Here is a 72,089-nt window from a genome sequence, read left to right on the forward strand (position 1 = left end):
TTATTGAGACATAAATTGTGCTTTCCCAAAGGATAATTATCCAACCTCGTTCATCGACCAGATTGTTGATGTCTGTGCTAGTTGTGAAATCTATTCATTCATTAATGGATTTTCTGGCTACAATCAGATCAACATTCTCTGAGCAGATCAACCTAAAACTGAGTTTATCTGTTCTTGGGGCATGTTTGCATATCGAAAACTCCCTTTCAAGTTGAAGAATGTTGGGGTTACATTTCAAATGGAAATGAACTATGCCTTTCATGATATCAAACACATCGTGTAACTTTATCTGGATGATCGCCTTGCTCACTCGAAACATCGGGTTAATCACCCGATGCATCTGAGATTCTTTTTCTTACGACATAGGTATTATAATATTCGAGTAAATCCTCACAAATGTTTGTTTTGCGTTAGATCTAGATGAGTTCTTAGTTTTGTGGTTTCAAAACACGAAAATTGTATTGATCCTTTGAAAATTTAGGCGATCATAGATCTTCCTGCAGCTTCTTCCCTCCTTCAACTTCAATGACTCCAAGGGAAGGATAACTTTCTAAGGAGTTTTGTCCCTAACTATTATTATTTGACCAAAGGATTCACTTTCTTGTTAAATAAATGGGTTACCTAACATTGGGATGACACTTCTCAAACAATGTTTGATGCCTTGAAAGATGTATTGATTCGGGAACCTTTGTTATAACCCCTAGATTACCAACGCAATTATTTCTTGTATCTCACCATTGTTGTTACTACCATCGCAATAGTATTGGTCCAAGAGGACAATATGGGGATTGGGAATCCAATTCACTACTTGATTCAGAATCTCAATGACACTAAAGTCAATTACACTCACATTGAGAAGTTAGCTTTGGCAGTTGTTCAAGTCGTCCAAAGATTCCATTGTTACATATTGCTTCGAAAAATTATGTTCCTTTCAGATTGCAACCCTATGACATACATTTTCTCACGTCAATTTCTAGGGGGAAAGTACTTAAAATGGATCATCATCCTACAGGAGTTTGACCCAAAATTCATCAAATCCAAGTCAAGGTAATCCTTAGTTTTCGTTGAGCTCATTTGCGACCTTCCCACTAGTGGTTCTGAATCTACGTTTGAAAATTCAATCCCAGATGAGTCGTTATTTCTGATTTCTTCATCTGACCATTAGTATGGAAACATCCTTGTATATCTCTACACCTAGACTTTCTGGTCTAGTACCTCTCACTCCAAGTAGCGATGTGTTCATTATCAAGCCAAAGATTATATAATCATTGACAAAAGCCTCTATCATCATGGTATCTATATAGTTTTCTGAAGGTGCCTCACCCATTAGGAGGCCGAGAAATTCCTTAATGAATTTCACTTGGGAGCATGTGGCAGAATTTATCTAGTTATGCTACTGCACAAAAGATCCTACATGTTGGTTATTTTTGGCCCAACATTTTTCGCAATTATATTCTCATTGTCCAAAAGTGTCATTCATGCCATATTTTTTAATGTAATATTTGTGCTCCACTCACACCTATGCATCATGTTATTGTTGTAGGTCCTTTTACGAAATGGGGTATCAATTTCATGACATGTAACCCTCACTCAGCTGGGGGGCATGGATATATCATTGTAGCAATTGATTAATTTACCAAATAGGTCGAGGAGATGCCTGTCAGGCGGAAAGAGTCGATTGTGCGGACACAACCAACCTCCCTAGGAGCCTAAGACTCTCTAGTGACAAACAAAACAAACAAGATCTATCCTTCTCTAAACATGCATTATGATATGAGATATCAAGTGTTTTGTTCTTACCTTTGTCCAAACGCCGTTGTAGAAGTCCAAGCTTTGTTGATCTGGATGAGCTCCTCCTTTTCTCCAAAACCTGTAATCACCAATAGTCAAACAATTAAATAGCACCTGATTATAACATAAAACAAAGCATATTCATCATGTAGACCAAGGAGCACATGAAATAACTCATAAACAACAAGTTATTGAGAAGAATGGACTCATTTGCATTAATAGGTAACAAAAAGAACAAATACAACCTGAGCCTTGGTGTTGTGCAAGTCCTTCCCAGGGTCCATCAAGAGTTCTCCTTTACTTTGACAAAGCACACCCACTTCCAAATAGAACAAGCAAAGATGGCAATCTCTCCTCACAAGCTTCTAAATGGGAGTCCTAATTCCTGCAGCATTTACCCTTAGAAAATGTATAGCTTCAACCTCTCCTCCTTCTGGCCCAATGCCTATATTTATAGTGCTCAAGAGGAGGTTAATCAGGTCCACCATCAATGGGATAATCCCCTCTTTGGGTGGGATAGCTCCCTTATTGATGGGATAAGTTCCTCTTTGATAGGAGTGCATGAACCATCTGGAGGCGCCCAATACACGTCGAACAACCTTCTAGAATGCTCTAGAAATGACCACAAGTAACTTTTTAAAGATGAAACTTGCGCATTCTAACCTTTCCAGGGGGACGCACCTGTCCCTTTACATACAGAGCGTCTTTGGACACAGCTTTTGTGAACATTGGGAGCGTCCCCGCAGGTAAGGTTGAGAGAACCTGCGTCCCCAGAGATAAATACATTTATACAAGACTTTCTCTCTTTTTTGGAGTTTGACATGGAGAGCAGAGGCATAAGACTTGCCTAAGAGGGTAGCATGACTGTTGATTGAGCCATACTAACTGTAAATAGTCATGGTGACATTTTTTAGTGTAACAGATTGCCCCCTAAAGTGCGAAGCCTGGAATAGATTAGGGTTTGTAATATCTAGGAAGGGTGAAGTGCTTTATCATTTCAAGGATTATCCCGTGGAGAGCCTGGTCAGAACCTGCAATTTTCAACACAAAATACATGTATAAGATTATATCATCACTGAGGTAGGCATTCCCATACTCAAATCAAAACTTTAACTAACAGACTAACTACTCTGATACAGGAATGATCTTGCAGTACATCACAATCATAGACTTTTGTAGACACAGTATGGACGCAGCCATCTGTTTATGATTAGTCTACTTAGATAATGAATACAAAACTCCTCGCAGCCTGGATGGTGGAAACTAGATCCAGGGTCTTCATTTCTACTTCCCGAATTGGTACGATTCTAGCCATGCGAATAAATGAGTTGATGTCGAACATGGTAGAAACCACTTGATTACCAGTCGATGATGTAAACTGTTAACAAGCGTGAGAGAGACCACCAGTAATGTCAATGGTTCTCAAAGTACCCAGTACAATCCATGAGATGTGAATGAATGAGTTGATGTCGAACATTTCACGGAATCCTTCGATCGAAAGTCAATGATGTAAACTGACGTCAAAGGCAAGAAACCTGCCATTGATGCATGCAGACTTCAAGGTACTGACGATTTCTAAGTCATCTCTCTAGATAATGTGCTGATGTCAATAGAAAGCGACCCGTTGCAGGCAAGCCCGCAACACGAAATCATTGTTCAAGTTGAAGAAATGTTGTTGTAAGGACTGACTCAGGGATGGTCAAATGGATGACAAGTATTTTGCAGATGAAAGTTTTGCTTGCAGACCTCTTGAGCACATAACGACACGACAGATGGCTTGGTAACGAATAACTCAAAGTTAATCCCCGGAACCCGGTTAAAGACTTTCAAAGTGGTTTGATCAACTGTGAGGTAAAAGATTTCCCAACCCAGGTGAATGAAAAGTGTCATGTTCAAGAGTGGTAATAAAGTTTCTTTTGAGACAAAAGGTAACAAACAGGTTCATTCTTCTCTCTTTTCCCCCACCATTTCTGGCAAGTACCTCTTTATCTTTAACAAGCTTGAGGAGGATAACATATGCTTGATTATAAGCTCATCCTTCGGATGAGTCCAACCTAGTTTTGATTCGAACCCTAGGAAGGAGTGGTTCGTTCCTGTTTGTAATTGAACAGGTCCTTTACTGTGAAATGTTTAGCGAGCCCAGTATAGGAGAAACTCGGTGTTTTTCAATTTTAGAGAGTCTGAAAAACTTAAGAAGACTCCAAGTTGAACTTTTTCGTAGATTTGTGTCCCTCAAGCCCGAAAAAGTATAAAATAATACCTGGGGGAACCGCTTGATCTTGCGACCAAGGAGTACTTTCATAATTAGTGCCACTGACCGGAAAAGTAAAAAGCGATCAAGGACACGTCGTTTTATTTCCGTATCGAGTTTGAAACGACAAAAACTCGGCAATCTTTTCCTGATTTTACGGTCAGAAAAGAGCTATAAGGGGACCGTCTTTTAATTCCGTTTTAACGAGTGTAAAAGAAACGCTCGGCAATCTTTTCATTTTTTAGGAGTCAGAAAAGGGCTTAAAAGATGACTCTGATATTTTGGTTCGTGAAAAATGACAATTTTCCCTCTAAATCCCTTTGTCCTGCACAAAAAGCAACACATTACTCATACCTGTTTAAGATAGGCAAAAATACATCGAAAAACATCTTTTCATGGTGAAAAATGAACAAATTCATCCAAAAAACCTATAAAAAGACTTTTTACCATGTCATTTTTACCGTTTTACTGTTGAGGTTGAACAAAGGGCTTTTGGGCAAGAAACTTCCTATGGTCGCTGCGGAAAATCCGACTGTCAGAATCGAACGCCGTCTCTTCCAGGTATTTTACAACATCCTACTCTTCATTTCTATCCGATTAAAATTGTTTTTTTAGGTTTTAGTTTTGTTTTTTGGGAGGGTTTAGGTTTCAAAATGCGCTCCTCGGTGGACGCAGGTTCCCTTCGGGTGACCTGCGTCCCCCGACTTTTTCCTATACAGGAAAATGGTCGGGGGACGCAGCCCACCTTCAGGCCAACTGCGTCCCGACGCCCTGTGTTCCAAACGCGGGGTGCGTCCTCCGTGGAACGCGGAATTTGAAACCCCAATCCTCACAAATAACCAATCAAATTTCCCCAAATTAATTCTAATCATTATTTCTTGGTGTGTAGGGCACTCACCATGTTGGATTGGAGAGAAAGAGAGCACGAAGAGGTTGATGAAGCTGCAATAGAACACCAACCTTCCCTGGATGCCCTAAAAGCATGCGGGTTATACAAATACTGGGCCATACCGGGCATGAGGGCTCAGGTAAGATTCTTAGAATGGCTGGTTGAGAGATGGAACGTTCAAGAGCAATGCTTTTACATAGGAGGGCACCAGCTCGAGATAGAGCCCTCGGATGTATACTTTCTCACTGGCTTGCCAAACAGAGGCGAGCAACTCAATCTAGCCGGGACTAGGCCGGGTGGCCAATCCCTTGTTAGTCTCCGGGAAGATTGGTGCACACCTGGTGCACACCATTCGAAAGGCGTGGAGATCAAACACATCTCTCTGCGTGAGCTCAAAGTTATAGCGTTCACGGTTACCAGAATTTGCGGTGCAGCCGCTTTACACATTGCTTCTCGGTCCCAAATGCGGATGGCAATTGACTGTTACCAAGGCACCATTTTCAACTGGTGTGATGCTGTGTCGGCTAATGTGAAGAGCCAACTGACTAAGGCAAAGAACAGACGACTGAAAACTTTTGGATATGGGCCTTTAGTCGTGAGCTTTGCCTTAGAGAGAGTTCCGATGCTGATCCCTCAGCAACTCACTGTTGATATCTTGGGTCCTCGGGAGCCAAAGCTGGTACGATGGGTTGCGGTGATGGCCCGGCATCCTGACGAGGGCGCGGCAGTTGTTCGATTTTCTGATAGTTACTTTTACTGGTTGGAGGACCAGGTTTTCTCGATCCAGGACTTTCCGTACGCCGGAGTAGATTTTCGACATGATCCGGACATGGTTCTTCCACAAGGAGAACAATGGGATGACAGAGGTACTTTATTTTTCACAAGTTTTCAAATTATGTATTTTTTTTGTTTTTATATATATCGTCTCAAAACTGACAGTAAAAATTTTCAAAATGCAGATGTTGGTCCACAGCGTCCAGCCAACCTCCAGCCTTTTGAGAGGAGACACCTAGTTGCACCGGTACCGGCCCCACAGGACGCAGCTACAAAAGTACTAGCTGAGTTGGAGCATGATCTAGAGCGTCTGACGGCAGATATGCCTGAGACTACTATGGATGACATTCCTATCAGGCTTCAGCGCTTTGTAGTCGCAGTCCCTGGACCGTTTAGGAGATTTTTGCGTAAGGTAGCCCGTGCAGTGGTGTCATTGACTAGTCACTTTTGTAGACACATGTGACATTTTTGGCTTTTTGTACTTATCATTTTTGCCGATCATAAGGTGTTTTCCAACCTATGATCGAAGACGATGTATATTTTTTGACACACTCCTATCTATATATATATCACTATTACCGGCTTATCTTGTTTAACATATGTGATGAAATGTTTTTAAATTTACTTGCATGATTATCGTAAATGTCTGTCCAACATTCGAGAAGCAATTGCATCTGCTAATGTATTTAAAGACCTTGGAATATGCTGATATTCAATGTAATCAAATTCACGTTCCAAGAGACGCACTCTCAAAAACAACCTTAATAACACAGGATTTCTAATGGCATAGACTCTATTAAGCTGTAATACAACAAGTTCAGAATCTAACCTCACTATCAAACGTCGAATTCCAAATGAAATAGATTCGGATAATAATTCAACCACTGCACTGTATTCTGCAATGTTGTTCGTTGTTTGACCGAGGCTTACCCCATGCATAGAAACTAACTCGTCAGAGGGCGGATAGATAACCCAAGCTGCGGAAGAGATATTCCGTGTACTACGACAAGCACCATCAGCAAATCCAATGTATGTTTGGAGAGGCGTCGACATCTGCAATATCAAGAGTAAAACCAAGATAAGCCAGAATAACGACGAAAAACACACTCTCTAAGCTAAGCACACTGACTAAACTAACAAACACGCCAGCTAGAAAGAAAATCTATCCTATCTAAAAATTTCTCCATACCCACCATTTAAGCATAATACCTCTTTAGGTAAAGTCCATTTCTGGGTTTACCCAAAGAGTCCCCATCAAAATCAACCAGCTCATAAGCCCCTTTTGCTAGCTTTCGCTTTACAATGTAGGGTCCATGCCACATAGGAACGAATTTTCCAGCACCTAGCTTATCGTTAGCTTGATCATATAATAGCACTAGGTCTCCCTCCGAAAAACTTCGAGGGGTTACATTTCTATCATACTGAGCTTTCATTCGTTTCGCATGAGTCTCGATTGCCAATGTAGCGTCACGTCGAGTCTCATCTAATTTAGCTAAGTACAATAAACGTTTCTCCTCTTCGGAAGTAGCTGGAAGTAATTCGACAGCCATTTGAAGTGATGGGATTTCGCATTCAATGGGTAACACAGCTTCCAAGCCATAAACTAGCTGGAAAGGAGTGAACCCTGTTGAATTTTTCACTGAGGTTCGGTATGCCCATAGCGCTGAAAATAACATGTTGTGCCAATTCGACCGATGAACACCAATGGTTCGTCGGATCATGATAACCAGAACTTTGTTGATAGACTCAACCAAACCGTTGGCTTGCGGATAATAAGGAGTAGAGCTATCGTGGCGCAAACCAAGCTGGCTTGTAAGCTCAGTCATCATGATGTTTCGAAAATGGCTCCCATGGTCAGTAATGATTGCTTGTGGGACACCAAACCTAGTTATGATATGATTGAATACGAAAGCTGCAGCTGTTTTGCCGCTTGCGTCGAATGTAGGCATCGCCTCGGCCCATTTAGTAAAATAATCAACGGCGAGGATGATATACGCATGCCCCCCGGCCGAGTGAGGGTTACAAGTAATAAAGTCGATACCCCATTTGGCGAATGGACCAACGACAATTATAGGGTGGAGAGGAGCAGGTGGAGCGCGCATCTTGCGATCAAACACTTGACAGTTGTGGCACTTCCTGACTGCAATGATACAATCTTTAAACATAGACGGCCAGAAATAGCCAGCGCGCAACACCTTCTGAGCTGTGGCATACCCAGACATATGACCGCCACATGCTCCAGAGTGACAATCATTCAAAACCTTCTCAGCCTCTTCGTGAGTTAAACAACGTCGAAAAACTAAGTCTGCCCCCCGGCGATAAAGTGTATCTCCAATAATTTTGTATTGCTGGGATTGAAACCGAATTTTTCAACGTTCTGCCTTAGAAGCTTCAGGCCGAAAGGTTTGGGTTTGGAGATAGATGATTATATCCCCGTACCACGGATCTAAAGTACTGATAAGAAACAAAGATTCGTCCGCAATGGACTCCTCTGCCACAGTCTCTGTGTCAGCACTCGGGAAATCACACATCAATTCCGCAAAAACTAAGGATTTCTTAGACTTGGACTTCTCGAACTCCAAGTCGAACTCTTGCAGGATAACAATCCATTTAGAGTACTTGCCCCCTAGCAGTTGTTTTGTCAAAATATAAATCATAGGGTTGCAATCCGAAATAACTGTAGTTTTACGGAGAAGAATGTAGTGACGGAAACGCTGGACAGCTTGAACGGCTGCCAGGGCCAATTTCTCCACATGCGAATATTTTAACTCAGTGGGATTTAAGGTCCGACTAAGATAATATATCACATGTTCCGCTCCGAATTCATCTTCTTGAACTAACACCATTCCAATGGTGGAATGCGAAGCTGCGAGGTATAAGAAGTAGTCCTGGTTGTAGTTGGGAGGATGCAACAACGGTGCATGGGTCAACGCGTGTTTAAGTGCATCAAAAGATTGTTGAGCAATCTCATCCCAAAAGAATTGTGCGTTCTGTTTCAACAACCGTGTAAAACCTTTAGTGACCTCGGCGTAGTTTGGGATGAATCAGCGTAAAAAGTTCGCTTTCCCTTGCAAACTTTGGAGTTGGCGCAAACTCGAAGGAGGAGGCAATTTGATGATAGCCTCGACTTTCGAGGGATCGACGCGAATGCCGGCTTTTGAAACAACAAAGCCCAGTAATCGACCTGTTTCTATACAGAAAACACATTTGTGGGGATTCAACCGAATTCGATAATGCCTACACCTCATAAAGATTGCTCATAGGTGGACAAGGTGATCAGCTCGATGTAAAGAATGAGCAGGCAAATCATCGAGATACGGTTGCACAATGTGCTTGATGTCATGAAATGCATAAGACATCGCCCGTTGAAAAGTGGCCCCGGCATTCTTAAGCCCAAAAGGTAATTTGCAATAAGCAAATGTTCCCCATGGACAAATGAATGTCGTTTTTGGTTGGTCGGCAGGTAGAATATTGATTTGATTGTAGCCCGAAAAACCATCCATAAAGGAAAACATTTCACTTCCGGCACAATCATCAATAATTTGATCGATATAAGGCGTAGGATAGTTGTCTTTTGGACAAGCTCGATTTATATCCCTATAGTCGATACAGATTCTTATTGTTCCTTGTTTCTTGTTGACCGGAACAATATTCGATACCCAATCCGTTAACGGGATCGGATATATGAAACCTGCTTTCAACAACTTTTCGACTTCTACTTTAATCGCAGCCGCTTTTCGAGGGTGAATCTGACGCAACCGTTGCCGGACGGGTTTAGCATCCGGGTAGGTCTTTATTTCATGAACAACAATGGCAGGATCGATTCCCGGCATTTCCTCGTAAGACCAGGCAAACACATCGCGGAATTCTTGGAATAGGGCCTTGTAAGTTTGGATTTCTTCTTCTGTACAAGCGGCACCTATATGAATGTTTTCCTCAATTCCGGGCTTTACTGAAATATCAATGGGAATAGTACGAGAAATATTCCCTAAATTCAACTCTGAATCAGAATGTTTCGTTGGATCCTGAGCGTCTTTGACATATTCAGCGGTAAAGATAGATGAAAAATCATTTTCAAATGCATCATCCTTAGGTAAAAACGAAGATCTGTGATGGAGATCCTCCCATGGTAGATCGTCTACACTTAGGATTTCGCGAAGTTGTTTGTCAGATGACACGACTTCGGGAAACGCTATCCGTTCTAAGGGTGAGGTGAAAAGTGACTCTTCACTGACCACATTCATTTGGTCGAGCTCGGTCGAATGAAAGTCGGTAAAAGACATGAGAGCTTCATAAGCAATTTCATATGGACTCAAGGGCATAGCATTACCGAATGAGTCTATCTCAGAGTCAGATGGGACGAACCAAGGATCATCATAAATAATGTTTTCTGATGTAATCATATGAATTGTTGCAAACGAAGGATCTACGCTGAGTGGAGGGAGAGGAAAAGTTCCCAGTAAACCGGAATCTTTAACTAAACCTGCACCAACGTCCCTATAAGGGATTGTCATCTTACCGACATGTTGGATACTCTCTGAAGAGGCTGGGTCGGATGAAAAGTATGTCAGCTGATCAATAGTCACGATCTTACCGTTATGTGGAAACTTGATTATTCTGAAGACCGATGAAACGACCACTGTCATAGCATATGACCAACTTCGACCCAAAAGAAGGTTGTAGTCTAGAGGGGCATCAACCACTTCCACATCCAGACTAACGGTTTTACCTTCTACCCCTATAGGCAATTCTTGTAGAATACCAAATGGATGGAACCCACGGCCATCAAAGGCCTTAAGGATGGTGGGGGATTGGTTCAACGAAGGAGAACCAAGGGATCTCCAACATTGAATCGACATAATACACGTAGAAGCTCCCTCATCAATCACAGTCCGATGAATAGGCCTGTTTTTGACTATCACTGGAATTTGGAAAGCCATTTGATGGGGGAGACGTGGTGTACTATTTTCTAGATCGAAGATCATTAGATTCGGATCCTAAACATCAACAGCTCCGATAGCCGACAAAAGTAATTTTCGTTGTGCTGGGCATGATTGCAGCACTTCTAACGCCGACATTGCTGAGGGTGAAACAGCTAAGTCCTCAACAATGTTGTAATTCTGGGCTGCTCTAGCATGTGGATTGAAAGCAGACCTCCGAAGTACACCCTTGGCGGGCGGTTTAATTACTAAGTCTGGGTTAGGTTTTTTGATCTGTAGTGGATCGGAACCAGGAGCTGAGGTTGATGGATTAGAATGAGAAGATTCTGCTTCCTTACCATCAACAGGATTCTTACTACCATAATCTTGCGATCGAGTCGCAATCCTCACATGAGACATCATCAAAATGGGTTCTTCACTGGCATTCGAAGAAGAACCTATCATCTTATTCTCCTGCTCCGGAAATGGATTTTTTAACACAGCAGGAGTGGGAGAACCTTTGACTATTTTCACAACCTCGGCCCGATGAGGGCAATCTCTCGTAAAATGATCCTCTTCACAAATAAGACAAGGATATCGAGGTTTGCGCTTTTCGTCAGTGGTTTCCGACTTTTCAGTTTTCTCCTTTGGAGCCTTGTCTGCTTTAGCCTTCTTCTTTCCTTTCTTCTTTCCACCGTTTTTTGATTTGGCTGTAGATGACTCTACAGCGTGAATATCGGCGGTAAGTTCAGGAGAGGACTCTCCTGTCGGAGAATCAGGCAAAGTGATAATTGGAGTAGTTGAAGCCTTGGAAGACTTCTTCTTGCTCTTTGTATTCATGATACCAATCATACCATCAGCGGCATGAGATCCCGAAGGAGCAGCAGCGATTTGATTCGACTTTGGAAGATCCAGAATCTTCTCGTGTAACGTACCCGACTGAGTGTAAACTAAGTCAAGGTATTGTGCCTGAGCAATGACTTGCTCCTCAGTAACTACTCCGGCCTTAGCTACATCTTCAGTAATCTTCGGTAATAATGATTTGACAAACCATTCAGCTAAGATTTGGTCCGGGATAAAAACTTTCACTAGCCTTCTTCGACGTCTCCACTCATGAATGTGATCAAAAATATACGTGGACGTCGATTGTTTTAGTGAAGTTAATAACTCCGTGTTGTTATCGTATCTGACCGGCAACTGAAAGTGAGTTAAGAACGAGGTAGCTAACTGGCTAAAATTGTAAAAAGAGGCCCGTGGTAACTCAATGTACCACTTGGCCGCGAGACCAATGAGTGTACGCTGGAAAAGACGTAAGCGGATTGAATCATCCGAGATAGAATTTGAAGCACACCAGAGGTGGTAAGTCATCACGTGATTGGACGGATCCTCTCCAGACTTACCTTCAAACTTGGGTATATCACTGGGCAACTTATTTGGCATTGGCGGCCAGAACTGAAGATATTGAATTGGATCGTTCGTTAGGCGCGTCAAATCTGGTAAATCCAAAGTTGCGATAAATGGTAACTGCCGGTTAGGATCTCTAAAACTCTGGGTCACAATACCAGCCCCAGGAGGAGGATATCCAGGATAACTAGGAACAGGAGTCGCATTTGGGATATTATATCCTCCTGGAAAACCAGGATTAACCGGACCGTACTGGGGTTGTTGAGGTTGTTGATAAGTGTACCCAGGATACGGTTGATACTGGTAAACCGGTTGTTGGACAGCTTGCCCATGTTGGTACTGTCCCTGGTACGGAGGTTGAACAAATTGAGGTTGAGTAGTGACAACCGTACTTATACCAGGCTGACCTACAGGCATCTGGACCGTGGTTTGAATCGTAGATCCAGACAACGGTAAAGATGTCTGAGGTGTGGTAACAGGGATAGTAGAAACTGGAGCCGTCGATACTCCAGAAGTAAGTATGGTAGATGTAGTGGTAGTTGCATCAGTCGTTTGAGATGGAGTACTAGGTGCAATTGGCGGCTGAGTAACTACCGAAGTTACAGAAGTTTGAACATTTGACTGGATAGGTTGCGGTTGCTGGGTTGGACCAGAAACTACGGGTTGTCCTGCTTGAGGAACCATCTGTATACTTGGCTGCAACACCTGTTGACCCTGTGATGGATCCCACACTATCATTCCAGGGTATTGACCCGTAACAGGTTGAGGATACTGAGATCCATAACCGGATTGAGGGTAGGATTGATAATTGTAAGGTGCAGTTCCCATACTTGGAACATATGACTGACCTTGAGGCGGTTGATAACCTTGACTTGAGTATTGACCTTGAGGTTGATAACCTTGAGGTAAATACTGATACTGGGGTTGACCTTGACCTTGAGGTTGGTACCCTTGAGGTTGATAACCTTGGGGTTGATACCCTTGAGGTTGCCATCCTTGAGGTTGCCATCCTTGAGGTTGATATTGATACTGAGGTTGACCCTGGGGTACATATTGAGGCTGGGGTTGACCTTGAGGCACGTATTGCACCATAGGTACATACTGACTTTGAGGTTGCCCCCCAGACACGATTTGTGTACCTTGAGGTTGCCCCCCAGGCGTTAACTGCGGTTGCCCCCCAGGCGGTAATTGGCCACCTTGAGGTTGAGAAACGGGAACTGAACCTGACATCATGTAAATGTCTCCTACACCCAATGGTACATTACCACTGTTTCCAATTAATAACCCATGATCAACGGGTTGAGGAGATGCTCCTGCAAAGGTACCAGAAAGAGATTGATACCCAGTAGGAACAGAAGGACCGCCATGTAAAAAAGATTCAGGACTTTGTGTAAACACGGACGACTGACCAGACATATTTACAGGAGTATGAATACCTCCAGGTGGAAAAGGAGTACGAGGTGTAGAAAAACCTAGCCCAAAGTTGTCTAAATAATTGGTTAACGAAAGGTACCAAGTAGTACTTCTAGGAGGACTGTAAAAGATAGATTCACGCTCCCTTAGATCAAGGGTAATTTGATCTTCAGGATCAGAGACGCCTATTTCTTCCTCTGGAACAAGTTCTTCAATAGCAATCAAACCAACAGGAAGATTTTTGGTGATAATTCTTTCTATTATCGGTGAATCAGGAACACTAGGAGTCGGAGTAACAGGTTCGGATATTTCTGGTTCTTCGCCTGTATCACTAGCAGACGAAAAACTACCAACAAGCTCAGAAACTGTAACAGCTTCGGGATTATAACCTGTCTCTAAACTTTGGTAATCTGGATGGACCACCAAGGAAGATTCTCCTTCTTCAGGTGAACCTACTCTACTGCCACTAGGAGGAGTTACAAGGACCTTTAAACCTTCTAGATGACTGGACTCGTCTTGAGGAGGTTCACCCCTAAGTCTATGGGATCTTCTCAACAATTCGGCCACAGAAACAACTTCAGGAGACTGGCCCCGAAGTCTACGGGACTGTCTCGGTAATTCCGCCACAGCTAAAAACTTTTAACTACTACACACGAAAACAAAATAAAATTTCAAATCAAACCACCTAAAGTCTCTAAAGAACCAAACAAATTTGAATCACACGCCTAAAGAATCTAGGGCGTCAAACCAAACACAAACAGTAGTCTTCCGGACCAAAAGCGCTAGTTGGTGATGAAGCCCAACCTTGCTGGATTCAGTACAGAAATGGCGGGTGGAACAGTTACCCCGGCAACCTGCTTAATGAATAGACTGGACCAAGTTCCTCCACTTTAACCGTCTCGAGTGAAGTGAACCCCCCAGAAAATCCAAGTGAGTATAACCGACGTCTGCTCCAGGTACAGTGGGACCTTCCCTCCACCGTCACCTCGGTAGAATCCTAAAGATAATGGCCACTAAGGTTACCAACCGAAACAAATGCACCTGGGGGAACAGTCTAAACTCCGACAGCACGCAAGGGCAGAGTAGCAAGCTCAATCCCCTTGCCGGCTCCTTGACAATAATCCAAGGTTTACCGACAAGTGACCCCTGGCTCCTCGACAATGGTTAATCCGAGGTTTACCGTTTGTAATACGTGCGTGTCTGGCGTCGTTCCCAATGAGGGGGGAATGATCCCCTCACTGGTTCGGACACGAGCTCGTGCTTCTCCTTTAAGAGGAGCTTTCCCAGAGTACAAATGAGACAATTGGATTTAATCTATCACAAGATAAGCTACTTGTTTGGTTTTGTTGTCTTGGAGAGTTAATTACTCACCTACTCCAAGACACTAGCCTGATCTAAATTGGTGCTTCAGAGCCCTAGTAAATAAAAATTACTATTTCGATTTTACTTTAAGCGTTACTTTTATGGTTGTTCTTTAAAGTCACAAGGTAGTGGAAGTGAAACCAATGGTTTGTAGACTCGACTCCAACCACTACAAAGATGCACCTAAGATGATTTACTCTACTTTTCCTTTTTCAATGAAATTCTTAACTAAGAGAGTTGAGAGAATGCAAATTTTAGAGAAAACAACTTCCTTAGAAAAGACAATCAAAGAAACAATTCTCTTTTTCTTTTCAAGCACACAAACATGACTACTCTTTACTTGCACGAAAAACTCTTTTTCTTTCAAAACTTTCAAAGCTACTTGAAACAAAACTTTTCAAAGGAGATGTTTTTGTATTTTCTCTTTTTAATAAAGCATATAAAACTATCTTAAGACAAAACAATCTCAAAAGCTACAAAAACTATGAAAACTTGACTCACAAGCAAATCAAAAGAGAAATTACTCTAAACAAACCTAACAAGGCAAAAGCTCACAAAGATGATTCTAGGTTGTTTTACTTGATCAAAATCAAATCAAGGACTAGCTAATGCAGAATCAAAAGACTAGTCAAAACAAAACTCAAATCTTTTTGTTCTTTTTGTAAAATGGAATTCAAGACTTAAACAACAAGCACTTCGAAATTGGCCCAAAAGACAACTCAATGGTAAGTTGCTCTCACAGGTAGACTTTATGACAGGTCTGACTTCTTAGAATGCTGACAAAACCAGAGAGATCTAAGGCTTGACAACTCCTACCGCCAAAGTCACTACAAGACCTACTCAAAATCAAACCCTAGGGCTTATACTTCGATGAAATCCACTAAAACACTCAATGCTATAGAAACAAGTTCAGGTGAAGATCCTTGGCAAGGGACTAATGAATCTGGGCAGTAAAAACTAAGAAAAAACAAAATCTAAGAGTAAAAAAGCAAAAAATGGAGTTTTCTCAACTTTTAGCAGGAGGACGCAGGCGACCCGTTAGAACAGGTGCGGGCCCGCTCTGTGCACACAGAAACAGTGCGTCCAGGGACGCACTGTGCAGCACTCAGAGGGTGCGTCCTACTGAAAAACTCAAGAAAAACTAAAAGGATTCTAACTCTAAGCTAACCCACCCAAAGACAAAGTCACAGAGCCAAAAACCAGAAAAATAAACTAATTTTCTCAGAGCAAAGTTCATACAAAGGAAAAGACTTTTCACATTAATGGATTCCCCAGTGGAGTCGCCAATTTCTCAGGCGGAAAGAGTCAATTGTGCGGACACAACCAACCTCCCTAGGAGCCTAAGACTCTCTAGTGACAAACAAGACAAACAAGATCTATCCTTCTCTAAACATGCATTATGATATGAGATATCAAGTGTTTTGTTCTTACCTTTGTCCAAACGCCGTTGTAGAAGTCCAAGCTTTGTTGATCTGGATGAGCTCCTCCTTTTCTCCAAAACCTGTAATCACCAACAGTCAAACAATTAAATTGCACCTGATTATAACATAAAACAAAGCATATTCATCATGTAGACCAAGGAGCACATGAAATAACTCATAAACAACAAGTTATTGAGAAGAATGGACTCATTTGCATTAATAGGTAACAAAAAGAACAAATACAACCTAAGCCTTGGTGTTGTGCAAGTCCTTCCCAGGGTCCGTCAAGAGTTCTCCTTTACTTTGACAAAGCACACCCACTTCCAAATAGAACAAGCAAAGATGGCAATCTCTCCTCACAAGCTTCTAAATGGGAGTCCTAATTCCTGCAGCATTTACCCTTAGAAAATGTATAGCTTCAACCTCTCCTCCTTCTGGCCCAATGCCTATATTTATAGTGCTCAAGAGGAGGTTAATCAGGTCCACCATCAATGGGATAATCCCCTCTTTGGGTGGGATAGCTCCCTTATTGATGGGATAAGTTCCTCTTTGATAGGAGTGCATGAACCATCTGGAGGCGCCCAATACACGTCGAACAACCTTCTAGAATGCTCTAGAAATGACCACAAGTAACTTTTTAAAGATGAAACTTGCGCATTCTAACCTTTACAGGGGGACGCACCTGTCCCTTTACATACAGAGCGTCTTTGGACGCAGCTTTTGTGAACATTGGGAGCGTCCCCGCAGGTAAGGTTGAGAGAACCTGCGTCCCCAGAGATAAATACATTTATACAAGACTTTCTCTCTTTTTTGGAGTTTGACATGGAGAGCAGAGGCATAAGACTTGCCTAAGAGGGTAGCATGACTGTTGATTGAGCCATACTAACTATAAATAGTCATGGTGACATTTTTTAGTGTAACAATGCCTATATTTAACAATATCGACAAAAAAATACATATTTCTTTTTCAACCATGTCATCGCATGGTTTGGTGTTCCACAAGCCATAGTTATGGATCACAAAAAACATTTCCGGAATCATATGATGACCGAACTAATTGCCAAGCTCAGGATTTCCCATGAAATTTACACTCACTACTATCCACAGGTGAATCAACAATTTGAGGCTATCAATAAGGTTCTTAAAACTATGCTTCACCGTATGATATGGTCCATAAATCGAACTGGAGTTTTCTTCTTTTTTCTGCCTTGTGGGCATACCAAACCTCTGTTATGACTACTGCCAGATTTACACCATTTCAGTTGGATTATGGTCTCGAAGCTATCCTTCCAAAATAATGTGAGATTATTTCATTTAAATTAGCTATAAAACTCATTCCTACCACTTATGTAGAAGAGGAATGCTTTTAAATCTCACACACTTAGGCGAGACACTGTGTGATGTCGTTTTAGCTAATGAAGCTCATAAGAGACGTATCAAGGCGCAATATGAAAAGAGTTTCAAACCTTGCATCTTCTTAGAAGGAGATATTGTTATGATTTATGATCAAGAGTCTGATAAATTAGGTTCAAGAAAGTTGAAGCCAATGTGGTTGGGTCCATATATTTTCAAACATATTCTTACAAAAGGGGCCTATGAGCTAGTAGATTTTAATGGAGTTCCACTTGCGTAGCCTAGAAATTGGTTGTACCTTAGAAAATGCTATGCTTTATTTTATGTATTAAACCATGTACATGTTGTATATAGGTTTGTTGAGTGTGTTTGTAGTGTGTCCCTTCAGAATTTCCTTCAGTTTATATTAATCCCATTTTCATATGTTTTGAATATGTCAGCATCCTTGGAACCATTTGTTGGTTATGCTGATGGTGTTAGTTGTAGTACTCGGAACCTATATTCCGCACCATGGGCCATATTCTACATAGATGGTGAGTTAGTGAGTCTACAAGGTATCTGTCTCAGTCGCTCTACCACTAACATCATTGAGTATAGTGCGTTGATAGAACCACTATCTGATGCTATTTCACATGGTATCCGTCATATAGTCATCAAAATGAATTCACAACTTGTAGTACTATAGTTGACTAATGTTTTTAAGGGTTCACCTTCTAGAAAGACATTTTTATTGCATCCAATATCAACACATTTATAGAAATATAAATACATCGACAAACATGTTGGCAAATCATGTTTTAGATAGACATTTGCAACACATGTGAATAATTTCAATACACATCACATCAGTTGAAAATGATAATAGAAACATAGGAAACACTTAAGATATCTATATATATGCATATATATATATATATGTATATATATATATATGTATATATATATATATGTATATATATGTATATATATATATATGTATATATATATATATGTATATATATATATATGTATATATATATATATATATATATATATATATATATATATATAGATATATATATATAGATATACATATATATATATATATAGATATATATATATATATATATATATAATGTTTGGTTTTATGAAATTTGTACCTGAGACACATATGGACACATGGCCTATCATATCCAAAATATATATGCAAATATGGAAATACACCTCCTAGTAGACTAATCATAGTTCTCACGATAACGTTCCATTGCACAAACTATCTTGCGCAGTAGCTGAATGATATGCCCTGTCACTCCAATATTATGTCGTTTTAATCGGATAGGAAGTTGGTTGACCATGGTCTCAACTATGCCATGTTTCAACCCCTCCATATGACACTCTACCTCTATGACGGTCTTTATTATGTTAAGATCATGTAGTACTTCTTGTGCTACTACAACACCCTATATTAGTGTTGGTCGTATTTGTGGATCTCCTACTTGTTGGAGATATGATACACCCACAGGTGGAACAGGATCTGCATGTGCAAATCGATGGTTTAGTCTTGGAAACATAAAAACAAAAAAAAAACAAAAAAACAAAAATTGTAAAACTCAGAATAAAAAATGTACCCCCTAATCAAGGTGTGTACGAGATGCTCGGCACAACCAAAGAAATTATTGGGGAGCGCCTCGAAAGAGAAATCCACCACCCTCCATATGCGTGGCATGGCTGGTAGGGTCACCTCAGGAAAATGGGAGAGTAATATGTAAGCGAGTGGCGACGGGGGAAATTAGTCTCAGTGTAAGTTATCAAGTGATTGCATGCAGGGGTCAGGAACTCAGACATTGGACCTAGCTCAAAGGAAGGTGGTGGGTGGATATACCAGCTGTGGATAAAGGAAGGAATTGGTGTGCACTCATCTAACCATATCATTGTTTATTTGGTATGTATTTGGTTCCCTTCCCCTTTGCTTCATGACGAGAGTCGGTTGGATGCGATTTTGGGTTGGCTTGGTATGAGACTGTAGGTTTTGAGGGCCCGAGTCCTGCCCTGTTAGTGCTTGTGTTGGGTTGGGGATTAAATTATAGGTACTAGCCTAGAAACATCTATGTTTTAATGTAGTTTGGCATTTGGCTACCCCGATGGGGGATAATCATAGCCCGTCACATTTTCTCTTACAGTAGGAAGAAAGGCAGCGGGATGCAAGAAGTGGGGCAGGGTGGATCTATAGGTTTAGGGATTAGAAGGCATGCGCTCATCTAGATTTTGTATGAATGGATTCATGAATATATATATATCTATATATATATATATATATATGATACTGGGTTTAGGCAAACTTTTGTGTTTATAATGCCTAGCTTGCTCATGAAAACTATGTCGATGGCTCTGCATCTAAGCGGGGCTGACCTGACTCAGAACTGGGCAAGTTTAGCAAAGCTTTGGATTGTTGGTCGCTGGAATCCTAAGTGGAATTGGGAAGAGGGGGTGCAAGGTAATTGGGGGTAGGGGGATTATGCTTTGGTTGTGACTTCTTAACAGTCTTGGGAGGGAAAACCTTTGAGTATCACACATGATAAATGGTATGTGTGGTGTTAGGCCCATAATTCTAAATATTGGTTGGAACCTTTGTTTCTTTTGGAAATCGTGTTAACCTTTTTTATGAAACTCAGTAGGCTAGCGTGAACCATTTTTTGGTTTTATGTGTGTATGTTGGTCTCTGGACAAGTGAAAAGGAAGACATCCAAACTCACCATTTGAGCAACTGAGCGCTTATAACACCCACAAGCACTCAACCTTACATCTCATCAAATAGTGAGACAGTCACCATGCTCCGTGTGGCAGCTTGAACTTGAAGCCCTACCTCGCATGGTCGCGGCCCGAAAAACAACAAGAAGATAGGAAGAAGGGAAATCCAACAACCCTTGGGGCAAGCTGAAGGTATGCAAACTGACTATTAACGTGATCAATGAAGCTGCGAAAGCTTATCGTGAGGGCATAGACGAATAAATTCAGAAGTTGATAGAGGATTGGGAGGTAGATCTGAACTCTCAAGAAGAATCCATGGAGATGGAAGCAGAATACTGGTAGGTCTTGATGCCTGATCTAGAGCATACCCGAGACCCGGTAACCCAATTCAAGCATACGTTGTTCCTCTACTAGTCAATGAAAGGAATTCTGGGGAAGGCCCTGAAACAAATTGATCTGAATATGGCCACCATAATGTAGGCATTCCCAGACTACAAGCAGGACTTCCAGAAGCTCCTGTTTCAATTGCAGAAGTAGGATGGGCACCTCCAGTGCATTGAAAATCACTTGCCTTGCATTCTTTCATTGACTGAACTCCCGGGGTTGAATACAAAAGACCCGATCCAGTGGAATTTGCTTCAGCTGAGGAAGTAGAAGAATGAAAATGATGTCTGTATTCATAGTTTTTGATGCAGATAGATTTTACTTTTACTTGTAATTACATTCATGGAAATAGGAAATTAGATAGTGTGATAAACATAGACATACAATCATATATTTCTTGGTTAGAAAGACTCAAGACTTATCATTTTTGGATGGCATACCATGCCATTAGGTGGCCAATAAACTTGGTTTCCCACAGGGAAAGTTGAGGCCACCTAACTATTTTTAGAACTGGTTGTAACTTCTTGTTAAATCAATAGAAAAAAGAGGTACTACCAAGCTTATCTATATATATATATATATGTATGTATGTATGTATGTATATATATGTATGTATATATATGTATGTATGTATGTATATATACATACATATATATATGTATGTATATATACATACATACATACATATATATACATACATATATATACATACATACATACATACATACATATATATATATATATATATATATTAATATATATATATATATATATATATATATATGTATGTATGTATGTATGTATATATATGTATGTATATATATGTATGTATGTATATATATACATACATATATATACGTACATATATATACATACATACATACATATATATACATACATATATACATACATACATACATACATACATATATATATATATATATATATATATATATATATATATATATATATATATATATATATGTATATATGTATATATACACACACACACACACACACACACACACATATATATATATATATATATATATATTCAAAATATCTTACCTATAGCACCCCATTTCTCTCCCTTAGGAAGCGTGAGCTCTAGATCTCCATGGAAATCAAACCTTGCGTATGGATAATCATCTACCATAATAAACTGCATGTGAAACCATCTGAAGAAAACCGATGTGAACATCATGGATGATGGACCTGCATGGTGGGACATGAAATCTATCCACCTTCTCATCCATGGAACCCTCGCATCAATGGGATCGAGTGAGATAAGTTGAGGCTGTAACACTCGAATCCTCTCTAGATCAAAGGAGACCAAGATTTATCCATACCCAAAGTTCTTTATTCTCCCATATTTTTCTTTATTCAGTTGTTCTTTCATGTTTACGAACACTACCTCGCTCTAGTTGAAGATTGTTGGCTCTATGCATTCTAGATCATACTATATATATGGCCTATTGGACACGTGTAGTGTATATCTACCTGCAAACCTGGTGATAATGAATAAGATCATTTGTAGAGGTTGTCGAACCACGTCTTTTACTTTTATTTTCCCATCCTTGGACGACTGGGCTCAAGGTCTGCAATGAGTGGTGACATAATCCTTGACTATTTATCCTCCCCTTCTCATGCCTGTGAAAGAGATGGGGGCACCTTGTCTATATAGACCTGTCAATAAATATATGTCTTCTACCTTTATCTTGAGAAGATGTTCTCCTAGCCTAAATTTCTACACCTGAACATCCCATGCACGTACAAGATATTCAAGTAATTTCATCTATTGCCTCATTCTAGGAAGGATGAAGAATTTTAGCAATCCACAATTTCTTAGTGCTTGGATGGTAATAGGATCATTTGATGCATTCATATCTTGTTCTTGATGTTCTCTTTCTTTCCATATCTAAGAAATTTTGTAGCAATGAAGTCCTGAAATATCACAAAGAGACTCATTAAGATTGATTTCATGCAAAAAACTTGACAAAATTTTGAGAGAAATTAGATTTGGGTTTTGAGCCCAACGCATCCCCCTAAGGGATGACCTTGGTGCTTGCATACATCAATGGCAAGTTTCCTTGCTCTCGGTGGCAAATTTACATCATTGGCCTTCAACTAAAGATTCTATGTGGTGTTTGACATCAACTCATTCATTCACACCATATGGATTGTACTATAGTACCTTGAGATCCATTAACATCATCAGTGGTTTCTCTCGTGTCTATTAACAACTTACATCATTTCCCAGTAATCAGATGGTGTCTACCATGTTAGACTTCATCTCATTGGTTCACATGGTTAGACTTGTACATTGGTTGGTAATGTGAATGAGATAGAAGACCCTGGATCTAGTTTCATCCATGCGAGCTGCGATTTCAGGATTAATATAAGATCATAATGTATGATGGCTATGATCATATAGATAGAAATCCAATCATTGGTCCACCATCAGTCATCTGTGGACATGTATTTTGGTCATTATACATGTAATATTAGCTTATGTGTCGAGCATGGGTATGCATCCCTCAAAAAATATGCTATGATGTAAATGTATTGTAACATATGATGCTCTCGTTTGTTGTTCTTGATCCTGACTTGTCACAAGGTAAAGCACTTCAGTCATTTATGACTTTGGGCTTTAGGGGGGAATTTGTTATAGGCCATGTTGAAAATACCAACAAGAAATGTTAAAAATAGAATCCAGAATATTCCAATGCTAATTTGTCCTTGAATTAAAATTCGAATTTAGTCTCACCAGCTGCCTGAAAAATAATTAATTAATTCATCTTGAGTTAATTAGTTGGAGAATTCAAGTTAGAAGTCTTTCTGAATTCATGCAACAGTTATCCCTTAAATTAAGGAGATTATCCCTTAATTAAGGAGATAATATTGAGTTGTATTTGAGTTGTAATTATTTAGCTTAGTTTACTGAGTTAAGTCTAGTTAAATTAGTTCCAAACTGTTTGAGGAACTAATTTTGAGTTCAGTCAGTTAATGCATGCATGCATCCAACTAGTGTACTCCAGATAACTAAAGATTCTCTCATCAGTAACTCATGCATGTCTATTCGGAGAAAGACCCAGTTGACATTAAAGACAAGGACAGTGTACTATCAGTTGCATGTTTTCTCCTATAATGGAAACTCATGCATGCAGAAGGAACAAGGTTCCTTGAGGATTGCACAGTTTTGATAGGGTGTAGGATCAGTGTGAGTGATCAATCCTCCACTTGGTAATAAGAGGATCACCCAAGAAAACTGCGCAAGGAAATAGGAGCTTGGAGGGCAAAGGAGAAGGCTTGTGATAAGCTTTGATTGCTTGTGAGAATCCAGGAGGATTGTACTAAGAGCTAGCTAGCTGTGAGACCTAAGGCTTTGTATAATTTTGATGTATTTCCACCTTGTATGATAATACATATAGTGGGGTTTTTAGCTGAGGCTTTCCCCTAAGTATTTTCTGTGTTTCATGTGCATTGATTCTTCTTCTTATGATTATATGTGTTCAACTCTGGTTCAGCTCAATATTTAAGCTTCTGCAAGTTTGATAGTAGAAGTAGACTATAGTATTTTTCTTTGGTATATTGCATTATCGATTTAATCTACAGTCATATTTTCTACATAGATCTGAGAGGTAGATTTGTAGAGAATTTGCAGGAAATTCTACATGGTATCAGATCTAGTTGATCTACAAAAAAATTTCTACAGGCCATTTTTGTCACATCTAGTCAATAGATCTTTAAATGGGACCAATTCACATCCCTTAACATATTTTCATCATCCCTACACAAAGCCCTAGGAATGACTCTCTTAAAACCCTGAATATATACTCTGAACTGCTGAGATTCCAAGCTTTTAAGGTCGATCACACCCTGAACCTTTAGGGACCAGTGTTGACTACTAGGTTGACCCTCTCTGCACCTACGCTGATCACCAGTAGGTTGCTTAGTCTTGAGGGTGCGCCAATTCTAGAAATTCAGGAAAAATAAAAAGAATCTCAAAGCTTCCTCTTCTAGGATCTCCCTGAGCTTGTTTCAACTGTTTACCTTGGATAAAAATTTGAATCCTATTTGACTCCACCTTGGAGAAATCATCATCTTATCCCTTGAGACCATCCTCCCATCACTTTTGGATCTCAAGTCTAGATTGGTAAATGGATAAGAATTCATGAACTAACTCCCTTATCTATATATTTACAGCCATCCATGGGAAAAAGGTTGGCTTTTGGAGATTGATTCTACCCTCATGTTATTGCTTTAAGAATAATTATTCCATGCATTAGGGTGACATAGATGCATACTTTGTGGCAAGGAAAGGACAAATCAACCTGGGGAGCTCTTTTACAAGATCAACTCCTATTTTTAGTTGTAACTCTCTCCATTTCTATTCATACAAAGAGTAGATTGTTTTCCTATATATGATGTTATGATATAATGAATTTCAATACTATCTTTATCTATTGAATGAAGTGATTAGATTATACTACATAGATGTCGTAAATCTTTGGATTGTCTTGTTTGATTGTGCATGTTCTAATTAAAGCGACCAAAGCTAGGATTTGAGCGTACAAGCTGAGTAAGGAGTGAATCTTGTGACATATCTAGGTAGGCCTCATCCTATCATTCAATTACTTTAAGGAAGACATTGTGTCCTTTTCTTTCTGTTGTTCTAGGTTAGTCCACTAGACCTAGGGAAGACATTTTGTCCGCAGTCGTAGATTTTGTATAATAGTAAGCCTAACAAGCATAGTTGAGTCATGTTTGAGTTATGTTGATTAATACAGTCGTAATTAAGGTGAAGTGTTGGAAATTGTAATTATTCCTGTGTCCATGTAATGCATGAAGTGAGCGGTTGAGTTGGGTTGAGTTAACTCAAGTCCAATATTAGATGTTTAAGTTCATTCTATATTTGGAAAAGTTTTTAGTGTGTGTTTGCATGTTGAAGTTAGCATCAGTTGAGACACAAGTAAAAAAGTATAAATACCCCATTTTGGGTTCATTGTAATCAATTAAGTTTTTATTAGGCTAGAAGAGGAAATAGTCGCAACTCGGTGAATGTGTATTGAGAAGTTTTATGTATAGAATTTTATTTTTTGTATTTTATTTGTTTTATTTCTTTGCCTTTCCATCAACATCTTGCAGGGCACTTCATTGTCTTTGGTCGAGTCCAGGGTGAGATAGGTTGTGGGCTTTGGTATTTGCCTCCTCGACTACATTTATACTCATATTAACGATGACCTTCACAATCTCCATGGGCTCTGGCCGTTTAGATAATCCAAGGAAGCTTGAAACACTGTATATGCAGAATTTTGGGTACAGTGTGTGCACCTCCACCATTCCTCTCTTTATAGAATCTATTGGAAAACCCTATTTCTAAATAAATAACAGAAACTACAAGAAATGTATATGTTAGGGAAATGTCAAGGTCTTGCCTAGGTTAATTCCACCTTACAACTCTCATGGTGGATTCCTTTGATCCAACATTGATATTGGAATAAATTATATCAATACTATTCATTTTATAGTGATGCATAACTTTCCTAAGTGCGCTCAACTCAGCACTCGGAAGATCAAAAGTTTTTCATTTGAAACCCAAACTAACAATGCCTTGCGCAAAGGTTTAGGGTTTCCTTGATTGTCAATCACCCTAAATATTATGAGCAACAACACAAAGCACCATGGTCGTGGGGCTATCTATATGAGGTGTGAATTGCAATGGGGATGCTTTCATTCTTTATCTTTTCAGTTGTTTTAAATGAGATGTATTTTTTGCCGTTTGGATGTTTTAAATGATGAGCACTATTCAAGAATTTCTTACAAGAATTTTGAGGGCTAGAGTAGAAAATCCTTACAAGAACTCCTTTTATGGTGGTGAGATTTCATTTATGGTTTTTTTCATGGTTGCTTGAGGCTTCTATTGTTAAATTAGTTATGCATTTGTGATAGTATATTGGTTTGTTAGAATTGAAAGCAATTTAAAGATGTTTTGCTTAACTATTTTAAATTTTAGAGTTTTGTTTATCGAATCCACTTAACAAATTTTGGCCAGATTATGATATTTGTTGTAAAGTTATGTTATGTTATGTGATGTTATGTAAACATTTTGACTCAATCGAATTACATAAGAATAAAAATAATTTTAAAATACAATGAAAAAATAAATAAAATATAAAAATAATATTAATAATTATAATTATTAATTAAAACATTTTAACCATGTCAATTTACATAAAAATAAAATAAAATTAATAATTATAACTATCAATTATTAATAATTAAACCAACCTATATTCATTTTAACTTTGGATCTACCAAGCCCAGAGGGGATCAAATCTCTTTTCACTCTAAAACAGGTCTCCACCTAAAGACATTTGATCTCTCTAACCATTTGGTAGATCTAGACTAGCTTAAAATATGAATGCACAAATACAATAGATTCAACACCCTCCAATATATAAATACATTACAATTCAACACCCTACAAAATTCCTAAAACACCTCCATAACATAAAGCAATAATCATATTTTTTATATCACTAGTTTCCATATTTAATTTTCACATTAAATATTAAATTCATAATAATAAAATTAAATAACAGTGTAAAATTTTCCAACATTTCTTTTATATATATAATAAAATAATAAAAAAAAATTCAATAATTTAAATTCACTTTTTATATTTCAACATTTCTTTTATATATTATAAAATAATACAATTTTTTTTTTCAATAATTGAAATTCAGTTTTTTTAGTACTTCTATTTCTTATAAATATATTATAAAATAATATAACTTTTATTATTTTAAATATTAATTTCATTTTAATAATTTAAATTTAATTTCCTGTACACATTTTTCTTAGTATGAGTTTTTTGGATTTTAAATTATATTTAATTTTAATAAAAATAATCTTTTTATTAATATAATTTATACTTGAAAACGCACTTCTCAATATTTTTTCAAATAATTTTCAAAATATTTATACTTTTATTTAAAAATAATTTTTATATTTAATACAATTTTAAGATTTAATACAACATCCAGTTAATAGAGTAGCTTTTAAAATTCAGAATGTTTTAAAAGCAATGATCTATATGTAATAATAAGACCATTGATGGTAAACCATACACTAAACCTTTATGCATAAAAATAATGAAAAGTTAAGCAACACGCCAAGCACAAAGTATTTCGCGAGTACACTAATGTACTAACATATCTCGGTTGTGGACCCGAGTCGCGTACCGCATGTTTCTCGTTTTCTCCACCTTTTTGGATAAGCGCATTTTCTCTCTACATTTGTTCCATTATTGTATTACAAACTAACTTAAACTAGCATTTGCACCAAATGTTGCAAAGGAAACGCCGTAAGGCATAAATTGAGGAGCAATGGCAACATAGGAATAGGAAAATCTAAATAAGATGCATAAATGTGCATAAATTGAGGAGCAATAGTGACATAGGAATATGCAAATCTAAATAAGATGCAGAAATGTGCATAAATTGAAGAGCAATGACGACATAGGGATAGGCAAATCTAAAAAAGATGCATAAATGTAACAATCAACATCTGGGGACATTTGTCCCCACGTCGCACCTCCTTTAATAAAAGCTCTGTCACGATGGTGCACATGCAAGCCTATACAACTTGTACCAAATTTCAGTTCAGGATTGCAGTGACAACAAAGAGCCACCTAGAAAAATTCTTTGTTTCTGTTTGAGTTAAAACTGTTTTCATGGTGTACACCCAGTTTCGATACCAGCTGTCCAGAAGAGCACGTTTCATTGTATTTTCCTTCATTTCCGGTATAACCAGAATCACCACTGGAATTCACATGGAAAAACAATTCAATCTCTATCAACGCCATTAAATGCAATACACATATTAGATATAGGTGCAGAGTCTCTATCATCTCATGTTGGCAGAAGCAGTAAAAATGATTTCAATTATTGAGAAGTAAATCAGTCATCTAATCCAATCTAGCACAAAATTAACACTCATGGCATCCATCAACATCATGGATTGGTTAAATTTGCAGGTATGGATCCTCCCATATTTTGCTATTTCAGTCATCTAATCCAATCTAGCACAAAATTAGCACTCATGGCATCCATCAACATCATGGATTGGTTAAATTTGCAGGTATGGATCCTCCCATATTTTGCTATTTCTTGGTATTTCATGACCCTTCACAGTTTAAAAAATTGATATTTTATGGACGTTGTAATATTAGCAGCCAATCAAATTTGAAATGAATTAATACAATCAAACAGAATATGTAGCCCACATTTTGTCCAAATACGATTTGCAGGTTCTGGATTCATAAACCAAAGAAATTTGCAGGTCCAAAGGAGGCTCTTTGAAAATGCTTCGATTGACTTTGTAAGAATGTTGATATTCATTTGTTATTGTATTAAAAATGGCTGATTCGAGCATGTGAATCCTCACTTTGGGGGTCATCATGTCTCTTACATATGCAAATGGAAACTGATCCCGAGGATCGAAGATTTCTAATTCATTGAATAACAGGCAAGAAAATAGCTTTATTGGAAGGGCGTGCTTTCTCAATATCAGTGCAGTATCAGCCACATCTGTAATGCGAACAACAACACACAAAATCAAAAAATTAGTTACAGAGAGAACCAACCTCAAAACAAATCTCAGATGCTATCACACTAAAACTTCACCATAATTTAGCAAAGTTGAGTTCTCATACCACTGCTGTAGGAAGCTTTTCAGAGCTCCAAGGTTGCAAGCCATTGGCACAGTAATTGTCCATTTGATATCTCACAGCTACTTTGCTCCCCCACTTTCTCCATATGACTATAAAAATGGCTTCCTCCATGGTATGAGTATCACAGGGAAACGATAAAGAATACCAAATATAAACAATTACCTGGGAAAAGCAATAAAGGCCTTGTGTGTTGGGGGAACTGAAGGAGAATTGTCAATATGTCAGCTACAGAATATATCCATCCCATGTTATTAATTTATATTTGCACACAACTTAGAAACTAATTAGAAGCATATGTTAACAATAACATAGACAAACTTTAATGTACATTTCACTGAATTTAACAATAGTATTGGCTTATTAGATTCTGTTTGGAACAACTTAGCAAATGAAACTGAAAATTTTGGGAGTTTTATATGCCATTTATGCTTTTTGTTTACCTTTGTTCTGCTTGTGCATTGCAAGTATTAGATCAAACTCTTTAAAGTATGTAGGTGATATAGAAGTTATCTCTATTCCACGTTTCTTGGCTGCATTCTTCATCTTGGGATCTGCAGGATCGCCCTTCAAATAATTTCAACATATTAATACGTGATACCTATTTATTGCAATATAATACAAAAAAAATTAAAATACCAATTCAATTAGCCTTGACCCATGATAAGCTGGAACCTACTTCATTGTAGTCAATAGTTGCAGCAGAGTCAATTTTGAATGCTGATGTCAATCCCCTTTTCTGCACAACATCACGAAATACAGCCTCTGCAGTGAGACTCCGACAAATGTTGCCTTCCAAGAACAAGAATAAAAAGAGATTATTTTCCTGGAGAGATTAGCAAATATCTTTTCAACTACTTAAGATATCTAAACTTGCAATGCTTTTATCATCCCCAATTGCAACAATAAGAGCCGATAACAAATCATTATCCTTGACAAATCAGATAATAATTTTTCCACAGCTAATAATCATTATCCTTCTTGACATTGATATGCATCACGGCCCTGAAAAAGAAATCATGAGCATTGAGATATCAATGGTAACTGGTTACTAGAATTTCTGCTTTGTAAAGGAATGAAGTAATGCATCTAGAATTTCTGCTTTTAGAGGACTGAAGTAATGCATAACTCTACATGAAATATTTAGTTACCATGAATTGGTAATTATTCTACAAAGTTTTTATGAAGAAGTTTATAGTGGATACTATCTCATGTGATTGTTCTTTTTGTTCCATTTTCTACTGGCAAGTTGAACTCATGATTAAATATTAAAAAATGTGTATGACTCCGACAAATGTTGCCTTCCAAGAACAAGAATAAAAAGAGATTATTTTCCTGGAGAGATTAGCAAATATTTTTTCAACTACTTAAGATATCTAAACTTGCAATGCTTTTATCATCCCGAATTGCAACAATAAGAGCCGATAACAAATCATTATCCTTGACAAATCAGATAATAATTTTTCCACAGCTAATAATCATTATCCTTCTTGACATTGATATGCATCACGGCCGTGAAAAAGAAATCATGAGCATTGAGATATCAACGATAACTGGTTACTAGAGTTTCTGCTTTGTAAAGGAATGAAGTAATGCATCTAGAATTTCTGCTTTTAAAGGACTGAAGTAATGCATAACTCTACATGAAATATTTAGTTACCATGAATTGGTAATTATTCTACAAAGTTTTTATGAAGAAGTTTATAGTGGATACTATCTCATGTGATTGTTCTTTTTGTTCCATTTTCTACTGGCAAGTTGAACTCATGATTAAATATTAAAAAATGTGTATCATTATAAACTCAACAACTTATGGAAACATGAAGCAGGCTCACGTATTTAAATAAAACTGAAATGCATCACTCAGCACTAAAAACATAAAGATGGAAACCAAATCCTTAGCCCTGGATTCCACTAAAATGTTTCAGCTAGATTTAATGACTAAAGACACAATCATTGAGTGCAGAGAGCATAATGAGCCACACTCCTTGGTGACCAGCTCTGTTTTGAGTCTTTGACATGAAACTGACAACCAGAAACACACAAAAATAATCTAGAAAATACATACTATGGAGAGACCTTATGGAAGCAGTAAATTGACCATTGAACTCAGAAAGTTCAGGCAATTGGAAGTAGAAAACAAAGTGATCATGTCAAGAGTCGGACCCTTGTTTCAATGGCCCTCCGCACACGACAGCCTTTGATTTGATTTCTTCCTTAGAAGCAGAAGGCTTATTTGATAAAGGATAAGCCCTAGTCCATTAAGATTGATCATCAAAGCATCTACTTTCAGGGGTTGTATGATGGGGAAAATAGTTGAGACAAAGCCAAGGCCTTTCTGAGGTGAGATTTCCCTTCCCCTCTCTTCCACATCCAAGGCTAGGCCTTGATGTAATGCTCCAAGTTACGAGAAATAACTAGAAAAATACTAAACACATCAAATATAGAAAGGCAGTGTGGCTCAAAAGTATAATAATGATGAGACACATCTACATCTCTTTAGAAATAGGAAAATATCTCTTAATAACCAAAATATTGAAAAATCATACACAACTGTGTGAGAATGGCTATAATAATCTCTTGTATATAGTAATTAGGCCCTCCTTATTCATGAGGACCTAGTTCCCCGTTAATGTACCATTTCTTTATCTTGTGTCATCATGGCAAAGTTGTACCCTAACTAACAACGTCAGCTGCCCCGCAGCTTCCACCCAATAAAGAGTTGGCATTTAGCCCCTAGACTCCATGCTAATTTCTCTAGCAATTTTACTCAGATCGGATCTGGTTTTATCGTAAAAAATGCCAGGATTTTGTCAACAGTTGGTCCTTAAACAGCAATGAAAATATTTAATAGTATTTCTGTGCTCGGTATAAATATTTAAGGCCGTTAAAAATATATTATCGTAGAGTTATTGTCGGTATGACTATTACTTACCTTGATGGGACTTTGAGAATCTGAAAACGTGTAGAGAACCGCAAACTGAAAGCTCTTGGATAAACCAAAAATATGTCATAGATGGAATGGCAATGGGCATGATAAGCAGCGTGCCTATTGTGGCAATCAAAGCTATTCTACCTATGAGTTCCAAAATAAATCTAAGCATTGTTGTTTGATAAAGCTAACACTACTAATAGTCCCTGGAAAGCTCAATCGGCGGTGGATTTCCTATAAAGTCTTATGTAAAGTTTGTGGTCCAAAATCCTTAATTAACTTTGTGGACAGTGTGTGGGAGCGTGCATAAATTCACCTAAAAGTTATAGTGGTAGTAGTCACAATTGACTCCATGTCATGCGAATTCAAACCTGTACTCGGCTTAGTTGCTGATTCCTTTATATATATATATATATATATATATATATATATATATATATATATATAGATATATATATATATATATATATAAGCAGCTGCTAAAACACTCTGATGATGTATCAAGGATCTAACAATGATAGGACAAGGGATAGCCATGCGGGTCTCTGCGTTGCAGAAGAACTTCAATAGAATTTAGACAACGAGGCACATAAGAATAATGCACAGCCTTTAGTGTCTATGTCTTTTTGTATTTTTGACAATTGGTTGTCTGTAACTAGCTTAACGGGTTGTAAAGTTGTTCAGTGATATCCACTAATTCTGTAAGCTTCACAATAGCAAGGTAAGGATGACAAAATCCCCTTGCGGGCACCTTAAGCTAGTTTGAAACTCGTCAGAGAGATGGTTGTCCAATTATGGACAAACGATGATAAATATGTAGCCTATCGTAGTAATATCATTTTGTACAAAAGTAGCCAAATGAGCTATCTTAATTTTATTGCGGTTGCACAACGTTGGTTGTTACCCTGCATTAGACCAGTTTAGCCTAATTGGTGGATTACATATATTTCTGTAGTAACCGTGTACTAAATCTCATTGGATGTTCAGGAAAACTGAACATCCTAAGTTTTAATAATCCTTAAATTAGAGGTATATATTGCAGTCATTTTTTTCATGTTTGAGCTGCACGGCTTTCAGCTCAAACTTAACTCTTTGATTATCAGGCACCCACCCTGCCTTGAGAGGTCACACCCATAGCATTAATAGCCTAAGGGGATATTGATTCACTAGTGAGGTTGGCGAAGTGTTAAGCTGCCCCCCAAGCTTTCTCACTGTTGGCTACCCGATCCATATGGCACCAAGGAATGAGGCTAGGTGCAGATCTCAAAGGATTTTAACAGAATAGTTATCCCTTAGACCCGGCACCTCAATCGGAGGATGCAGCCCCTCACATCATGTTTCTTCTTGAAACGCTCAAAAGGGTAGAAGAAAATTTCTATGTCCTAACCGGACGTTCGCTGGTATTCAAGCATTACTAAAATTTGCTCTCTGCAATCATTGGGTGCATTGTATAACTGTAAAAATCTCCAGTCCCAGTTTATTATGATTTGTTCTAATAGAAACATAGATGAGAAATTGGGTCTGGGTTTTTAATAATATAGAAGCTACAAAGAACCTAGCTCCTTTAGTTGAATTGAATAGAACTACAAAAATTTAGTTAGCTCAAGTCAGGCATAATACAGAGAATTATGCTTGGTTTCAGGCTTCGGATCTTTAGTGTACAATATACTATAAGCTTCTACAATTGGATGGCTGACAATAATGGTAGATGTTATGGAATCATCATTTCGAACAATGACTGATACCAAACTCACTCGTTGAATCATTGGATGGATGGTACTCACCAAGGCAAACAAAGAGAACTCCAAAAGGCTTGAAGGTTGCAGATGAATCAGACGCCATGGACCTTAATGCTTCTCTTCGTCCTCCTCGTGCTCCTCTTCATCCTCCTGGTCTCCTGCAAGTTCGGATTAAACCTCCAAACTTTTGGCCTGAAATGAGATGATAAGTTGTGCTAAAAATGGGTGAATGTCATACATTTGTTTTATAACTATAAATTCTACTTCATCATTACAGAACCCACCCTTCAAATATTGGCATTTGCTTGTTGGAATATAGAGACACTCATGGAGTCGCAAGAGCAGAGCCAAAAGCCTCATGTCGCAATCTTCCCTGGGTTTGGGTCGGGCCATCACATCCCACTGCTCGAGCTTGCAAAGTGGCTGACTGTGTACCATGGCTTTTCTGTCACCTTCTTCACCGCCATATGGATGGACGGCTCTCCTCACCACATCCTACCATCTTCGTCAAGGGACATGATCCGCTTCATAGAGCTCCCTGATGTTCAGATCGAAGGGGATCATGCGCAGATAAACATTTTTGTATGCATGCCCTTACTATTGGAGAAAGCTAAAATATTAGTGCAAGATGCTCTCACATCCTTTTCGTTTACTGTGCGCTTTCATAATCGATTTTTTCGGTACACCCATGTTGGATTTCGCCTCAAATGAACATGGAGAAAACTGAGGTGAACAACATGCCGAATTGAGTGGTAACTGCCTAATTAACGCAAGGTGGAAGCGACTTGGCTGTAGATAATCTCTCTATTGCAATTCGGAATGGCTATAATTGGCTAACGCAAGGTGGAAGCGACTTGGCTGTAGATAATCTCTCTGTTGCAATTCGGAATGGCTATAATTGGCTACAAACTGCCATTGCATTACCTCCACGCTTTTTCTCTGCTTTTGTCAAACACTAATAATTGTAACCCTTGCACTATCAGAGTTTTATAGAGTTTAACAGTTGCAATTGCAAAAGAGGTGAAAAAGGACAACAACTCTGAAATTAGACATACAGAGAAAAAAATATCTGTTTCTGGAGATACAGGTAAAGAAATCCAGGAGGAAAAATTAACTGTTTTTGGAGATACAGGTAAAGAATTCCCGGAGGATTTGTTGAGTGAAATTTTTTCACGCTTACCTTTTCTGAGCATAAACAGGTTAAGGATTGTTTGTAAACGCTGGAATTATCTGCTCTCCAACCAAAACCAGGTATTTCGTGCCCCTGTTTTTTTAATAAAACGTGAATGCTACAATGGTGGGAGGGCTGCAGAGCTATGGTGTGCGGAAAGAAATTCAGTTTTGTTCAAACTTCCGATGGAGTTTCAACCATTTCGTTTCAAGAACTTTAATCTTTTGCCTGAGATTCCTTCCAGTGATAATATCTTGGGTATGGCTGTTAAATCTGGGGTTTGCTGTGTTTGTGTCAGTGAAATCTTATGCTGTTACCATAATTGCACGGAGCATAATCTCTATATATGTAATCCTGCTATTGGGAATATGAAAAAACTTCCAAGGCCTTCACCTTGGATCTCTCGCCTCAGATTGCTGTCCTCTCTCATCCATCCACAGACGGTTTCCTTTTTCATTGCGGTTGGAATTCAACCATCGAAAGCATCTTAACCACCTCCAAAAACATAGAAAATGAATACTTAAAGAACCTTTAAAGACAAACTCTACACAAATAATTAATAATAACAATTAAGCGTAAATGATTAATAACTCCAACCCAGGATCTTGAGGAAACGACAAATATGAATGTGCTTTTAAACTAATCAATGTTAATAGGGTCTTAAAAAATGGTATTTTATTAGCTTTAATGAGGAAACCTGTAATTTAATTTATGTGGAATTTGAAGTCAAGGCTTTACTGTGCCAGTTTAACATAAACGAAGACAGTGTGAGTAAATATATATTGTGTGTGGGCAGCTCTAATGCTTCTTGAGGCTGGGGCTGCATGTCTGTTGGATCTATATACCTTCATTAATGGGTTACCAGATATGTTATCATTTGGATCTATATACCTGCATTAATGGGTTACCAGATGTGTTATCATTTATATTATATAAATTAGTGTATTTGTGCATTTCTGGTTACTCTGCAATGCTTAACTGAACAGATTGTCTTATCAGGAAAATCTCTGAAATATTTTAACTGTCATTACTTCTCTTATCCCAAAAAATGGATTTATTGATAAAATCATTTTAAGGAAACCTCTACCAAACTAAAAATTATTCTGCAATGCTTTACTGCAAAAACTTGTAATCCCTTTCACTGATCACACAATTGTCCAATTGGATGTGGTGAATAACAAACGCATTAGCGCTTGCTTTCTCACTATGAAAGACAAATACAGAATGACAGTGATATAGAAAACCAGTAGTCGGTGAACATAACACTCGTAGTATCGTAGTATATAAGTGTGCTGCTAGCAGCATGGTGGTCAATCAAAAACTTTTGTAACCCTATCATAAGATTAGGGTATATTACTGCCTCGTTTGAAAACAAAGGAAACAGAAATCTACACTTACTATATATTACAAGAAGGGAAACCAATTATATATATATATCAGTGGATATGGTTATAACAGGCACACAGGCAGAAACCAATTATTAATATAAGCTCTTAAGCACATGTTTGGTGGCTTAAGATGGATACATACATCTGTAGATGTTTGCATGGATATTTTGCTAGACCATGAAAATTCATTAGTACTGTTTGCAGTGATACAAGCTGTTGTATTGTTGTGATGGGTTAGAGGGTTTGATGGCTTTTATGGCTGTGGCTCGTCTGAAGGAGAAGGGATATTAACAGTTTTGTAACTGGTGTCAAGGAGAAGAGGCTGGGTTAGGGATGAGGACGTATTAGACTTGATGCCATTGCTGTTGTTGATGATCAAAGTTGCACTCTGATCCATATTGTCAGGTTGGTTCTCAGGCACCATGGACGATTTGGCCTGCAATAGTCCCAATCTCTTTTCTTCACTTTTGCCCCACAGTACAAGGTAGAGACCCATGATAATCAGAATTGCTCCAAATATCCTGCCATGGATGCAAAATTCACGTCATCCAATGAAACTAAAAATGATGAAACATGGCATATATTTAAAGAAATAAGGAATATACCCTCCCAGATAGAATTGTTCCCCAAGAATGATAGATGCCATAATTGCAACAGCAATAGTTTGTACAGGTTGGTAGACTGCAACAAACACCGGCCCTCCTCTGTCAATGCACCATATCTGAACTGAAAAGGCAATACCAGAAGCAACGAATCCCTGCATCATCATAACAAATCTATGGTTAGAAAATGCTCTTGTGGCCTAAACCTAATAAAGTAAAATAATTCATCAGAACGAAACAAGGTACTATATAGCTGGGTCTTGGGTATATCAGGAGGTTATTGATAAAAATATAAATCTGTAAATATTAAGCACAATATAGTAATTATGTAAAAGACTGAACCAATCGTTAGCTTATTGTAGGGTGCTTAATATTTGCCACATAAACATCAATATTTATTATCAAATTTCTGATTGTTGTAACACTTATATTTCTATTTGGTTTTGTATTGGATTCAAAAAGTTAATTAATTGGAAAAATGGAAACTGTGAATCAATATCCAGTCTTACTCTCTTCAAGTATAAAATATTACTGCCTCGTTTGAAAACAAAGGAAACAGAAATCTACACTTACTATATATTACAAGAAGGGAAACAAAATCTTACTTTCAGTGGATATGCTTATAACAGGCACACAGGCAGAAACCAATTATTAATATAAGCTCTTAAGCACATGTTTGGTGGCTTAAGATGGATACATACATCTGTAGATGTTTGCATGGATATTTTGCTAGACCATGAAAATTCATTAGTACTGTTTGCAGTGATACAAGCTGTTGTATTGTTGTGATGGGTTAGAGGGTTTGATGGCTTTTATGGCTGTGGCTCGTCTGAAGGAGAAGGGATATTAACAGTTTTGTAACTGGTGTCAAGGAGAAGAGGCTGAATTAGGGACGAGGACGTATTAGGCTTGATGCCATTGCTGTTGTTGATGATCAAAGTTGCACTCTGATCCATATTGTCAGGTTGGTTCTCAGGCACCATGGTTGGCCTGCAATAGTCCCAATCTCGTTTCTTCACTTTTGCCCCACAGTACAAGGTAGAGACCGATGATAATCAGAATTGCTCCAAATATCCTACCATGGATGCAAAATTCACGTCATCCAATGAAACTAAAAATGATGAAACATGGCATATATTTAAAGAAATGTATAAGGAATATACCCTCCCAGATAGAATTGTTCCCCAAGAATGATAGATGCCATAATTGCAACAGCAATAGTTTGTACAGGTTGGTAGAGTGCAACAAACACAGGCCCTCCTCTGTCAATGCACCATATCTGAACTAAAAAGGCAATACCAGAAGCAACGAATCCCTGCATCATCATAACAAATCTATGGTTAGAAAATGCTCTTGTGGCCTGTACCTAATAAAGTAAAATAATTCATCAGAACGAAACAAGGTACTATATAGCTGGGTCTTGGGTATATCTGGAGGTTATTGATAAAAATATAAATCTGTAAATATTAAGCACAATATAGTAATTATTGGTTTGTTGTTTTGTCATCTTGTCCATTGCATATTATTTTATTCTTATTTAATGGACAAGATGTAAAGGACTGAACCAATCGTTAGCTTATTGTAGGGTGCTTAATATTTGCCACATAAACATCAATATTTATTATCAAATTTCTGATTGTTGTAACACTTATATTTCTATTTGGTTTATCAAATTTCTGATTGTTGTAACACTTATATTTCTATTTGGTTTTGTATTGGATTCAAAAAGTTAATTAATTGGAAAAATGGAAACTGTGAATCAATATCCAGTCTTACTCTCTTCAAGTATAAAATATTACTGCCTCGTTTGAAAACAAAGGAAACAGAAATCTACACTTACTATATATTACAAGGGGGGAAACAAAATCTTACTTTCAGTGGATATGCTTATAACAGGCACACAGGCAGAAACCAAATATTAATATAAGCTCTTAAGCACATGTTTGGTGGCTTAAGATGGATACATACATCTGTAGATGTTTGCATGGATATTTTGCTAGACCATGAAAATTCATTAGTAATGTTTGCAGTGATACAAGCTGTTGTATTGTTGTGATGGGTTAGAGGGTTTGATGGCTTTTATGGCTGTGGCTCGTCTGAAGGAGAAGGGATATTAACAGTTTTGTAACTGGTGTCAAGGAGAAGAGGCTGAATTAGGGACGAGGACGTATTAGGCTTGATGCCATTGCTATTGTTGATGATCAAAGTTGCACTCTGATCCATATTGTCAGGTTGGTTCTCAGGCACCATGGACGATTTGGCCTGCAATAGTCCCAATCTCTTTTCTTCACTTTTGCCCCACAGTACAAGGTAGAGACCGATGATAATCAGAATTGCTCCAAATATCCTGCCATGGATGCAAAATTCACGTCATCCAATGAAACTAAAAATGATGAAACATGGCATTTATTTAAAGAAATGTATAAGGAATATACCCTCCCAGATAGAATTGTTCCCCAAGAATGATAGATGCCATAATTGCAACAGCAATAGTTTGTACAGGTTGGTAGACTGCAACAAACACAGGCCCTCCTCTGTCAATGCACCATATCTGAACTGAAAAGGCAATACCAGAAGCAACGAATTCCTGCATCATCATAACAAATCTATGGTTAGAAAATGCTCTTGTGGCCTGTAACTAATAAAGTAAAATAATTCATCAGAACGAAACAAGGTACTATATAGCTGGGTCTTGGGTATATCAGGAGGTTATTGATAAAAATATAAATCTGTAAATATTAAGCACAATATAGTAATTATTGGTTTACTGTTTTTTCATCTTGTCCATTGCATATTATTTTATTCTTATTTAATGGACAAGATGTAAAGGACTGAACCAATCGTTAGCTTATTGTAGGGTGCTTAATATTTGCCACATAAACATCAATATTTATTATCAAATTTCTGATTGTTGTAACACTTATATTTCTATTTGGTTTATCAAATTTCTGATTGTTGTAACACTTATATTTCTATTTGGTTTTGTATTGGATTCAAAAAGTTAATTAATTGGAAAAATGGAAACTGTGAATCAATATCCAGTCTTACTCTATTCAAGTATAAAATCTCGCCAACAACACCATCCTAAATAATTTAGAATGAATATCGTGCACGAGGGTTTTATGCCAGTAATCTGTGTTTCCCAGCATTTAAGGGAGAAGGCTCACATTTCATACAAATGCAAACATACCAAGGTGCAAACATATTGAGTTTTCTGAGAAGCGTGGCCGCGTGGTACTGGTAAGTGCCATGGCATTGTCGGCCTTGGATTATGAGGGTGTGTTGAGGGTTTCCAAATCTTTAAAATGACATCCGTTAGACCAGGGGAATTAAAAATTTACATCCAATAAAATCTAATATACAAAATTTATATAGATTCAGATTCATTTATTCCCTTCTTTATCATTATTATCCGATCAAAGTGGAAAAATATGTCTGCGAAAGAAAATGTATACATACCTGTAACATGAGACGATCCATTTTTATTCTCTACAAGTTCTTCACCGCTCCTTTTTCTTCTGCAGGCTGGCAGATAAGCCTTGACCAACCAACACAATAACGGCCCTACGTTCCATAATTTAACAGTAGAATTCAAAAAGAATTCAATGACATTTGCAAATTATATCAAATTGTGAGATCAGGGATAAAAACACTAAAAAAAATTGTGAATATAATACTACCATCTTGCCCTGCCTCCACCGTTATTGTTTCTCTCCGGGTTCACAGACACAGGGTTCATGTACATAGAAATGAGACAAATGACATATTGAATACATCAATGACTGAACAATACCCACAAAAACAAACAAACATGCATACATACAAACACAGACTCGCAACACCAATATAAAACACAAAACAAAACCACCAACCACCAATGGGCGCTCTGCTCCACAACACAAAAATTCCTAACAAAAACAATCAGAGAACACAGAATAAATAACAGAAGAGCATAAACCACTGTCCCAAACAAACCTGATGGAATTAACTTTACCGTGTTCTATATACAGAAGCCAACCGGTTCCTCTTCAGTTGGATGAAATCTGAAGCCGGAAGATCCATTAAAAACTCTGCCCGCAAAACCCTCACTGGGGATAAACGCTCATCAAGCTCCAAGCGCCTGGAGTGGGATGCCCAGAGACGCTGCCTGCTCAGCGTAATTCAGCGAGATTTGAAGCGACAAAAAAAATTGTCCAGAAAAAATATAAGAAACTAACCTAAATTACATCCAACGATCTGGAATGTTTCCATCGTCTAACATCGGATCTAATGGCTCAAACAATGACACGTGACAATTGGGAGAGTTGATTTCAGAGGGAAACGCCTTACGGCGTAAGGAAACGCCTTACGGCGTAATTAAAAGTGTAAAAAGATGTCAATAGGATTGTTAAATCGAGAGAGAATAGTCCGAAGGTAGCATATGGAAAAAATGATTATTATTGTCAGTTGTGGACTCGAGTCGCGTACCGTGTGTTTCTCGTTTTTTCTAGTTGTTTTGGATAAGCACATTTTTTCTTTAGATTTGTTTCATTACTGTACTCTAGGAAGGCTTGGAATTTGACGTCTTACAAGACTTATTTTGAGTTGTAAGACATATGTGATGGTGATCACAAAATTTTCCACGTCAAGTTTGACGTGTTTTATGCTTTTGTAACCCGTCATTTTGACGTTTAATTTGAAATGTAAACCGTCAAAAACTATGATACCTCTGTCATACCTAAAATTACAAGTGCCTTGAGATTATGGGTGGAAGGAGCGGTGGACCCGTACACAAAAGAGTTTGACTTTGATATTAAATTTATTTAAATGCTCCTACTCGTGACTACCTAGTGCCTACCATTCCTTCCTTCTGACGGTTGGGAGTGACTCCCCCTGGACAGAGCTACCATCCATGATCCAACCATTATCCATACAAATGATGTTATTTATGACCAAATTTAATTGGGAGCTACCATGGTCCATCGCAGTATCTACCCTTCGAATTATAATGCGTAACATCAGGTCAACCACTAATTTGAAAATGCAATGACTAGGAAATTGCCGAAACTTCGCTTTCACCATTCAATTTACGACATTAGTTTGTTTAATCCACCTATCAAAAAATAATTTAATAGTAAGAAAAATGAATTATATATCATTGTTTTAGTTTCTTCAACAAAACAAGAATTTCAAAAATCGGCCAATTCTTGCTGGTATTTTGTTTTCAATCGATTGGCGTATTATCTTCTATGACATCAAAGCCTTCAGAGCTTTGTTGGATGTAGGGTAAAAATGGATTCTATGCTCGATTTCTTTGCGTGCTCAAAGAGAAGAAAACATCTGGTGGTCGATTCCATAAGACTCCGACATTATAGAAAAATCTCGAAATGCTGTCTCTAAAGCTGTAGAAATAAAAGGTTTTGACAGAGAGACTTATAACGGGTGAGAAACCTACCCTTACTCTTATATTTGTTGGATTGAAGATATATGACATTTATGTAGGCATTTCTACTTAGCGAAAGAGGCTACCCTATCGCCATTTACGATTGGTTGTAAGTTTATTTTATATGGAGTGAAAGTCTTGAAGATAAACTTCATATGTGTGGTAGCATTTTTGAAATGGGGTCAATAAAACCTTTTTTCTTTTGGGAGAATAAACGAGAATAAACAAAGATTTTGGAACAACAGAAGTTAACATACAGCAACAATGAGTGAAATTAATAGATTTGTCATAGTTAAAAGCAACTATTGATAGACTAACGAAAGCAGATAACTTGAAAAACCAAAAATTCATAATTTTTGGCTTCAATCCAGCGAATGTTTGTGCGCTCTTTATTATGGTGTTTTGTTCAAAGTCATCTAATTAATTTCAACAAGTGTTTAACATGGACTAAAGGTTGATTTATGTTGTAATGTTGGTGTTTTACTTGTTAAAATTATGGTTTTTCCTCTTAACGTTGGATCTCGGATCTAGAAAGTTTTAAGGAAAGAGAAATTCTTATCCTAAATTCTTATCCTTATAATTGTGTTAATAAAGGGTTACCTCTATAAGTGTGTAGTGAAAATTTTGTATAATACAAATATAAAATATAAAAGAGACACTTGGTTGCCTGAATAATGTTTAGATAAATGGTTATTTAAATAAAAGTTAAGTTAAATTTGTTGTGTATTATATTTATTATAAAATGGAGAAAATAAAATAAATTCTAGCCTTTTTTTAATGCCTCATTTCTATGCCACTACAGATGGGACTTTCGTTACTAAATAATTATCGGCATAAAATATATTTCTGTTTTTGTTATTTATTTAGTGCTATGTGATTTTATAGAAAAGGTTAGTGTTGATTTTTTCTTCTATCATCAAGTATGCTATTTTTCTGAGTTTTTCTTTTTTTTGGGGCAATTTTTTTTGGTTAATTTTGGCTTAAATTGGACAGGGATATCTTGAAATTGTAATTTCCAAATGTAAAATCTAAAAAATATTGAATGTAGTGGGATGCCTTAGATAATTTTCAATTGTAAAATCTAAAAAATATTGAGTGTTGTGGGATGTTAGATAATTTTTAGCTACAAAATCTAAAAAATATTGAATGTAGTGGGATGCTTTAGACCACAGTATTCAGATTAAAACTAGTTTTAATTTTATTTGGAAGGGCATATATTCATCTAACCCTTAAAAAATGAATGATTATAAAAAAATGTAGCATTATTGATAAGTATATATTAAATAAACACTTAATTAAAAAATGTCAAAACCAAAATGATAAGGGAAGTGGACACTCTCAAATTTGCCTAAAATGTAAAATGAAGGGCATGAAAAATTCAAAAACGTCATCAAATTTTCATTTGACAGGCAGAGAGAATTTGAAATTCCAGGCCTGACTGCAGGTATGTAAATGTCAAGTAAGTTAAACTAAAGGTGCAAAGAAATGGCAATAAGATTGTTAAATTGAAAAAGTTGTATTTTGATTATAATTGTTGACTGAACTAGTTTTGCTACATCATTTAAATTTAGTTTATATATATATATATATATATATATATATATATATATATATATTTCTTTGCAATTAATTTTGTAAAGATTATCAAATTTAGGAAATTGTAATTTGAGTTCCACAATCATACTCTTGAAACATTAATTATAATATGAAATATTGTACTCTCCAAAAAAATTGGAAAATTAATTTTATGTCAATCTGAACAAGCATTTAATGAATAGAAATATAAAAAAGATTTATGAATAATTAATTAAATGAAATATTAAAAATTGTGCTTGTCATGATTTTACTTGGAACAAGCATTGATAGGTTTGACGAATTGCTCCTTTTTAAATAAATCCAAACATATTAAAAATAGATATTTATATGTAAATAAAAGAAATTTAACTTTATTTTAAAAAAATGTTCATATTCCTTATAAAATAAAATAAACTATTCCTTATGAAATAAAATTGAAAATAAACCTGAATGGTTAGGCGACCATGAGATAGGTGGTACTTTGCCCAAAAAACTGCACACTGCTGAAAGCAGCAGACCCAGACACTAAGAATCAGAGGAGAATGACAGAGGAGGAGAGGGAGGGAGAGATCCCCTCCTATCGAGATGCAGTGGTAGGGGAATGTCAGAATACCAGTAACCAAAAGCAGGCGAGAGAAACAAGAAAGCCAGGACCAGTCCTTGGAGCAAGATGGCAGGCCGACAGCAGAGGTAAATGTTTACCATGTGCGATGGAGAAACCAAGATTCATCATTTCGATGAACAAACTGGAGCGATACAAAAGTTATATGAAAGACCATGTGCTTATATGCAAGTTCATTGGAGTATGGCCGACAGAAAAGGACCTCACCAAATGGATCCAGCAAAAATGGCAACCCCAAGGCCATATCAAGCTAAAGCTAGGAGCAAGAGGCTTCTTCACGGTAATATTCTCGAACCTGCAAGATAAAGAAAAAGTTTTTGAAAATGGTCCTTACTTTCATTATAATGCTGGATTGTTTATGAGATACTGGGAAGAATGTTATGACCCAAACAAGGAAAAATTTCTGGTAGCCCCGGTGTGGGTTAGGCTATTTGGCCTCCCAATGGACTTCTAGGACCCAGAGATTCTAGAGGGCATAGGAAACACGATAGGCAGATTTGTCAAAATAGCAGAAACAACAAAAAAAGGAAGATACACCTCATATGCTAGAATATGTGTTTACATGAATATAGCTGACCCCATCCCAGACACAGTAGAACTAGAGTATCATGAAGAGGTCTGGTAGCAAACCCTCAACTATGAACATATTCCATTCAGATGTAGAAGATGTCATGAGTATGGCCACCTATTTAAGGAGTGCCCACTAAATATAGAAGAAGAAGAGTATAGGCATAAACAACAGAGGAAAAACCAAGAAGACAAGGAAGGGTTTCAAGAAGTAAAAAGCAAAAGAAGACAAGCAAGAGAGAATACCAACGGGGGGAAAAGAACAACAAGCTCATCCCAGCAAAACAAACAACTTTGAAGTACTGCAAGAAGAAGAAGAAGATAACAACGACGCCCAAACAATGGACTATCAGGGGGAAAAAGGAAAAGAAAGCAGCTTGAGCCAAGGTAAACTAAAACCTAAGAGGAAAGCCCAAAGCGAGTCAACAAAGAAGGAGGAAAAGGAAGACAGGGATAAGATGGATAACACTACAAAGGAAATAGATACAAGTAGGGGAGAAGAACTGAGCATGGAAGAAGAGGTACTGAGGAAACTACTAAATGAATGGAGACATCTAGATGAACGATTCATTCCAAAAGACCAAAAACGACTATACAAAGAAACATTACAGCAGTATCAAGCGAAACAAGGGTAGGGGAAGATGGAGATGGCAGAACAACTAGGCCTCCAATAGGACAACACCCAAGACTACCCTAACAAAGCAAAACGTAGAAAGAAAAGAGGTCGAAGAAACCTACAAGAATCTATATAGATTATGGGAGAAATGTTAGTAAATACAGGGAGGGTAGTATCGCTATCGACGATATTCCACCAAATTATCCAAGCAACCCAATGATAATCACATCCTGGAATATAAGAGGCCTTAATAGTAATGGCAAATAGAGACAATTAGCGAATAGGCTAAGAAAAGAGAAACCTCAACTTGTGCTGATACAAGAAACAAAAATCACGGGAGGGAGGATGGAGGAAATCCTAAATAAAATAAAACCAAAGTATTAATGCATGACGATGGATGAGAAAGGCAGTGCGGGAGGCATAGCAATACTATAGAACCCTACAAAGATTACACTAGAGTATTGGATATGCATGAAAAGAATCATCACGTGGAAATTCTGGCTAATCAGAAATAGAAAATGGTTTCTAGTCTCTGTAATATATGGTCCTAATATTCCAACAGAAAAAGGAAGTTTCCTCGTTCAAATACAACAACTAGGAAAACTCCATGAGGAGAAATTGTGGCTGATAGTAGGGGACTTCAATTTGACAACATCAATAGAGGAGAAAAAAGGAGGTTTGCAAAGAGAAGAGCCGGAGATGGAGAGGTTCAGGGATCTTCAAGAAGAACTAAAATTGGTAGATATCCCAACCATAAATGGAAAATATATGTGGAACAATCGAAGGGGAGGAAGTAGACAAAGATCCTCTAGGCTAGATAGATTCTTAGCAACAGAACACTTCATTGGGAAAGATATTTTATATGAAGCAACAATCCTTCGATGTTTAGGGTTGGATCATTGGTATATTAAACTTGAAATTGCTATGAACCAAAAGAACCAGAACAGACCCTTTAGGTTCGAGCCTTTTTGGCTAAGAGAAACTACCTTTATTGATATAATGAAGGAATGGTGGAGAGGGACTAAGAATGTGATAGAATGAAGAAACCAAATGCACACCTTTCAGCTTAGTTTAAAAGACCTATAAGGGAGGATAAAGAAATGGAACAAAGAAGAATTTGGGAACATATAGAAGGAACATGAGATACTTCAGATAAAGATGAAGCACATACAACAGAAAATTATTGAGGAAGGAAGAAGCAAAGAGCTTGTAGAAGAGGAGGGACTGGTGATAAACAAATTGGAAGAAAGGAGAAAACAAGAGGAAATCCTTTGGAAACAAAAATCAAGAATCCAATGGCTAAAAGAAGGAGAAAGAAACACGAAATTCTTCCATAAAGAAATGGTACAACATAAACAGCATAACAAAATTTTCTCCCTAATGGACCAACAAGGCAAAAGGCTAACTTAGAAGGAAGAAATGGAGAATCTGCTAGTTCATCATTTCAAAGGGCTTCTGATAGAACTAAATATTAGAAGGGAGGATAAAATTCACAAAATTAGTCAACACGTCCCTAATCTAGTAAGTAAAGATCAAAACCTAGCACTACTAAGAGTAATAACTAAAGCGGTGGTGGAGGAGGTACTTAAAAATATGGAGAAGAATAAAGCACCAAGGCCTGATGGATTTACTGTATAATTCTTCCAAGACTTGGACCTTCATGAGTGAAGACCTAGTGAAGTTAATAGAGGAATCCAGATGCACCAAAAGAATGCACCCGACCCTGAACTCAACATTTCTAGCCTTGATCCCAAAGACAGAGCACTTGGAAGAACCACAAGGGTTCCAACCTATAGCTCTTAGCTACAATAATGGTTAAATGACTAAAACCCATACTACCTGGCTTGATATCCCAAGAGCAGACAGGGTTTGTCAAAGGCAGACAAATAACAGACAGCATAGTGGTGGCACAAGAAGAAATTCACTGCTTAAAAAAATAGAAAACAAAAGGGATGCTGGCAAAATTAGATTTGGCCAAAGCTTACGACAGACTGAACTGGGAGTATCTCCAAAAAATACTAAAGGCATTTAGCTTCGATGAAAGATGGATAAGTTGGGTAATGTCAATGGTAACCACTCCATTTTTGTCAATTCTGCTTAACGGATCACCTACAGAAGCTTTCAATGCTACCAGAGAGCTTAGGTAAGGTGACCTGTTATCACCCTTCTTGTTTATCCTTGCAGCAGAAGGTCTAGGAAGATACATCAAAGCAAAAGTCTACAGCAAAAAATACATGGGCCTAAGAATCTAGGGGAATGATCTTCCTCTAACCCACCAGCAATTTGTAGACGACGTAATGTTATATGGATAGGAAATGCTCAAGGAAATTCTCACAGACTTCACAAGTTCCTCTGGGATAGAGATAAACAAAGAAAAGTCGGATATATATTTCTTCAACACCCCAGCACCCTCCCAAGATTTCCTAGCAAGATCCATGGGATTTAGAATTGGGAATTTCCCCACAAAGTATCTAGGTATCCAGCTAAATGACTAGCAAAATAGAGTGGCAAATTGGAAAAACTTGTTGGGAAAGACTCAACGGAAAATGCAAAAATGGACATTCAAAACGCTAAACATCCCAAGCCGCATAATACTGCTAAAATCAGTTCTACAGTCCATTCTGATATACCAGCTAACCAGCCAAGCAACCCCTAAAACAGTCTGCCATAAAATGGTAGACATGTTCAAAAAATTCTTATGGCAAGGACCCAGTATGGAAAAGAAATGGGCGCTCCTATCCTGGAGTTGGCTCAGCAGATCCCTAAAAGAAGGAGGCCTTGGACTCCAAGATCCTTACATCCTGAATCAGGTAATGGGAGAAAAGATGTGGTGGAGATGGATACAAGGAGGGGTAGATCTTTGGAAAAAACTATGGGAGAGAAAATATGATATGCCCAGGTCCCTCGAAGGAAAGCTGAGAAGCCAAAATGATAAGAAAGGCTCTGCAATCTGGAATCTAGCTAGTGCCAACAAGGACCTGATCAACAAACATAGCTTTTGGGAAGTCAGAGGAGGGGATAAAGCCAACTTCTGGGAAGAAGCATGGCAACAGAGGGGAAAACTCAACAACCAGCCGTAGCTAGCAGAAATCCACCAATTCACCAACCTCCATGGGGGCAACACAGTACAAAACTACTGGTGCTCGGAACCAGAAGGATACTGGAGAAAGTGGAAACAACAACAGGATTGGCTAGAAGTGCCAGAAACACCCCAATGGGAACTTTATGACAAGGAAATGGCAACAAGGAAAATAGCGATAAAAGAAGGATCAGACACCCTAAGATGGGGCCACAAAATCAAAGGCATGTTTACAATAGGAGAAGACTACCAATTAAAAGCAGAACACAATAGACATCCAGAAATAAATAAATGGGAAAGCATATGGAAAATAAAAACATGGCCGAAGATAGCCTTCTTCGTCTGGATCCTGAGCCATGGGTGAGCATTAACATGGGACCAACTGCAAAAAAAAAAGGAATGCACGGCCCATTGAGATGTGTCCTCTGCCAAGAACAGGAAGAGACAATGGAGCACCTTACCAATGCTTGTAATTTCATTGATAGCTTGTAGAAACAACATCAACAACTTTTTGAAATTAGTGACAGGAATACAAACAACATGCAAACAACAATAGAGAACTGGAGGAAAAAACCATACTAGAACACGATCCTGAATAGGGTCTGGAGACTCTTGTAGAGCCTTGAACCTGTACCTTCCCATACACCTCTCAGCCTCCTTTTCCCACTCATTTCATTCACCAAGTTGATTAAATCATTGTATTTTAGGACTTTTTACATGGTTTTCTAACTATGCTAAGTGATTGTTGTTTGGTTTAGAATTTTGGTTCATTGCGCTGCGTTTCCGCAGCCAACACAGGTTTCCGCAGCTGATCCAGGTTTCTGCAGCCAGCACAGGATTCCGCAGCTGTTTTATTAAACGATATGTTACAGGTGTCCTCTGAGAAGATGAGCCACATGGGCAAGTTCCAGGGGTCAAGGACATGGTACGTGTCCCTCCAGATCACCTAGAACAGCCATAAAAGCCTGCGGTCAACGAGGAGGCAAATACCGGTCAACAGAAGTGTTCAGCGGTGGCACGGCTCTGCGTTGCTCTGTTTTTGGGCACGTGAAGCTAGGTGGCATCATCTTCAGCCACGGAGACAATCTAGAAGCACGAATCCAACAACCATATTCTCCAGATTGAATGAACACGATGGCAGTTACCTAGATCCGGGGACGCAGAGGATTCACGTGTTTTTAAACAGCTGGTTGAATAGCATAGATCTCGTTAAAGTAGTTTGCTTTCTCCTTATAAATAAAGCGTCCTTGAACGCTGTAGAGTTAGTCGTTTGGTAATCATTTTTGTATGTAATTTTGAACTCCCCACTGTACTTTTACATTTGCTGTCAATACATGAGAAGACTGTTTTGCATTTAAGCGTATAACTGCTCCTTGAACCGGCTGAAGTAGGCAGAGGGCCCCTGTTTGCTGAAGCCCTGTACAGTAACCTTTAATTTCCTGCATTTCTTTTTCTTGTTTCATGTATATTAGTTGTACATATGTATTTTAAATTGTTGTGTTTTTATTTCTTTTCAACATGTATATTAGCTGTACATAAACTTTGATTTCTGTTGATTTACATTTCTGCATTTTTATGTTCATGACTGATCAGTGTGTTATGCAGGTTTCTTAGGCAAGCCCGGGACAATTTTCCTTCTTTTCTTTTTATAACTAGTGGCATGCGTGATCATCTTGTCTATGTTGCTGACCTTCATTGTTTTGCAGTTTTGATTTTCCTTACTGTCATTTCTTTAACTTGCATATTTACTTTCTGCTCTTACATATCAAGTTGTTCATCTATTGATGGTTCCTTTTCCATAATCAAATAACTTTATTGGGAGCCAAAATATCACTTAGTATAGCTTGATTTAGTTTTCTTTAGAACTCACATTACTTGACTTATTCATAACTGTTTCTTACATGATAAATTCAGCTGAAAGGCAAAAGGTTAAGAGAAAGTTAAAGTATTGTGACTAGTCTCTTTTATGTAGTTTCACTGAGATTTCACATTGCTTAACATTTCATGATATCTTTTCATAGAGAAGATTAAGTTGAAGAGTTGAAATAGTGTGAGATAGTTGTTCTTACTTTTAGTTGGATTTAATATAGATTTCATTTTCATTTTCATTCAGCAGCAGAGATACTGGGCCGATGTCATTAGTCTTTTATTTGATGTCTTTATTTTCCTTTAAGAGTTGATTTTATTGCAGTTGTTGTTCAAGATTTCTTGTAGAATACTTTTTAAGTTTTGAGAAATCATTTAGAGATCACCACAATCATCCACATTTCACTTGCTTTATTACATTTTCATCACATCACAGTAGGAAAGATACATTTGAAAACAAACTTAAAAAAGCTAAAAACGACAAAAGACTAAGAAAACGGTTATCTAAGTACATATAGTACACCTCACTTCATCAGCTTACGAGCCCCGGGTTGACATTTAAAAGTTGCAATTTAGACTTCACTAAATTGACCAAACATTTTGGCACCGTTGCCGGGGAAGTGAAATTAGGTAGCCAAATTCTTAAAAAAAAAAACACAAGAAAATTTCAAGGAAGGAAAATTGATAACATCTCAAAGTATGCTCTCCTCCTGCACTTAATGTGATCTGGAGGATCAGAAAAGAGAAATTTATTGGTTTAATAGTCTCTTGAGTATGCTCTCTTCTTGCACATAGAGTGACCTGGAAGATCAGAAAGAGAATTATTAGCTCGACTTGAAGAAAAATAAAAAAAATGACATGCATAGAGCAAGAGATTCTAGGGGAAGGTTTTTAGCTAGAGCCAAAAGTTCGATTTTTACAACTCCATCTACTTCAAGGAATAGACAAGAGACACCTCCATCATCTCCAACTTACACTCCTAGCCCTAGGATTCCTGGAATTCAAGAGGCAGGAGTCGAATCTCCCACACCTTCCATCAAATCTGAACTAGAAAGAGATCCTTTCCTTCCTTCTACAGAGAGACAAATTGTAATTGAAGAAGTAGAATCATCTGAAGAAGAGGGAGAAATTCCTTCTCATACACCCTTAGTAGAAGAACCAGAAGACTCTGAAGTCTCCAGGGAAACTACCATGACAGAGGAAGGAGCAACTGGATTTGGTAGAGGTAGAGGTAGAGGAGGAGGAGGAAACAATGGAGGAGGTAGAGGTAACATTGGGGGAAATAGGGATGGGGATAACTCATTCGGGTTTCCTATAGTCGATGAGGACTCCCGAGCCACAATGAAAAACATCTCACCATATGTCCTCCCAAACTTCCATGGGTTTAGGAATGAGGACCCTGAAACATTTCTATTTGAGTTTGAGGTAGTGTGTCGAACTTATGATTATTTGGAAGACTCTCAAAAACTCAAATTGTTTCCTTCAACATTGAAAGGAGCAGCCTTGAAATGGTTCATGGGATTACTCACTCAATCCATTAGGTCTTGGAATGATATGAAACAAGAATTTTTGGATAGGTACCTGGACTATTGTATGCCCACCAATCACAAGGATGAGGTATTCAAAATGATGCAAAAATAATATGAAAACTTGGAGGAGTTACTTGAAAGATTTCAATATAATCTGAAATGAGCAAAAATGAGTAACTTGGATGAGGAGACCTTGAAAGCCCTTCTATTAAAAGCCATTAGAGATGAATGGATAGATATTTTGAACATTATGGGAAAAGGAGATGTATCTCAACTTTCACTTTCTGATATAGCAAAATTATGTGTCCATCTCTCAAGGGGGAAATCTAAAACTCAAAAAGGGCCTAGAGATCCTTCTCTCATCAGAGCAAATAAATCTGCAACTGGATCAGTAAGTAGGGCTGAGATTGGCAACATTCTTGATGAATTCAAAACTGATATCTTAGGGAGTCTTAGTGAGCAACTAGACACCCTTAAGATTCACAATAAGCAGAAAGCAGAAGCTGAGGCTTTGGCCATCTTTTGCCCAAAGTGTAGGAAGAAACATGCTCTAAGGGAATGTCCCTTGGATGAAAAAGTTGTAGAAACATGTGTAATTTGTTCAGAGAATCATGAGACCAAGGATTGTCCTTCAATTCCTGGGCTCAAAGCTGTCTTTCAAGAAGATCCAAATACAATCGAATCTCTCTGTTTTGTTGCAAGGAGACCTTGGCAGGGGCAACAAAATCAAGGGTTTAGCAACTCTATGAATTTTCAACCCCCACCAAATTGGAATCCTTGGCAACAACCTTGGTCCCAACCTCAAAATCCTTTTCAGTCATGGGTACAAGGTATGCAAAATCCTTATGGGAGATTTGCTCAATTTTACCAATATCCTCCATCTTTTCAAAACCAACAAGCTCCACAACTTCCAAATCAAAATCCACAACTATCATTGCCATTTCCACAACAACAACAACAACAACCTTCTCAACAAAATCCAAATTCTCAACTCTTGCTTCCATTCCAACAGAAGTCAAATCAACTTCCTTCTCAGCCATTGCCAAACCCCAATAATAAAAACTCTCAAAATGCTTACATGATGGAAGGTCAACAATTTCCTACCTATATGATTGTTCCTCTCAATGAAGTACAACTCAGATCAGGTAGAGTCTTAGATAAACCTTCTATAAATGCTCAAGAGCAAAGCATTTTTGAGGAAGAGTCTCTTGAAGCCAATAAGGGTTCTGAAGCATCTCTTCAAAACCCAATCACTCAAAAAGAAAAAGAAAAAGAATTAACCCCCACAACTCCCATAGTTGAGCAACCTGCATCTTTATCCACACCTCCTTTTCCTGAAAGATTACAAATTGACAAAGGAGTGGAAAACAAAATTTGGTTGCCTGACTATAATTTTCTAGATGAATTGAAGAATGTTTGTATCAAGATTCCCTTCTTACAAGCCATTAAAGAGATTCCTATTCTAGCAAAAACAATAAAGGAGTTGAGTCTTAAAAGACCAGGAAGGAAACCAAGAGATACCAGAAGAATCCACCTGGTAGGGAAAATTGCAAATATCATGATGGGAAAAATTACTATGCAGAAATATGTAGATCCTGGTAGCCCAATTGTCAAAACACATATCAATGGGGTAGAAATACCAAATACTTTGATTGATTTAGGGGCTGCTATCAACATCATGAGTAGACAGACTATGGAACAGCTAAAACTTCCTAACCTTCTTTTTACACCTACTTTATTGCAACTTGCATATCGATCAATTATTAAACCAGATGGTGTATTAGAAGACATTCCAGTCTCCTTAGACTCTTGGGAATATCCAGTGGATTTCATGATTTTAACTCCCAAGAGTAATCTAGGAGGACATCCTCTTATTCTAGGAAGACCTTGGCTAGCCACAGCTGATGCTTTCATAAGTTGTAGGTCTGGGGATATGTATATTTCTGATGGTAATTCGACAAAGAAGTTCAATCTGTATCCTCCAGCAAAAGCAATTACAGAAATAGGAGATATTGAGTGGGTTGATGATGAAGATACTATACAACATGTCTTTACCATTTCTGAGATTAGTGAAGATAGTCAAATTCTGAACACATTAGAAAGCTTTGAACCATCTTCAGAATATGACCACACACAATTTCAGTTGGATTCTGACATTGAGTGTCTATCATCTAGACAAATGTCTCTTTTCTCTATGGAAGAGTTTGGTAGTTCTGCCATTGAGATTTTTCCAGGAAAAACATTGAATATCAACAGAAACTTGGAAAAATCACAACAGGGGGAGCTAACCAAAATCTTGCAAAAACATTCTACTGCATTTGCATGGGAGTATACTGATATGAAAGGTATTGACCCTGAGACTTGCATTCATCACATCTACATTGAGGAAAACAGTAGACCAATCAGAAAACCTCAAAGAAGGATGAATCCAAAACTTAGGGAGATAGTAAAAGAAGAGCTCCAAAAGTTACTTAATGTAAACTTCATTTACCCCATTTCAGATAGCCGGTGGGTTTCTCCTTTGGTTATAGTACCTAAAAAGAATGGTAAATGGAGGGTTTGCATTGATTACAGGGAATTGAGCAAAGCAACTTTGAAGGATCACTTTCCTTTACCCTTTATTGATCAAGTATTAGATACTTTAGCAGGCAAAAAGTATTTCTCATTTTTGGATGGTTTTAGTGGTTATAATCAAATTCAGGTAGCACCTGAAGATCAGGACAAGACCACATTTACCTGTCCATGGGGAAATTTTGCTTACTGAGTACTTCCTTTTGGATTATGTAATGCACCCGCAACATTTCAAAGGGCAGTACTAGGAATCTTTTCTGATCTAATTCATGATTGTGTAGAGGTCTATATGGATGATTTTACAGTTTATGGTAATTCATTTGAAGAGGCACTAGAAAATTTGGAAAAAGTCCTCATAAGATGTAAAGAAACAAATCTTTCATTAAGTCATGAAAAATGTTTTATGATGTTTACTGAAGGGATTGTTTTAGGACATCATATTTCAGGAGATGGAATTAAAGTTGATAGATCAAAAGTTGAAGTCATCTCCAAGTTACCTATTCCAAATTGTTAAAAAGATGTTAGAAGTTTTCTTGGATTTACTGGATATTATAGAAGATTTATTGAAAACTTCACTAAGATAGCATCTCTGCTTTTCAAATTACTTACAAAAGACTGTGAATTCAATTGGGATCCTGACTGTCAATCTGCATTTGAAACTTTAAAAACAAGAATATCTGAAGAACCCATTTTGAGAGGGAAAAATTGGAAACTTCCTTTCCATATTTCTACAGATGCTTCAGATACAGCTCTAGGAGTTGTGTTGGGTCAAAAGGATTTAGTTTCTTATGCCATTTACTACACCAGTAAAAATTTGACTCCCACTGAGTTAAATTATACTGTGACTGAAAAAAAGTTCTTAGACGTTGTTCATGCAATTAACAAGTTTAGACATTATATAACAGGCTATGAAACTTTTGTCCATACTGATCATTCTGCAATTAGATATCTCATGAACAAACCTGTTACTAATGGCAGAGTTACAAGATGGCTTTTACTTTTACAAGAATTCAATATTACTGTGTTAGATAGACCAGGGAAACAAAATACAGTAGCTGATTTCTTGTCTAGAATCCAAAATACTAACGAAGATTCTCCTGTAGAGGATAAGTTTCCAGATGAATATTTGTTTGCAGTAACTACTAAAACTCCTTGGTATGCAGATATTGCTAACTATTTGGTTACAGGGAAGCTACCTCCACACTTATTTCCTAATGAGAAAAGGAAAATAATTCAGGAGAGTTCAAAGTATTCATGGATTTCTAATGAATTGTTCAAAACAGGGCTAGATTGTGTGATCAGAAGATGTGTTCGGGAAGATGAAATGCCTGACATCCTTAAGGCATGTCATGATGAACCATGCGGTGGACACTTTTCTGACAAGAGGACTGCCTATAAAATCCTTTCTTTAGGATATTATTGGCCTTCTCTCTTCAAAGATGCAAAACAATATGTTAGAAGGTGTGACAGCTGCCAAAGAGTTGGGAGACCAACTCTTTCAAATGAAATGCCATTACAGCCACAGGTACTCATCGAACCCTTTGAAAAATGGGCTTTAGATTTCATTGGACCTATTAATCCACCATCTAGACAAAAGAAGTATATATTGGTTTGCATTGATTATGTTACTAAATGGGTAGAAGCCAAGGCATTGCCTTCTGCCACTGAAAATTCAGTTGTTCAATTTCTTTTTGAGGATATTTTTACTCGTTTTGGTGCCCCAAGAGAAATTGTGACAGATCAGGGAAGTCAATTTACATCTAACTTGATGGAGAAGCTGATGGAAGAATACAAAATCAAGCACAGAAAATCTACTCCATACCATCCGCAAGCAAATGGTCAAGTGGAATCCACAAACAAAGTTCTTGAGAGCATCATCACCAAAACTGTTCATCTCCACAGAAGAGATTGGGCAGAAAGGCTTCCTGAAGCCTTATGGGCCTATAGAACTACATGGAGGAACACAACAGGACATTCTCCCTATGAACTTGTTTATGGGAAAGAAGTCTTGCTCCCCATTGAGTTTCAAGTCAAGACCTTCAATATGGCAGTTCAGTTGGGGATGAATCTATCAGAAGCCCAAAAGCATAGAATGGAGCAGCTGAATGAGCTAGATGAAATAAGACAAGATGCAATTTTAAGGACTGATCTAGTTCAGCACCAAAGAACTAAGTGGCATGACAGATATATCAAAGAGAGAAAGTTTCAAAAGGGAGATTGGGCGTTACTGTTTGATTCCAAGTTTAAAGACTTCAAAGGGAAATTTCAGACTCATTGGCTTGGACCATATGAGATTGATGAAGTCTTTAGCAATGGAGCAGTTCGAGTCAAAACTATTGATGAGTGTCAAACTCCTCTTATTGTGAATGGCCACCGATTGAAAATTTATCATAAGCCACTCTCAAAAGAGGACTTTGTCAAAATGTTTCAAGAAAATTCTGTAATGAGGTTGGTGGAGAAGAATTCTTCTCCTCCATCAGCCTAGTCTTTGTTCCTTTCAGTTGAAAAAAAAAGGAGAAAAAAAAAAGAAAAAAAATATTTTGTATAAGCCTGAAAACCAATCATAGATTGGCAGTCTTATACAGAAAATGTAGAGTGAAAATCAGGGACACCTGACACTCTATATTTTCCAAAAAAAAAAAAAAATCTCTCTTCCTTTCCATCTTCACTCCACCTCATTTCCATCTTCACCTCCATCTCATCTTCATCTCCATTCCACTTCACTCCACTTCATTTCCATTTCATTCCATTCCATCAAAAAAGTCCTTCTCAGGACTATTTCATTCAGTTAGTTCTTTTTCTAACTATATTTGTGCAGTTAAAGGGGTGTTGTCTCAGTTTCCGCAGCTGGGAACCGTTTCCGCAGCTAGCACCAGTTTCCGCAACTCGAAATGATTTCCACAGCTAGCACCAGTTTCCGCAGCTCGAAACGATTTCCGCAGCCAGCATCACTTTGTCTCTACAGCCATCAGCACTCTGTTTTCAAAAGAAAATCACAGTCAAAGGTTAGCATCATCATCACCAAAGGAAGCAAAGATATGAGGCATCTGCAAGATCAAAAAGCAATAATGGGTCAGAAGCCTTAATCAACAAATGGAAAACTTCCAAAGGTATGATCAAAATCTCTACCAAATAACAATTTAATGTCATTGTATGCATAGTTATTAGATCATGGAAATTCCACTAAATACAATGATTTGATACGGAAAGATCCATATCACTCCTCTTCCACGATGATAATCCATCCACCTCATTCCTTTCTAACGGTCCCATAATCACTATTAATTCAAACTCGAAATGGGGCTGCTCTTTCATTTATTGGCCATACGTGGAAGAAGTGACCTACTGTACTACGGCTCTCCTCCACCATAATTTCCGCAGCCAACGTTGAGACGTGGCGTAAGCCAACCGATTCGAAAGGACTCAGCCGTTATACTGCCCATTTATCACTCCACTCCCGCATGCATTTGATGCTAAACCCGTGACTGTTGTTTACCTCGTGCTCATACCATTCTCTGCTCTCCATTTCCGCTGCAACCTCCATAGCTTTGCTCTAAACCCTGATTACAGTCACTGCATACGCTTTGCATTTCGATTACGGCCACTCCACTTACCTTAAGAATCCCGTAATCAGCTCGTTTTTCCCTTGAACGTCCACACACAGTAAAATTTTCAGCCGGGGTTGAAAGCCGAGAATGGGAAAGTTACTCAGAGCTGAACCTGAGGGCCCAAAATACCTGGAGGGGTATCCGCAAACGAAGGAGTCATTGAGGAAAGCAAAGTGGCTGAAGTTTATTCAAAAGTTCAGAGGTTATAATAAGGAAGTCACTAAAGCTTTTGCTCGGTCCTTTAATGGACACGTAGTGGAGGTAGGGGACTTGAAATTTACAATAACAGAGGCCACAATAGCAGCAGCAACCAGTTTACCACAAGAGGGAGACAGATGGTTTAAAAACAGAGGTCTGGATGATCAAGGATGGAAAGTCATGCTCAAAAACACAGGTATGGATACTTCTATATTTACTAAAGGAATTCCTGTGCATATAATCAAAGAGGAATGGTCTGCGCTGTTATTACTTGTTCAAAAGTTTATTACATGCGAGGGTCGTTTTGGCACCATGTACATGTATCATGCAAGGATTATGATGAATTTTATGGAAGGCCATGCCCTTAATTTACCTTACTTTCTGTTAGCAAGCGTGAAGAAAATGAGCTCTACTGTTCAGAAACATGTAGGCCATATTGAATCCCACCTTTACCATCACGGGCTCATCAGAATTCTCATTGAAGATCAATTGAAAAATAATAACGATACTTGGGAAAAGTTTTTAATCAGAAATCACTTCCAAGAAGTGACTGAAGCCTCTGCCAGCAATTCCCCAAAAATCCCAAAAAGAAGTAGGAGGAGAGAAAGAAATGTTACAGCCCAAGACCTTCCTACAGTAGACACTCAGGAAACTGTTTAGGAGGAAGAAGAAGAGGGAGCTAGAAATAAGAAGCAGAAAAAGGACAAAGGTAAAGTAACTATTCAAGAGACATATCCATCCCCTGAACCATCTGTAGAAGAAAAGTCTCAAACTCTGGCAGAAAGGTTAGCACATCTTCAAACTGCTGCCTCAGCAAAGAAACAAAAAGAAAAACAGAGTGCACAGAAAAAGAGCACTAGTCCACATGTGAGGAGGAGCAGTAGGCTCAAAGGAAAGAAAACTGTAACCCAAGAAAAACAATCACACTTTATTGATTTAGGTGAAGGAACACCTGAAAAAGGCCCAGCTCAGCAAGACATTGAGGAAAGTCCTTTTCAGCTAGAAAGAGAAAACAGTCATCCTTTACAAGAATTTGAGTTCAGGCCGAGAAAAACACCCGAGGTAGATTCCACCAAGCAAGAAGCATATAACTACTTAGAGTCCTTGGAACAATCAGGTGCAGGACCAAGCACTACCTTGCCACTTGATGCACAAGTGCAGTCTTTAAAACAGGAAGTGTTTGAGCTAGAAGTCTTAAACAGGCACATTAAACAAGAAAATGAAGCATTAAAAGAGCAAAGTAAGGTGCACAAGATTGTCCATGACAATACCATGCTTCACTTAGGACTGTGGCAGAAGAAGAATAGAAAGTTTAAGAAAAAGTGTAAGAAGCTGAGCAGGGCATTGATTAATTTGAAGTTCAGGTGTCTAGTCAAGAAACCAAGGACCATTTTGGCATCAAGGAGAAAGAGAAGAAGGTTGGATGTTCTTGCAGAAGCATCAGAGCACATGGATTGAGGAAAAGAACTAAGTTTTGGTTGCATGAGGACATGCAACACCTTCACGGGGTATGTAGAGCCTTGAACCTGTACCTTCCCATACACCTCTCAGCCTCCTTTTCCCACTCATTTCATCCACCAAGTTGATTAAATCATTGTATTTTAGGACTTTTTACATGGTTTTCTAACTATGCTAAGTGACTGTTGTTTGGTTTAGAATTTTGGTTCAGTGTGCTGTGTTTCCGCAGCCAACACAGGTTTCCACAGCTGATCCAGGTTTCTGCAGCCAGCACAGGATTTCGCAGTTGTTTTATTAAACGATATGTTACAGGTGTCCTCTGAGAAGATGAGCCACATGTGCAAGTTCCAGGGGTCAAGGACATGGTACGTGTCCCTCCAAATCACCCAGAACAGTCATAAAAGCCCGTGGTCAATGAGGAGGCAAATACCGGTCAACAGAAGTGTTCAGCGGTGGCACGGCCCTGTGTTGCTCTGTCTTTGGGCACGTGAAGCTAGGTGGCATCATCTTCAGCCACGGAGACAATCTAGAAGCACGAATCCAACAGCCATATTCTCCAGATTGAATGAACACGATGACAGTTACCTAGATCCAAGGACGCAGAGGATTCACGTGTTTTTAAACAGCTGGTTGAATAGCATAGATCTCGTTAAAGTAGTTTGCTTTCTCCTTATAAATAAAGCGTCCTTGAACGCTGTAGAGTTAGTCGTTTGGCAATCATTTTTATATGTAATTTTGAACTCCCCACTGTACTTTTACATTTGTTGTCAATACATGAGAAGATTGTTTTGCATTTAAGCATATAACTGCTCCTTGAATCGGCTGAAGTAGGCAGAGGGCCCCTGTTTGCTGAAGCCCTATACAGTAACCTTTAATTTCCTGCATTTCTTTTTCTTGTTTCATGTATATTAGCTGTACAGATGTCTTTTAAATTGCTGCGTTTTTATTTCTTTTCAACATGTATATTAGCTGTACATAAACTTTGATTTCTGTTGATTTACATTTCTGCATTTTTATGTTCATGACTGATCAGTGTGTTATGCAGGTTTCTTAGGCAAGCCCGGGACAGTTTTCCTTCTTTTCTTTTTATAACTAGTGGCATGCATGATCATCTTGTCTATGTTGCTGACCTTCATTGTTTTGCAGTTTTGATTTTCCTTACTGTCATTTCTTTAACTTGCATATTTACTTTCTGCTCTTACATATCAAGTTGTTCATCTATTGATGGTTCCTTTTCCATAATCAAATAACTTTATTGGGAGCCAAAATATCACTTAGTATAGCTTGATTTAGTTTGCTTTAGAACTCACATTACTTGACTTATTCATAACTGTTTCTTACATGATAAATTCAGCTGAAAGACAAAAGGTTAAGAGAAAGTTAAAGTATTGTGACTAGTCTCTTTTATGTAGTTTCACTTAGATTTCACATTGCTTAACATTTCATGATATCTTTTCATAGAGAAGATTAAGTTGAAGAGTTGAAATAGTGTGAGATAGTTGTTCTTACTTTTAGTTGGATTTAATATAGATTTCATTTTCATTTTCATTCAGCAGCAGAGATACTGGGCCGATGTCATTAGTCTTTTATTTGATGTCTTTATTTTCCTTTAAGAGTTGATTTTATTGCAGTTGTTGTTCAAGCTTTCTTGTAGAATACTTTTTAAGTTTTGAGAAATCATTTAGAGATCACCACAATCATCCACATTTCACTTGCTTTATTACATTTTCATCACATCACAGTAGGAAAGATACATTCGAAAACAAACTTAAAAAAGCTAAAAACGACAAAAGACTAAGAAAACGGTTATCTAAGTACATATAGTACACCTCACTTCATCAGCTTACGAGCCCCGGGTTGACATTTAAAAGTTGCAATTTAGACTTCACTAAATTGACCAAACAACTCTCGCTAGGATTTTTCTTGTGGAATATATGGAAAGAACGAAACAGATTGATATTTAAGGATGAAGGTAGAGCAAAAATAGAAAAATGGAACCAGATAATTCAAAACATCAGAGAGACTATTCTTACAGATAATTGGTTCAAGGAGGATTGGAAAACTAACCCGAAGGAAGAAAATATAATGACCCTCCAGAACCTAAAATCAAGCATGATGCATAAGCCAGTTAGGAAGCACCAAACCAATGAAGTGGAGGATCTTAACCAATTCAGAAGACCCCAGAAGGATTTCATCAAACTAAAATTTGATGGTGCTGCAAAAGGGAATCCTAGCGAGGCAGGGACAAGAGGAGTATTCAGAGATGATAGGGGGAGGAAACTCAGAATCTACACGATGGACTGTGGCAATGTGACAAATCATGAAGCGGAGCTTCACACCCTGAAAAAAGGGTTGGAAATCACAATAAGAGAGAAATATCAAAAACTAGAGGTTGAAGGTGATTTGAAAATGGCAATCGAAATAGTCAAAAAGCTACAGCAAGGAACCCAGTGGGAGAAGATCAGCTGAAGTTGGAGAATTGCTTGCCTGGTGCAGGAGAATGGTAAATTAACCAGACAGATAGGCTACATCCTCCCCACCCATGTGGTGGGCTCCAGTATTGCAGCAATAATGTTGCAACTCATGGGACTCCTGTCTTTACTTTTATCAACCCGGTAGTTCGTAACAAACTTGGAAGTGACGGTGCTGTATGCACAAGTACTAGCTATTGCTGCAGCTGTCACTTGGTCAGTTAGCACAAGTCCGTTAGGGGCTTAAGCCAACTTCTATGAGCTTTTAGAAGAAGCTTTTTAACTGGTGGATGAAAGCTAACTCAAAGGAAGCTAATCTACTTGCGGAAAGAAACTGAAAGCCAAGAAGTAACGCAAACCCTAGCAAACCCTAATTCTACCAACTAACCCTACTGGTGCAAAGGAAAGGATGCAAACTATTGAAAAAGATGCCATTACTTCTACAAAGGTAAAATGCACATGCCTATGCTATCTCTATCTGAAGAACACATCTTTTTGTATTTTTGAATAAGTTTTTGAATTATCATGCGTGTGCTTTTAACTGGCTTTTTACTGTGCACGGGTGGATCGAGGAGGAGAAAGGCTTGGAAAAGGTTGGGAAGGTTCAGAGGGGGTCTAAGGAGTCCCTAACACCCTTCTAGAGAGTTTCAAAAAGTTTGGCTATCAAGAAACCTCATTTGTGAGCTTCTACAGAAAGTCTGCAGGGGTTCTGCAGGATGTTTCAGAATTTCTACAGGATGTTCAGAAATTTCTACAGGATGTTCTACGATTGGATTTTGGATGATGGGTGAGTGAAAGAGGATGCATGAATGGATAGGGAGGTAGGATAGGGGTCTGAAATGACTTAGTGACAGAGGGATGAAGTGATAAGAGGGTGTGGAAAGCTAGCTTGTCTTAAAGAGGGCTGAGGAACGGAAGGGCAAGAAGGTAGGGTGACGTGGGCAAAAGAGTAGTTGTGAGACGAGGGACCTAACTTGGAGATGGAGCAGTTGGCCTGGACGAAGCTTAGATGGACGAGAGAGTGATGGAGATGCACCGCACAGTGTATACTTAACCAAATCAACCACGTCCTGCACACAATCAAAATATTAACTAATCTATCCTAAATGTTAATGAAACCAATGAACAGCAGCTTTATTCCTAAAGAGAACCATGTACAACACTTAAGTAAAGAAACATTCCAAAAGATCTGAACGCATGACTAACTCCTACAAATGAAAACATTGCACCAAAGATTGCATGGGTAAGCAACCTAGTGTTTTTGTTGGGCAGCACTGTCGACAATTCCAGCCCCTAGGAAGAGGTGAAAATGAGAGTGCAGGCGACCCTTTTCTGGAGCTCTTATCAATTCTTATCTCATTACTCTATTCTAGACATCTGAAGCAACTCTATTTTTCAACAATGACCTACTTAACCACACAACGAAATCTAACTCAACAAACTGCGTTTTAAATGCATACAAGGAAAATCATAATGCTGAAAGGAAAGATATCAATACAAAGAAGGAGGCCCTAGGCTCTCAGGTTGGGCCCAACCCCGAGAGCTATGGATCCTCTAGAAACTCAGAGCTGAGATCAAATCTGACTGCTTCCCATTAAAAAAATAATAATCATAAGTCAAGAGTCATGCCAATAATGGCTACAAAAGAACAGAACAAAGCTGGCAGCTTGTAGTGCAGAATGTGCAAAAGTTTTTCCAAAAGTCCTCTTCGAAGGCTGAAGCCTTATCATTTATACACCACGAGGCCCAAGCTGGCCTCCTAAATCTATGGGACTTTGCTGACCAAACTGGGAGTTAACAGCTGCTTCCACAAAATCTGTTTGGCTGCCTTCTAGATCCAGTTTTGGTAGCCTTTGGAGCTCTGAGTTGGGGGTGAAGATCCCGAGGAAGGATATTTAATGCCATAGACAACCCCCCTACGATTATTCAACCCTAGCTTGGCTGTCTCCTAGCCCTTGTCTGCTCAGTTTTGCTCCAACATGTGTCAAAAAATCCTGAAATGAGCACGTGTTAGCCACCTAGCAATAGTGACTACCCTTATTCGTACAAATGACATAAACATACTAAAAAAATGATGCATAAGTTATGAAAAATGAAGGATTGAGCAAGGGTAGTTAGGCAAAATGAGCCCAAAATGTTACCAAATTTGGGGCTCATCATCACCCGCCTGCTAAAATGATTGCTCATCCCTGAGCAGCTAATCCAACTCCTCGTCCTTCATTGCTTTCACCGCCACTCTCACATCCCAGGCTTCTGAAGTAGTATCCTCCTCACTGACATGGAACCCAGCCTTCCTTTCCACCTCTTCCCACTGCTTATGCTCTTCTTTCTCTGTGCTGCCTTACATCAATCCCAAAAGCAAAGGTGGGCTTAGCTTGAGGCCAATCCAGCTGGCTTGGAGGTTCTGTATGGACTTCTTGTAGAGGGGGACCCGTACTAGAGCTTCCCTCATTCGAGTTGGAGTGTGATATTCCCTGATTTTGAGGCTATGGGACAAGGTGTTCCACCGACGGGTGCAAGCATGAACACAATTGTCCCCTAATAATCGCTCCATATCCTCGAAATGTGCTATGGCCTGAGCCTGTTGATCCATGTATTTCAATAAAGCCTGAGAGTCGGTTGCTAAGTGTTGGTGGGCTGATATCAATGCAGTGGGGTCCCCTGGCTCTGCTCTAATCGGCAGTGGTTCATGTAACTCTCGGTTCATGACCTCTTTGACCTCTCTTGCTCTCTTTTCTTCATGGTTCAACCATGAGGCAAATGCCATCAACTGCATATCTCCCACGACTGTGTTGGGATCCCATGAAGTCACATTAGGAAGGGCCAAATTATGGAGATAGAACTCTGATAGCTTGGCCTTTTCCTCTGTTGAACTGCTATTGCATAAATCTGTGAACTGCTGGGGGTCTTGGATTTGGGAGATACCCCTCTGTGCCAATGCATTAATTTGGAATTGCAGCCACTGGTCCCGTAGGTATAGGCCATAAGATTTGGTCGGTTGTCTACATTGTAGAGCATCCATGGCCCAACTGGCCATGCAGGCTAGTTGTGCCTCTTTTTGTTGCAACTGTTGTTTGAGAGCTTGTATCTCGATTTGTGCTTGCAATTCCCTTTCCTGTAGATGCCGGTTTAGTTCCCCAAGACCAACTTGCAGTCCTTCTTTGCCTTGAGGTTCTGCTGTAGTGTCCTCTGATGCTGTGCCCCTTTCTTTCCTCTGTTCCTGTAGCTGCAGTTTGAGTTTCTCATTCTCTTCCTGTAGGAATACACGCTGGGCGTTTCCCACGTGTTTGGCCATAGCTAATTCTCTTCGTGCCTCCTTGAGTTGTTCCTCCAAGGGGCCTATATTTGCTACTCCTTTAGATTTAGCTATCCTCATCCATGTGTGGATTCTCACTCTTTCTTCCTCCAATGCAAAGAAAAGCGGCACTGTGAATTTCTGTGGGATAATTTTTCTAGCCTCCAAAAAGTTATAATACGAGCTCAAGCTTGGCTGGGGACTAGGTTCTGGAATGTGCTCTACCTCTTCTTCCCTCCGTGGCTCTCCTCCGTCTTCCCTTGGTGGTGATGTGGCTACCTCTCCCTCCATTCTTTCGGTCTCCTTGAGCCTGGCCAATGTTTCCTGTAGAACGGCCTCAGCATCCTGTAGTGGGGTTTTTGAAGCCAACCTTTCCATTCTCTCCTTCCAGGCAGTTGTCTTCGGGCTCCCCCGCTCATAAGTGACTGATATTTTTGAGGGGGATCTCTCCCTTGGCGAGGTAGGGGTGTCTTCTATGGTAATTGGGTCGCTGGATGGAGGTTGGGGCCTGCTTATTTTGATTCTTACACTTCTCCTTGCTTTGAAATACAGAGGGGTCTCCCTCTTTCGTTTTTCCTTTGGCTTGGGAAGGGTACTTAGGGTGGCCATCACAGCTTCTGCCTCCCTAGCAAGGATTTCGGCCGTCTTCCCCTTCTGTGTTCCTTTCTCAGGACTTCCTGTAGAAAGCCCTGTAGCAGCTGATTTCTGGCTTCCTGTAGAAGCCGTTTTTTATTTTCCTGTAGAAACAGGTGGCACCGTTTTAGCCTGCTTGGCTGAGGGTGCTTTGCCTTTTGACTTTGCTGAGGCTGCCTTAGAGGTGCCTTCACTGACGTGGACTTGTTCAGTCCTTTCCACCCTGCTCTGTAACCTTTTCTCCCTGGGTGTTAATGTGGTTTTGTCATCCTCTGTTTTGGCAGCCTGGTGTTTCTCTTGTTTCCCCTTGTGTTCTTTATTTGGTGCTTTGGCCATGGTTTCTTGGCCTTTTCCTTTCTTCTCTGTTTGAATTGGTTCCTTCTCCTCACTGCTGGAGGAGGTGAGCTCCTCAGCCAACATTTTGATGTCATCATCCTTAGTCAAGTTTCGAAAGGCTTCCCACGAGAGAGGGACGGTGTATGTGTGGAGTGCATCCTCCATGAGGAGCTTAATGAGCCCATGATGGGCTACCTGGTCTGGCGTTCCCTCTTGTAATTTGGTGGCACATTCAGTCATGGACTACAGGAGGAAGTAAGGAATACTCAACTTGTTTTCTGAGGGTAGGTCCATTTAGTGCCTAAGTTCTGTGAGCAGTCAGGAATAGTATCCATACACGATGCTGAATCGCCCCTTGCACGTGATATACTTCATAATTTGGAGGCTGACCTCACTCCAAAGTGGCTATAGGCTGGCTCTTCGAACTTCGTTCCTGTCCTCTGAGAATTGCTCCTCCGGTAGAAAGAACTCCTTCTTAGCCTTCTGGCCCAGTTTTCTTTCCTCCTTATCCCAAGGTACCCCCATCAAGAGATCAGTGACTCTGCTGATGAACTGTGGGGTGAGTCTGAGGTTCAAACCTCTGAAATTGACAACGGCCAGCGTTTTTGATTTTGGCTTCAAAGCTCGCAGGAATTCTTCTGCCACCTCGTCATCGTAACCTTGAAGCTTGTCGCAGAACGACATCCATTGTGCACGAGAAAACAGGTCTACCACCTCAGGGTTTTCCCGTAGCTTCTTTGAGTCTGTCAGCTCCTTCCTAATGAACCCACCCGGCATGGTGAAAGCTTGTTGTGTTAGCCGGAGCTGGCTGGCACGTATAAAAAGATGGACCTTTGGGATTTCCTTAGACAGAGCGCGGAATTATGCCTCTGTCATGCACACAATTTGTAAATTCACGATTATCTACAGGTGAGCCTTGACAGTGGCTCAATTATGAACCAAACCCTGTAGAAAAACCCCGCATACACACTACGACGGCAATTCTCATGTAGAAGTAAGACGACGCTTGCAAATTCATGCATAGACTGTAATTCTACTCTTTTAGGACGTCAACTTCACCACCCTTCGAACCAATTGCATGGGAGGACTATGTTCAGGCTTACCTCGTTCCAACTTGCCACCTTTGACGTGAATAGTTTAATTTCCTCCGTAGCGGTGAGCTTCCTGTAGCGCAGCTTCCTGTAGAAGTCGTGCACGAGTTCTGGAGAGCGCGTTAGTGGTTCTGGGCCTTCTGTGCAACCACCGGACGTTTGAACAGGCCGAGGACTCGGAGTAACAGTCTTCAGGAAATTTCGGATGCCTACTCGACTGCAGTTGAGGATAAATGAGTGGAGTGCCATACGCGATCTAGCCGGTGGATTTGAATCCCTGCGGAACTCGTGGCACGGGGGTGAGCTGTCCCTGCTGACCCGTTGGACGATGTCACCTGCTATCATTCCACTGTAAGTCTGCCTGACCGCCGAATCATTCCCTGCATATCTACCGCTGCCATTTTCTGTTATATCGCTGCTTCTCTCCAACTGGACGCTTCCCACGTGTCCATTTCCTGTCTTGTTTGACACAACCAACGGTTTCCGGGTCAGACGAGACCATCGGACTGGTTGTGGTGGCCATTTGAATGGCTACCCGACTTGCTCAACCCATTCATTTTCATACTCGCACACATTTTAGAGCATTGTTCATGTAATTTGACGAAACAGGGTGAGGCACTTACCTGTGCGGCCACGACGTTATTTTCATGCTTCAGGACGAGGGTGACGGATCCGCTTGTTGCTGCTTCATGCACAGGCACGGGAGTTCCTTCTTGCCGACTGCTGCTGGTTACGAGACCGGTTGCCTGGCTACGGATGGTGCATGCGCCAGCTTTATGAGTTGCAGGTGCCTTCATGGTGTATGCTCTAGCCGGATCAACTGCTACAGGATTCCTGTAGGATATCCTGTAGCCGTTTCTCCTCTTAGGGTGCATGCCGAAACGGTGGAATCACAGTCATGGTTGAAGGGTCCTCGGATTGCCTTGATAAGTAGCGCATTGGGCCTTTGCATACTTTATTCCAATTGAGAATTGTTTCTTCTAAGAATCCAACATTCTGATTTGACTGTGCAGGTATTTCCATTGTATGGCAGCAGGGGTGGTAGAAGGAGGCGACAGCAGTGGGTGATGGAGAAAAACATTGGTTGCATGCCTCCTTATTGGACTTCGGGCTTCAAATTCTTCCACACAGTCGGACCTGGGCCGTCCAAAGATTCTACAGGAAGTTTCCTGTAGAAATACAGAACTTCTTGTAGAAAGTCCTGTAGCTTCCTGTAGAAGGCTAAACTGTGATCAAATCGTGCCCAGACCTTGGAAGAGATGAGTGTTTCTGGAGGGAGTGCTGGTGAGGTCACCTAGTAGCATAGTAAGGACCTTTGTCCTTGAGTTGAGAGGCCTCCTTTTCAGCATGGAATACCTGCAACCTGCATGAATTTTCAAATCCTGAGCATGTTTTCCTATTTCTGCCCCCTTTTTTTCTGTTTTTTTTTCTTGGTTTTTTTCCTTTTTTTTTTTTTTTTTTAGGAGACAGCAGGGACGCCTCAGTGAGGTTTTCACCCCTACCATCTGCCTTGGGTGCCTCAGGGAGGTTTTCACCCAAGGGTCTTTTTTATTCAAAATTTTTCAAAGAGACAGCAGGGGCGCCTCAATGAGGTTTTCACCCCTACCATCTGCCTTGGGAGCCTCAGAAAGGTTTTCACCCAAGGATCTTTATTTTTTCTTCTTTTTTTTTTTTTTTTTTTTTATGTTCAGGGTATGCCCAAAACAGAGGCAGAACCCTTCTCTATGACCAACACTGATTTTTCCACAGTTTTGATGAATTCGTGCCTCGAAAGAGGTTTCCTGTAGATCTTTAGTCGATGCCCATTGACGAGCATGGGGATGGCTTCCTCATCAATGGTCCAAATAAGAACAGACCCATTGTCGTTACACTTCTCCACTGCATATGGTCCCAGCCATCTCGTTCTCAGCTTCCCCTTAAAATCCTTATGTCTGGAATCGTACAAAAGTGCCCAATCTCCCGGCTGGAATTGCTTGTCATTGAGGTGTCGGTCATGCCATACCTTCCTCTGAAGTTGAACCACCTCTGAGTGGAGAAGGGCCTGCATTCGGTGTTCATCCAGCCCATTCAGCTGTAATAACCTTTCTTGTTGGGCATGGTTGAGATCTAGGTCCAGCTAAGCTGCCATCCTCAAGGTGTTGTACTCGAACTCAATTGACAGCAAAGCTCTCTTCCCATAGACCAGCTCATAAGGTGTGAAGCCGGTTGTGGTCTTCCAAGTGGTGTTGTAAGCCCAAGTGGCCTCAACTAGGCGATCTGCCCAATCTTTTCTACTGCTGCTCACCACCTTAGTCAAGATCCCTTCTAATGCTCTATTGGTGACTTCCACCTGCCCATTTGCTTGAGGATGATAGGGGGTGGAAGTCCTATGCTTGATTTTGTGATGAGCGAGTAGGTCTTAAATTAAGTTGGAGGTGAACTGGCTTCCTTGATCGGTGACTAGCTCTCTTGGGTAGCCAAATTTGTAGAAGATGTTTTCTCTTAAAAACTCAGCCACCTTTTCTTCTGTCGCTACTTTGATTGCCTTGGTTTCTGCCCACTTTGTCAGATAGTCTGTGCACACAATGATGTAAGACCTTTGCCTTGAAGGAGGATTGATAGGACCCACAAAACCATACCCCACTTCTCAAATGGCTCAAGAATCACTTGAGGTTGGAGAGGCATTTCGTCCCTTGGAGTCGGTTTCCCCATCCTTTGGCATCGGTCACATTGGCTGATATATCTTCTGACATCTTGATGAAGTGTGGGCCAGTAGTAGCCTTCCTGTAGAATTTTGAAGGCAGTTCTTTTGGATGCAAAATGTCCTCCACAAGGCCCGTCATGACAGGTTAGGAGGATGTCAAAGACTTCCTCCTCCCTTACACAATGCCTTAAGATCTGATCGGGGCCAAGCTTGAACAGGTTGCCCCCGATCCAAGTGAATGAGGCACTCTTCTTTACAATTCTGCTCTTCTCTTTTGAGGATAGGTGCGGAGGGAACTGTGATGAGATAAGGTAATTTGCTATATCAGCAAACCATGTAGAGAGTACTGAGATAGCAAACAGATGTTCCTCTGGCATCTGGTCATCCACTGTTCCATCCTCACCTGCAGGTAAATCCAATCTAGACAAGAAGTCAGCAACAACATTTTCTTTACCTGGTTTGTCAACGATAGTCAAATCAAACTGCTGCAACAAAAGTAACCATCTAATAATACGAGCATTCACATCCGGTTTATTCATTAAATATCTAATTGCAGCATGACCAGTATGTACAAATGTTTGATATCCAGTGATGTAATGTCGGAACTTGTTCAGTGCATGGACCACGACCAAGAATTCTTTCTCAGTTACAGTATAATTCAGTTCTGCCTTGGATAAGTTTTTGCTGACAAAGTATATGGCGTATGGAAGTTTTTGTTCAACTTGTCCTAAGGCTGCCCCTATGGCTTTGTTCGAGGCATCAGTGTGGATGTGGAAAGGTAGGGCCCAATTTGGACCTCTCAAGATTGGGGCAGACACCAACTTATCCTTTAATTCATTCAGAGCCCTCTGAAAATCGTCAGTCCATTTAAACTCAACATCTTTTGCTAAGAGGCCAAACAATGGCGAGGCTAGCTTACTGAAGTCTTTAATGAATCTCCTATAATACCCTGCTAAACCTAAGAAACTTCGAACATCTCTTACCTTCTGAGGAGGTGGAACCTTTTTTATGAGATCAATTTTGTTAGGATCCACCTGTAACCCTTGGCGAGAAATGGTATGTCCTAGCACGGTCCCTTCAGTCATCAAGAACTCACATTTTTCAGGACTAAGGGACAGGTTCATCTCAATGCACTTGGTTAGGACTTTTCCCAGATTGGACAATGCTTCCTGGAAGTTGGACCCATAAGGAGTGAAGTCATCCATATAGATTTCC

At 39.0% G+C, this 72,089-nt stretch overlaps 1 protein-coding gene and 1 long non-coding RNA gene across 6 annotated transcripts; both read right to left on the reverse strand.

Annotated features, from left to right (window-relative positions):
• Positions 1-29,069: 29,069 nt before the first annotated feature.
• LOC149148640 (uncharacterized) lies at positions 29,070-30,214 on the reverse strand. The gene is made up of 4 exons (XR_016263763.1): positions 30,102-30,214; positions 29,866-29,989; positions 29,408-29,624; positions 29,070-29,282 (listed from the first exon to the last, which is right to left on the reverse strand). It is a non-coding gene; the product is annotated as an uncharacterized LOC149148640 (long non-coding RNA).
• A 6,300-nt stretch (positions 30,215-36,514) lies between these two features.
• On the reverse strand, positions 36,515-41,430 carry LOC149148641 (auxin-induced protein 5NG4-like). 5 transcript variants are annotated; one of them, XR_016263117.1, is made up of 7 exons: positions 41,249-41,430; positions 40,935-41,162; positions 40,714-40,818; positions 39,690-39,841; positions 39,127-39,601; positions 38,418-38,569; positions 38,117-38,329 (listed from the first exon to the last, which is right to left on the reverse strand). XR_016263117.1 is itself a non-coding variant. In XM_089441457.1 (5 exons), the coding sequence occupies exons 3-5, from the start codon at positions 37,971-37,973 to the stop codon at positions 36,906-36,908; spliced, it is 438 nt and encodes a 145-aa protein (XP_089297583.1). In that variant the 5' UTR covers positions 37,974-38,329; positions 38,418-38,569; positions 39,127-39,331; the 3' UTR covers positions 36,515-36,905. The 5 variants fall into 5 exon arrangements, 2 of the variants coding, with proteins under 2 accessions (XP_089297583.1, XP_089297582.1); XR_016263118.1 differs by lacking the exon at positions 40,935-41,162 and having other exon boundaries at positions 41,249-41,294; XR_016263116.1 differs by lacking the exon at positions 41,249-41,430 and having other exon boundaries at positions 40,935-41,212.
• Between the last annotated feature and the right edge of the window lie 30,659 nt (positions 41,431-72,089).

This window comes from Pinus tabuliformis, chromosome 9, assembly GCF_031772625.1.
Source record: "Pinus tabuliformis cultivar Carrire ecotype Pingquan chromosome 9, CPIR1, whole genome shotgun sequence".
Taxonomy (NCBI): Eukaryota; Viridiplantae; Streptophyta; class Pinopsida; order Pinales; family Pinaceae; genus Pinus; species Pinus tabuliformis.

Coding starts and splice junctions, on each gene's coding strand:
- LOC149148641 (XM_089441456.1), bottom strand. CDS start 40,734: ATGGATCGTCTCATGTTACAG. Junction 37,410..40,713: donor TGGATCGTCTCATGTTACAG/GTATGTATACAT, acceptor ATGATGATGCAG/GGATTCGTTGCTTCTGGTAT. Junction 37,174..37,257: donor GAACAATTCTATCTGGGAGG/GTATATTCCTTA, acceptor CATCCATGGCAG/GATATTTGGAGCAATTCTGA.